Here is a 71,780-nt window from a genome sequence, read left to right on the forward strand (position 1 = left end):
CCGTTGGTCGTGATAGCTAAATCAAACCTCCAGGTTCAGAAGCAGTATATCTCTATATTCTGGTTGTGGGTGGGGAGTGACAGCTGAGGAAGGCTATAGCTTCTGTGCCTGTCTTGTAGGCTCATAGAGAAGAAGTCTTTTCATAGCTGGTAGCCATATCCTCCATATTCAGAGGCACTGTACCTCTGGGGAAACTAGAGCATCTCAGCTTTATGGACTGTCTAGATCAAGTTAATTCATGCCATCATATTCCCTATTACTATGTATGGGTGTGAAAGCTGGACAGTGAAGAAAGCTGACAGGAAGAAAGTAGATTCCTTTGAAATGTGGTGTTGGAGGAGAGGGTTACGGATACCGTGGACTGCCAAAAAAACAAACCAGTGGGTTGTAGATCAAATCAAGAGAGCCCCATGGCGCAGAGTGGAAAGCTGCAATACTACAGTCAAAACTCTGCTCATGACCTGTGTTCGATTCTGATGGAAGTCAGTTTCAGGTAGCTGGCTCAAGGTTGACTCAGCCGTCCATCCTTCTGAGGTCGGTAAATTGAGTACCCAGCTTGCTGGGGGTAAAGTGTAAACGACTGGGGAAGGTGCTGGCAAACCACCCCATAAACATAGTCTGCCTAGTAAACGTCGGGCTGTGACATCACCCCATGGGTCAGTAGTGACCCGGTGCTTGCACAGGGGACTACCTATACCTTTAGGTCAAATCAAGCCTGAACTGCTCCTAGAAGCTAAAATGACTAAACTGAGGCTATCATACTTTGGTCCCATTATGAGAAGACAAGAGTCACTGGAAAAGACAATAATGCTGGGAAAAGTCAAAGGCAGCAGGAAAAGACAATAACGCTAGGAAAAGCCGAAGGCAGCAGGAAAAGACGAAGAGCCAACATGAGATTGATGGACTGAATCAAGGAAGCCGTGGCCCTCAGTTTGGAAGATCTGAGCAAAGCTGTTAAAGATAGGACGTTTTGGAGGGCACTGATTTATAGGGTCGCCATGAGTCGGAAGTGACTTGACGGCACTTAACACACACACACACAGAAGCAGCAGTACAGCCTCTTGGGTAACAAGGTGCTAGACCCTGTGTTTACTCTCTTTGATTTGGAAAAAAAAACCCCACAACCCTTCTTTGCATCACATGAACACATGAAGCTGCCTTATACAGAATCAGACCCTTGGTCCAGCAAAGTGAGTATTGTCTACTCAGACCAGCAGCGGCTCTCCAGGGTCTCAGGCAGAGGTCTTTCACATCACCTACTTGCCTAGTCCCTTTAACTGGAGATGCCAGGGATTGAACTTGGGACCGTCTGCACGCCAAGCAGATGCTCTACCACTGAGCCACGGCCCATCTCCTCAAACAAGCATGTCTCCGGATGAATTAATGTTGGGGGTATCATCCCACCCCCCTGCTGGTCTTGTAGCGCCAGGAACGAGAGATTGCTTTGGTAATTTCCCCCACCTTGATTCTTTCTCTCAGCATGAGGCGCTCTTAGTGTCAGATGTTTGTTTTAAACTGCATTTGATTGATTCTGCCCCCTCCCTCTCCTTTTGTGTGCGTGCATGTTTTATTATAATATAAATAGATTTAAGCCCCAGTGAGGTTATTAAGCGCTCCTTCCCCAATTGATTCCTTTCCCCAACCTGGCTCTGGATGGCTGTTGTCATAGTTTTAATTTGTTTCTAGCCTGCCCTGCTGTGTCACAATTGCAGAAGTAGTATTTTTTTTTAAGTTGGGTTATTTTTTTCCTTCCCTCATTGGATTGCCATAATTTGGATTGCCAACTCCTTGCTGGAAAATTCCTGGAGATTTGGGGGTGGAGCATGGGGAGGGATCTCAGTGGGATGACATGTCACGGAGTCCACCCTCCAGTGTTTCCATTTCCTTCATGGATCTGATCTCAGTAGTCTGGAGATTAGTTGTAATTCTGGAAGATCTCCAGGCTCCACCTGAAGATCTTCAACTAGGGTTGCCAACTCCAGATTGGAAAATACCAGGATATTTTGGGGGTGGAGCCTGAGGAGGGTAGGGTGTTGGTAGGGTTGCCAGCTTCGGGTTGGGAAATACCTGGAGATTTTTGGGGCGGAGCCTGAGGAGGACAGGGTTTGGAGAGGGGAGGGACTTTAATGCCGTAGAGTCCAATTGCCAGAGGGTCCATTTTCTCCAGGGGAACTGATCCCTAGTTGCCAATTCTGGGCTGGGAAATTCCTGGAGATATGGGGGCTCAGCAGGAATGTGATGCCACAGAGATAGGGTTGCCAGGTCCCTCTTCGCCACCGGTGGGAGATTTTTGGGGTGGAGCCTAAGGAGGGCAGGGTTTGGGGAGGGACTTCAATGCCATAGAGTCCAATTGCCAAAGCAGCCATTTTCTCCAGGTGAACCAATCTCTATTGGCTGGAGATCAGTTGCAATAGCAGGAGATCTCCAGCTAGTTCCTGGAGGTTGGCAACCCTACATAGAGAGCCCACCCTCATAGAATCATAGAGTTGGAAGGGACCACCAGGGTCATCTAGTCCAACCCCCTGCCCAATGCAGGAATTTCACAACTACCTCCCCCCCCCACACACACACCCAGTGACCCCTACTCCAGTGACCCTCCGAAATTGCCATTTTCCCTGGGGGAACTGATCTCTGTAGTCTGGAGATCAGTTGTAATTCTGGAAGATCTCCAGGCCCCAACTGGTTGGCAGCCTGTTCCCCCTGTTCTCCCCCTGGAGAAAGCCAGATTTTGAATTAGCTGGAAAGATGATATCACACTTGATTTCAGAATCTGTTGCACTTTACTAACAGAAATGGGGAACCACAAAGAAGAATGAAACTGAGTGGCTGCCCTCTTGCCGGGGAGGGGAAGTGACTCTTGCCTGGGGTTACCAGCTAAAACCCCAAAAGATGACCTGTTGTGTGCCTGTGATTTTAACAACCATAGCCTGAAATGAGCAGGCAAATCTTTCTTGGCAGGTGGAAAAGCCTGAATCCCTTGCCAATAGTCTGCAAATGCAGGGGCTTTCCTGGGAGAAAGCCCCATCGAATTCAATTGGATTTACTTCTGAGTAGACCTGCTTTGTAGTGCTTGTCTCTTTGATGGGAGTATTTGAGTCAGGTGGAAATTTCTCAGTGGTAGAGCATCTGCTTGGCATGCAGAAGGTCCCAGGTTCAGTCCCTGGCATCTCCAGTTAAAGGACTAGGCAAGTAGGTGATGTGAAAGACCTCAGCCTGAGACCCTGGAGAGCCGCTGCCGATCTGAGTAGACAATACTGACTTTGATGGACCAAGGGTCTGATCCGGTATAGGGCAGCTTCATGTGTACCACTATTTTATTTATTTGTTTAAAACGTTTATGAGCTTCCTTTCCACAATGTAAATAAAACAATGTTGTTTTTTTTAAAAGCACCTAAAAGACCAAAATATAAAATCTCAATTACGACTGCCAATAAATAAAAACTAATCCAATGCAGTCCTTAATAAACCTGTCTTCAACTGACTCCTGAAGACTGAAAGTGAGGGGGCCAGGTGTGCCTCCCTGGGGAGGTAGTTCCCTAATAGTGGGGCTACCACGGAAAAGGCCCTTTCTCGCGTGCCCACCAGACAAGCTTCTTTGAATGGTGGGGCGGTAAGGATGGCCTCTCCTTGTGATCTTAATACCGGGGCAGGAATTTATGGGAGAAGACTGCCCTTCGGATACCCTGGTCCCAAGCCATGTAGGGTCCCAAACCAACACCTTGAATTGAATGTGATCGAATTGCAGCTACATCTCTGTACTATGAATGAAGAGCATGGTGCTGTACAGTCTGTTGAAGTGAGATTTCTTTTCAGAGGGCTTACGTAATCGAGCAAGGGGAGAAATAGGGGCTCAGTGGTGGTCCAGGGGAAGGGTCACAAATCCAGGGGAACAAATCCAGTTCACCAGATTAGCCTCCGCCACTCGTGTGGAGAAGCAGGGAATCAAACCCGGTTCTCCAGATCAGAGTCCACCGCTCCAAACCACCACTCTTAACCACTACACCACGCTGGCTCCCAAGTGTGTACACCATTAGGGGGCCTATTTCTTGAACACAGGGGCCATGGCTGATAAGGCCCCGTATATTGATACTGGCTTCTTTGGGCAAAGGACTCCTTGCCCGGTCTTAATGGGCAAGGGGAAATATATGAAGAAAGACATTCTAATCTCGAAACCTAAAATGGAATTTAAGCTGTTTCAAATTCATGGAATTAAAAATACACATAATTTTTCCTCCCCTTCTTCCATTACACCCTTAAGACGGTGCTGCATATTTTTAGCATCGGCAACATTGGTTACTGGAGACGGAGCGGGGTCAGGGGCTGCCGAGGGAGGATTCTGCGCACGTCTGACGATAATTGTTCTTCTTAAACGATTTTCTCTTCCCTTTTATAAAAAAAATATCTATAAATTGGCCGCCATACAGTTTACGTTTCCTGCTGTGGAGACAAATACTTTAATTATAATTTTTTTAAAAAAAGGAGAGAGAGAAAGGGTGTGTGGGGGGGTGGACGACCACACAAAAGGAGGGGAGTGGGGGGAACGCCGTCTATGAAGATAAAGCTGGGACTCGGCGAGGGAGGCTGGAGAAATGGGAGAGGAAGGGGGGGGGGGAAGACTGAAACAAAGAGGAAAAGGTTGCAAATAAATGGCAGGGGGGTGCCGGTATAAGCTGCAGCTGGAAAATCTGAATCACAACTCAATGTTGTAAGAGAAGAGGGACTTGATGGTTCTGACCAAAGGGGCCACAAATCCAGCATCCTACTTCCCTCTAGGAGCCTGCAGTAGGGTTGCCAACCTCCAGGTACTCAGCACAGAGATATCAGTACAAAGTGGACACACTAGTATTATGTTAAACCATATAATAAACCAAAGTGCAGTGATACATACAGAGAACACATACAACTATATACACAAATATACAATGCTTTTTCTAATGCAGTCTTTGTGCAAAAAAGATTTTCTGTAGTAGTTGTAGTTGTAGAAAAATTCTTTAAAAAGTCCATAAGGTACTTTTATAAATATTCAAATCTTCATGGGAAGGCAATGGCTGGGGGACGGCCATTTCAATAAAATTTCTTCAGCCCCAATTAATTCAATCTTACAGTATCATATATCATATATTGAGTTAGCTGGTAACTGTAGGATACTCCCAAGTGTAGAAGCTAAGCTCATACGAGTTTGGGAGTATCCTACGGTTACCAGCTAACTCAATATATGATATATGATACTGTAACATTGAATTAATTGGGGCTGAAGAAATTTTCTTGAAACGGCCGTCCCCCAGCCTTTGCCTTCCCATGAAGATTTGAATATTTATAAAAGTACCTTATGGACTTTTTAAAGAATTTTTCTACAACTACAACTACTACAGAATAGACTGCATTAGAAAAAGCATTGTATATTTGTGTATATAGTTGTATGTGTTCTCTGTAAGTATCACTGCACTTTGGTTTATTATATGGTTTAACACAATACTAGTGTGTCCACTTTGTACTGATATCTCTGTGCTGATTTCCAAACCTTACGGTAATAGCACGGGAGTACTCTTTCTTTGAGGTTTAGCAAACCACAGGTACTAGCTGGAGATCTCCAGGTACTAGCTGGAGATCTCCTTGCTATTACAACTGATCTCTAGCCGATAGAGATCAGTTCAGCTGGAGAAAACGGCTGCTTTGACCATTGGTCTCTATGGCATTGAAGTCCCTCCCCTCCCCTCGGCAATCTAACCTAAAACGGAAAATGTTATATTAATCTGAGGTTTTTATCTAACAGTAATTTGTTTAATTTATTTAAGAATTGTATATCCCCTAGTTTTAGATATTGTATCTTTTAATTCTTATCTTGTAATTAATATGAACATTTTAATGTCTTTGCTATATTAACAATCTGACTCAGGGGCAGGACTCGTTGAATATTGGCGACAAGAGGAGGGGAGGCAAACGTGTTCCCTTCGCGCCCTCCTTGTGGGTTATCCAAAACCATCAGACTGACCAATATTGACGACAAAATAGTGGGCTAAAGGGTAGAATCTACCCGGGCTGTTCTTGTGCTCTAACAACACTCTTTTCTGCAGAAAAAGCCGTTTAAAAAGAAGGGATAAAGGGTTGGAGGGTATTGAAATGTTGGGAGTAAGGGGAGGTGCAGGGAAATAACAATGAGTTTTTTTAACTTACTTGATAATGGAAAGAATATATAGTTCTATCCTTGTTTTTGGAGTAATTATGTATCCTAATAGTATCTTTAAATATCTTTAATGCTAATTGAATATATTAGAGATTGGGTTACTAAGTTATGGAGTATATATGGACACTAGAAAGAAATAGACAATTATAAATAAATATATACTAGTTTAGAAGGAATAGACAAATAGTAATATAAAGAAGTGACTTGATTAAGAATGGGTTAGAGGAAGTTGGGGGGGAAGTTCAAATTATTATATATATTTGACTATGAAGGTATGCATTAAGCTATGCATTATTATTCATAAATATATGGAAAGATAAGCTATATGAAATACCAAATAAGAAATGTATTATTTTTATGGAAAAAGCAATAAAAAGTATTTTTTTTATTAAAAAAAGAAGTCCCTCCTCTCCTCAAACCCTGCCTTCCTCAGGCTCCGCTCCCAAACCCTCCCGCCGGTGGTGAAGAGGGACCTGGCAACCCTAGGGTAAGGAGACGCACTGAGGCCAAATCCTCCTCCCTGTGTCTGTTTCCCAACAGCTGGGCCGGTCACACACTCTCAGCCTAACCTACCTCCTCATTTCTCCAGGTACTGGTCCCCCGTTTCATTTGCAAAGTGAATGCGTGTTGGCTCTTTCTTACAAACAGATGCACGCATGTGCCGGCAGGATGCGCGTGGGTTCACTGCTATTTGTGAACAGGGCGTAAACATAATTATGTGTACTCTTGCAATTATGTTTTCCTTTCCCTAGATTTAACCGCCACTGGCTATCCATCAACCACTTCACACTTCAAAAAGAGGAAAAGTAATTTAATTTTTCCTTGACACTATAAAGAGAAAAGTTGCCACATTTCTCACGCAATGGACCGATCTATTTGACAGCAGATAACGCAGTATACGCTTCTCAAAAAAGTGTCTTTAGCTATTTGATCCAAGGAGTGATATATTTATTTCGTGCAGTAGTATTTTGTGGACTTGCTAAAACAATGTGGGGTAGGGAGTCTATTTGACCTGGACAAAATGGGCGTGTTCGTTCTTCTGCGGTGATTTTATTGTATCGCCCTTGTGTCTCGGCTGTGCCGACGCAATCGCATCACTCCCAGTTTACACCCGGAAGCACTGCATCGCAGCAGGCCTTTTACCACTCAAACTGGGAGTCTGAGTGGTAAAAGACCTGTTGCGATGCGGCGCTTCCAGGGGTAAACTGGGAGTGACGCAATTGCGTCAGCGCGGCTGTGATCCTTGCTTCCAAGCCGGGCACTGGATTGGCGGACAATTGCCTGCCGATCTAAGCGACCTGGCAACCCTAGTCTCCAAGCACCCCTTGAGCCCTACTTTTTGGGACTTCGGGGGGTAGCAAACAGGCTTGTTAATGGGAAGACCGTTCCCTGTTGTTTACAATACCCAGCCTCGGCAAAATCATGTTCCAACCTCCGGCGGTGGCTCTGCTTCCCTCCCGCCGAGCTCGAAGAAAGGCTTGCGCTTGCTCTCGGGGAATAATTAAACGATCACCTTTCTGATAGAGGCGATGAGATCCTCCTTTCTTACCTGTCCCCTTCAAGAGAGGAACGGATCATGCGGCTGTCCTCAGCCTGGCTCGCTTAAGCCCTGCTGCTGTTCCCGTATAATTAAGACTGTCAGTCAAGCTCCGGTACCCAAAGTCGACGCACTCTGCGGCTCACCAGGAGGACACAAAAGACTTCATCGCGTTGCAAAGACAGATGCCGTGCGTTCTCCCACCCCCACCCCCCTTGACTTCCTTCCCTCTTATCTCTCGTTCGGCTCTTTGGATCAGAATTAAGGTCGCTTCTTCGGGAACCAACTTTGGGATAATAGAAAGAGCAGGCGGGGGGGGGGGGACACCTCTTTTGGAAGCCTTCCTGCCAGGAGTTAATCTTTCTTTCTGGGCCTCTGCAGACAGAGGATGTCTAAAGTTGCAGGGCATCCTGATCCAGTACTGCAGTCCAGGGTTCCCCAACATGGTACCTGTGGGCAACATAGAAACCCTTCCTGGCACCAGCCTAGTGTTTTCAGAAACTGGCCAGGGCCAGATGGGTAGGGTTGCCAGGTCCTTCTTCACCATCAGCAGGAGGTTTTCAGGGCGGAGCCTGAGGAGAGTTGGGTTTGGGTTTGGGGAGGGACTTCAATTCCATAGAGTCCAATGGCCAAAGCGGCCATTTTCTCCAGGGGAACTGATCTCTATCAGCTGGAGATCAGTTTTCTTCAGTTCACCTGAAGAAAATGGCCGCTTTGGCCATTGGACTCTATGGCATTGAAGTCTCTCCCCTCTCCACCCCCCACCCTCCTCAGGCTCTGCCCTCAAAACCTCCCGCCAGTGGCGAAGAGGGAACTGGCAACCCTACTGCAGGCACATCTGGAGTTTTGAGAGGGGATGGTGAGCATAGGGTTGCCAGGTCCCCCTTCGCTATCGGTAAGGATTATTGGGGGGTGGAGCCTGAGGAGGGCAGGATTTGAGAGGGGAGGGACTTAAATGCCATACAGTCCAATGGCCAAAGCGGCCATTTTCTCCAGGTGAACTGACCTCTATCGGCTGGAGATCAGTTGTAATAGCAGGAGATCTTCTATTACCTGGAGGTTGGCAACCCTAGGTGAGCACTCCCCCCCCCCCAAATGGCTGCCAAGCAGGCAGAGCCAAAGCCAAAATGGCTGCCTCAGGAGCTGGAGCTGGAATGAAATACCTTCCTCCTCACACCTCCTGGGAAGAAGGAAAGCATGGAGGATAAATGGACCTTGGAACGATTAAGGAAAGCCCAGATACTTACCAGTCCTCCTGGTCATGCCTATTATATTAGGTGCATTGGGATCATGCCTATTATATTAATTGCTGTGGAACACAGGCAGGATGCTGTTGCACTCATCTTGCTTGGGGGCTTCCTAGCGGCACCTGGTTGGCCACTGTGTGAATGGACTGCTGGACTTGATGGACCTTGGTCTGATCCAGCAGGGCTTTTCTTATGTTCTTATGAGCATGCCTATTTGATGCTGTGGAACACAGGCAGGATGGTGCTGCTGCAGTTGTCTTGTTTGGGGGCTTCCTAGAGGCACCTGGTTGGCCACTGTGTGGACAGACTGCTGGACCTGAGGGACCTCGGTCTGAACCAGCAGGGCTTTTCTTGTGTTCTTCTGTTCTTCTCCTCCAGCGGAAACCCCTTTCATTTGAATGAGGGTAGCCAATAACAATCCCTGCCTTAGAAGGGCCTCACCCACTTTCTGAAAAGCTTGGTGGGCGACCAATAGAAGTACTGGTGGGCATGATGGCACCTGTGGGCTCCATGTTGAGGAATCCTGGTGTGTGGTGAGGAAATTGTAGAAACCCATGGCCTAACATTTTGTATTTCTCTTCTGTGAACAAGTGGGGCTCACGGTTGTCGTTTTTCCTTTCAGGCTGAAGCATCTGGTGAAATGGGCATCAAGTTTTTACCACATCCCACCTACTTAATGTCGTGGGCCGCTATTGTCTTTTTTCCGAGGCTGCTGAAACAGATGGTGATTATCGCCAGCGCAGGTAAGAGTGGCTCCTCCTTATCATTCTCACAAAGAAGAAGAGAAGAGTTGGGTTTTTTTTAATGTCGACTTTCTCTACCACTTAAGGAAGAACCATCCCAGCTTACAATCGCCTTCCCTTCCCCTCCCCACAACAGACACCCTGTGAGGTAGGTGGGGCTGAGAGAGTGTGACTAGCCCAAGGTCACCCAGCTGGCTTCATGTGTAGGAGCAGGAGAACCAATCCTTTTCACCAGATTAGCGTCTGCCACTCATGTGGAGGATTGGGGAAACAAACCCGGTTCTTCAGATCAGAGTCCACCGCTCCAAACCACCACTCTTAACCGCTACACCATGCTGGCTCCCAAGCGTGTACATCACTAGGGGGCCTATTTCTTTAACACAGGGGCCACTGCTGATAAGGCCCCGTATATTGATATTGGCTTCTTTGAGTGAAGGCCTCCTTGCCCTGTCTTAATGGGCAAGGGGAAATCCATTAGGAAAGACATTCTAATTTTGAAACCTAAAGTGGAATTTAAGGTGGGACTGAGAGAGCTTGAAGAGAACTGCGACTAGCCCAAGGTCACCCAGCAGGCTTCATGTGGAGGAGTAGGGAAACCATCCTGGTACACCAGATTAGAGTCTGCTGCTCATGTGGAGGAGTGGGGAATCAAACCCGGTTCTCCAGATTAAAGACCTCCGCTCTTAACCATACGCCATTCTGGCTCTCTGGTTGGTTGTATCCACTTGAGTGTGTTCTTTCTTATCCCAGAGCTGAGTGAGCTCTGCCACACAAAATCATTCCTAGGGCTCAGCCCTGGGAAAGCCCTTGGTATCAGAGCTTCAATAGGAAGAAGCACCTGTAAGAAGGCTAAATTATTGTTATTGTTTCACTCTGGGGCAATTTCACTCTAGAACCAGCGTGGTGTATTGGTTAAGAGCGGCGTACTTATTATATAATGCTTACACGTGAACGTGTAAGCATTATATAATAATATTTGATAATTTCAATATTTGAAGAAGAAGAAGAGTTGTTTTTTATATGCCGACTTTCCTTACCACTTAAGGAAGAATCAAACTGGCTTACAGTCTCCTTCCCTTCCCCTCCCCACAACAGACACCCTGTGAGATAGGTGGGGCTGAGGGAGCTCTGAGAGACCTCTAAGAGAGCTGTGACTAGCCCAAGAGCTCTAAGAGAGCTGTGACTAGCCCAAGGTCACCCAGCTGGCTTCATGCGGAGGAGAGGGGAAACCAACTCAGTTCACTAGATTAGCGTCCACTGCTCATGTGGAGGAGTGGGGAATCAAACCCGGTTCTTCAGATCAGAGTCCACCGCTCCAAACCACCACTCTTAACCACTCTACCACCCTATCTATTTGGGCTATTTTTTTCTTTTCTGCATTGGATTGTTATCCTCTAATTCAGTTTTTTGGGAAAAAGGCTCCTTAAACTGGAGGAGGCCTTCAAACTTTGCTCAGCTGAGTGGTAGGATAGGGGTAGGATCCATCCCCATGCCAAAGAGCATGTCTAGAGTGCCTTTGTTTGGAAGTTACATGTTTCCTGATCTGAAAAACCGTTTTTTCTCAAATATCAAGGCTCTTATTTAGTATGAGAGAAAACCGGTTTTTCGGATCAGAAAAGATGTAACTTCCAAACAAACAGGAGTGTCACATCTCCCCGCTTCAAAAATTAGGACAAAGCTGTTAGGTACCTTTATGCAGGATTAAAGAGGAAGACGTAAGCTTTTCCTACTTGTAGAAACTACCTTTCCCTTCCAGCTCATTCTGGGTGAAAGATAAATCAAGGGAAGTCTGTAGTAGTTTTTATTCTCTTCTGCAGTTGAGGAGTCCTGGAAAGTGACTCATTCAAGACAAGACCAGCCAGTGCGTCTTAATGCATGGTGGCACAGATGCTGGCCAATCTTTCCTTTGCTAGGCAGACTGCTGGTTCAAAGACTAGAATGGCTGATTGATGTTTGGTCGGTGGTTGCCTGTGATAGGAGGATGATCTCCTAATAGGTGGGAATCCCAATTCAATCCACACCTCTTAGGATCAAAAGCTCAGTCAGCATCAGTTTAACAGCCCAATTTACATACAAATATAGAATTACTGCACAGAGATTAAAATTCATAACCTTATTTATTTATTTATTTTAGATTTTTTATATATATATAATTGAAGGGGTACAGGAAAAAAAAGGGAGGGGTAAGCGTTGTAAGTATAAAAACAATAGATATTAAAAAATAAGCTCAGTAATATATTGTAAATTGTATATTATAAATTGTATATTATAAAACGATTTCTATGCCCAAAAAAAAGAGATTAACAGAAATTAAAATTCATAACCTTATTGTGCTGTAATTAATTACCGTATTGTCCGGCGTATAAGACGACTGGGCGTATAAGACGACCCCCAACTTTTCCAGTTAAAATATAGAGTTTGGGATATACTCGCTGTATAAGACTACCCCTCTTCCAACTCACACCAAATAAAAATCCTATTACCGGTACTTCCTTCTCTGCCTCTCAGATCTCGCTCCTGAGGACTGCAGTGAAGCGGCGCAGGTGCGCATGTGCGAGATCTGAGAGGCAGAGAAAGAGGTAATAGGATACAAGGGTGGGCCAGACGGGTGAAAGAGGCGTGTTTTTCTGGGCACAGCGCCGCTCTATCTCTTTTTTCCATACCCCGGGTGTCCCGGACGCCTGCAGCTTGCTCCGCCCTTCACTTACACCTTCACGGTGAGGCGCCCCCTCACCTCGTCATCGGGACCGCGTTAAGTAACTTCTTTCCACGAATCCTGGTGAGTGGATTTTCTTCTACCGTACTTGTACAGCGCCATCCTTGCTGCTTTCATATGGTCGCCGCATATGGCGGGGATGCGGCCGCGGCCGTTTTTGAGCTCCCCCCACCCTATGCGGCGACCGCAGATTCTCCAGTCTGGCTCGGATGTTTCAGCACCCGCCCTATAAGACGACACCCGGCGTATAAGACGGCCCCCGACTTTTGAGAAGATTTTCCTGGGTTAAAAAGTCGTCTTATACGCCGGACAATACGGTATACATAAAGGTTATTGAAATGTTTGGAATATCCGGCTTTCTTATGGTCAAGGCTTCAGCACAAAATTCGGTCACTGTAGCGTTGGTCTCATTGGAGTGGACCACAAAGAGGAGATATGAGTAGAATTTTCCAGATCACGACAATTAACAACGAAACTAAGGGTGCTGCTGAATTTTTTAACATTAACAAATGCCTGTTTTCGTTCTGGCATTGTATCAAAGCAAATAGAACACAGGAAAGTGGTCTCTCCCACCCCAGGTTTTGTTTTCATATGCTTTGCATATTTCCCATCTGGAAATATGCTTTGCATATTTCCCATCTGGAAATAATCATCTTTAATTTTTTAAAAAACATACATTATAACTGGTTTTTATTTTAACTTATTCACATATCTCAGCTGAATGCAGCTAATTTACAAAATGCCTATGGGCGTTTTAAAAAATGCAGAAAAAACACAAACCAAATGACAGATGGCAAGTGGAGGGGAAGAAGAATGGGAGCCAGCATGGTGTAATGGATAAGAGTGGTGGTTTGGAGTGGTGGAGTCTGATCTGGAGAACCGGGTTTGATTCCCCACTCCTCCACATGAGCGGCGGAGGCTAATCTGGTGAACTGGATTTGTTTCCCCACTCCTACACACGAAGCCAGCTGGGTGACCTTGGGCTAGTCACAGCTCTCTTAGAGCTCTCTCAGCCCATCCTACTTCACAGGGTGTCTGTTGTGGGGAGGGAAAGAGATGGTGATTGTAAGCCGGTGTGATTCTTCCTTAAGTGGCAGAGAAAGTCAGCATTTAAAAACCACTTCTTCTTCTTCTTCTTCTTCTTCTTCTTCTTCTTCTTCTTCTTCTTCTTCTTCTTCTTCTTCTTCTTCAACCAATGTCACAGAGATACCCATCTCAAACCTGCTCACGGAAATCCTCAATATTATGCAAAATATTTATTTAGATGTTTATACCCTGTTCTTCTCCCCAGTTTGGACTAATGCAGCTCACAACATTGTCCTCCACACCTCCATTTTAACCTCACAATAACCCTATAAGGTAGATTAGGTAGAGAGAGAATGACTGGCCCCAAATCATCCAGTGAACTTCCATAGGGGAGCTTTAGCTACGTTAGCCCTGTATATTAGGGATGAGCAAACAGTCTACATCTCATTTCTTTTTATACTCCTTTCTCTTTTTGCTGAATGGATGGTTTTGGATCTTTGCTTGCTGCTGTGGGTTTCATAGGTTCATTTGTATTGTGCATGCACATTGTATGGATCTGATCTGCAGTTTCTGCAGGGCAGTTTCTACAGTTTGCATTACTGATGCACGCGTGTGTGATTTATTGATGTTCAAATAACATTTATGGGGGGGAAACGGCTCAAAGAAATGGAAAAAGGATGTGACAGTAAAGATCCACAAGTTCCATTTGTAGTAGAAAGATGCAAAATCAAAAGGAAAGTTTTGGGTTTGGAAAGGCAGGGATGAGCAATTCAAAACGATTATTCTATCTGCGGGCAGTGATGCTCCGTGATTTTTTTGGCCAGCAGGGGGCTCCCATGGTCCAAAACAAAATTTTCCATGTGTTGCAGTGGATTATGGAACGGCCCAAGTTGACACCTGTGGGTTTCCTTTAACAAACAGGCACATCTGTATCATTCGGGTGTTTGCAAAAATAAATAAAATAAAATAACTTTGTGTAATTTGCTTAGTTTCCTTTAATAATAGTAATTTAAAAAACACACGCACAAACATTGTCAGACTCAAAGGATTCCTGGATTTGTCACCCAGTTTATAGCTTTAATTAAATTATAGAATCATAGAGTTGGAAGGGACCACCAGGGTCATCTAGTCCAACCCCCTGCCCAATGCAGGAAATTCACAACTACCTCCCACACACACACCCCTGACCCCTACTCCATTCCCAGAAGATGACCAAGATGCCCTCCCTCTCATTATCTGCCTAAGGTCATAGAATCAGCATTGCTGACAGATGGCCATCTTCCCTCTGCTTAAAAACCTCCAGGGAAGGAGAGCTCACCACCTCCCAAGGAACCCTGTTCCACCGAGGAACCGCTCTAACTATTCTTCCTAATGTCTAGACGGAAACTCTTTTGATTTAATTTCAACCTGTTGGTTCTGGTCCGACCTTCTGGGGCACCATCCTCCATATGACAGCCCTTCAAGTACTTGAAGATGGCTATCATATCACCTCTCAGTCTTCTCCTCTCCAGGCTAAACACACCCAGCTCCTTCAACCTTTCCTCATGGATGTATGACTCGAGTCTGGGTTCCTGCGTCACTATCTCATAATGCTGGAAAAGCCCCACTCCACCCCCAGCCCCCCCCCCCAAAAAAAAACCTCTGGAGCTTCGAGAGGATCTTGATGAAGAGCAAAATACAACGTTGATGGAGGGCGTCACAGTCCATGTGGCCTTTGCCAGCGCTTGGGTTGCAGGCAGCATTCACACACGTTGGGTAATGTACTTTCAAAAGCACTTTCCCATGTACTTTAGCGATTGTTCGCAAGTGGATTTTCTTGGGTGAAAGTGCATTATCCAACGTGGGTGAAAGCAGTCGCGGTAACGCACATTGAAGAGATGCTGGAAGATCAGGCATGCGATTTCCAGCGCATGGTCCCTTTACAGATAGCAGCTGTGGGAGACCCTGCTTGGATGGCGTTCTGGGAGGGAGGGGGGGGGAGAAATGGGTTTAGGCCTTTCTCCCCTTTCCTAACCTCAGCTGTTCCTCAGAGGCTGTCTTTTGCACACTGGGGAAAATCACATGAGCATGTCAAACTGGAGAGGGAAAGCGAGAGAACATAAGAACATAAGGAAGGCCATGCTGGATCAGACCAAGGTCCATCAAGTCCAGCAGTCTGTTCACACAGTGGCCAACCAGGTGCCTCTAGGAAGCCCACAAACAAGACACGTGAACACATGAACCTGCCTTATCCTGAATCAGACCATCGGTCCATCAAAGTCTGTATCGTCTGCTGGGACTGGCAGCGGCTCTCCAGGATCACAGGCAGAGGACTTTCCTATCACCTACAGCCTGATTCTTCGAACTGGAGATGCCAGGGGTTAAACCTAGGACTTTCTGCACGCAGATCAGGTCTATGACTGCTAAGCAGTAACCAGTTCCCCAAAAAAACATGTGCAGAAGCTGAGAAAAAAACAAAAAAACCTTGCTGAAACCTGTCTGTATAGCTGAACCTGCCTTATCAGTCGCACCATTGGTCCATCTACCCCAATCCCTGACTCCGACCGCCACTTGTTAGGGTGGTGGTGGGGGGAATTGCTCTCACATTGACGGCATGATGTCATTTCTGGGACACACCCAGAAGTGATGTCACACTGCCGATATGACGTTCTAGAAGAAGAAGAGTTGATGTTCATATGCTGACTTTCTCTACCACTTAAGGAAGAATCAAACTGGCTTACAATCACCTTCCCTTCCCCTCCCCACAATAGACACCTTGTGAGGTAGGTGTGGCTGAGAGCTGTGACTAGCCCAAGGTCACCCAGCTGGCTTCATGTGTAGGAGTGGGGAAACAAATCCAGTTCACCAGATTAGCCTCCGCCGCTCATGTGGAGGAGAGGGGAATCAAACCCGGTTCTTCAGATCAGAGTCCACCGCTCCAATACCACCGCTCTTAACCACTACACCACGCTGGCTCTGGAAATTTCTGGGATAACAGTAAATGAGTCCGGTAAAATCCCAGAAATATTTAGGATTAACTGGGACTATCTGGAGCCAGCATTTGAAGGTGTGGTAGAGAAAGTCTGGCTTCCTTAAATGAACTCAGGACTGTATGTCCCTTTAGATTGCTAACCTCCAGGTTGGGCCTGAAGATCTCCTGGTATTCCAATTGATCTCCAGACTACAGAGATCAGTTCCCCTGGAGATAGGGCTGCCAGCTCTAGGTTGGGAGATATATGGATATTTTGGGGGTGGAGCCTGAGGAGGGTGGGGTTTGGGGAGGGGAGGGACTTCAATAGGGTATAATGCCATGGCCTCTACCCTCCAAAGTGGCCATTTTCTCCAGGGGAACTGATCTCTGTTGCCTGGAGATCAGCTGTAACAGCAAGAGCTCTCCAGCCACCACCTGGAGGTTGGCAACCCTACCTGGAGAAAATGGTGGCTTTGGAGGGTGAACTCTGCAGCATCACATCCCTTCTAAAACCCCCAAACTCTACCCTCCCCAGTCTCCACCCCCCACATCTCCAGGTATTTCTCAATGCAGTGCAGTAAACACCCCCTCCCCGGTGATGTATACCTTAAGGCACTGTTTAATCCCATAGCCTTTTTGGGTTGTTACTTCAAGCATGGAGTAAGGAAGGTATTTTGATGGCACCCCTCCCTCCCAAGAGAACTTTGTTGTATTGATTTCATGGATTTTCTAAGATGCCTTGAAGAACATTTGCAAATGGGTTTAAAAACAAAACAAAACACCTTAAATTGTTTTTAAAAGCTTCCTCAACTCAACTCTTTTCTTTCTTTCTTTCTTTTTTTTGCAGTGATGATAGTGCACATTTTCCAAGAATTTCTCAGGATCCCCCCAGATGGGATTTACTATGAGTGAGTCTTGTTCTTTTTGTCTTTTGTGGTAGGGTTGAAAGGAAGTCTTTGTGTGCTGGGGATGATAAAAAGTTCATTTTGTGCTGGAAAACTCTGTCAATCGACTTGGAAAAGGGTGAGAATTCACCGTTTCCTCAGGGCCTTTAGATGTCTCTTCTGCTTATTCCCATCCTATCTCCAAAGGAACTCTGGGTGGCTACATGATGGTTTTCTCCTCCTTTGTTTTATCTTCACAACAACCCTGTGATGTATGTTAGCCTGAGAAAGAGAGTCTGAAGATCACCATGTGAGAGTTCATCGCAGAGTTTGGATTTGAACCTGTGTCTTTAGGGTTGCCACCCTCCAGGTAGCACCTTGAGATCTGCTATTATTGTTGACCTCCAGATGACCAAGATCAGTTTCCCATGGAGAAACTGGCTGATTTAGAGGGTGTACTCTACGTTCTCCAGATCAGAGTCCACCACTCCAAAAAAAACCTCTTAACCACTAGACCACGCTGGCTTTAGTTCCCTTTAGCTGGCCTGTTTCCCCCTCCAGCCAGCTGAGGGGCGGTGGGCAGGCCTGTTCATTGGCGGGCAATTGCCAATAAAGGTATTTGTATTTTGAACAGGCACCTGGTAGGGTTGCCAGATCCTTCTTCGCCACCGGCGAGAGATTTTGGGGGCAGAGCCTGAGGAGGGCAGGGTTTGGGGAGGGGAGGGACTTCAATGCCATAGAGTCCAATTGCCTATTGAAAGTCCTTCATGCAGGGTTATTCTTTCATGTTTATGCTTTTGTTTTATTATCATTGTTAGCCTGGTGAGGCTACTTCTGAGTTAATTGCCATTGTTTATAGCTCCTAGCCCTGCGTTGCAGCTCATAAATTACAAGCCCAGTTGAAGTTGTAATCAGTTAAATATTTCATATTAATTTGCATTGCTTTAAGCCCTGCGAGGCAGTTTCGTTCTTTGGTGGGTGTGTCCAGTAATACGCCAGTTCATATAATTGGTTTCCCTTTGGAGTTGCATATATTAATTACCTAAGAAAATACAATTTTTACTCCAATAGCTTTTTCATTTTGTAAAAATGAGCCACGTGCCGCTTTTTCCATTAGTACCTGGAGGTTGGCAAGCCTAGCACCTGGCAACCCTGTGAATCTGTCTTAGTCTCCTTTAAAGCCATCTCTTCAACCACTGCTGTGAGCTTGTGAGGCAGAGTTCGGGTCGCCAGGCAGGCTCTCTGCTCCAATGGCAGCAAAAATAGGAAGGCACGGAGCGATGTCACAATGCTTTAGGGATTCCCTCAGAGCATCATTGTGTCACTGCCAGGTATAACAGGAAATGACGTCATGATGTTGCACACCATCGCTTCCGAAGCCCCATTTTTGCTGCCGCTGGAGCCAGGAGGGTTGGTGGGGGCTGGGGCTGGGAAATCGCCCGCCGTAGTGGGCAGTCTGGTAAGGCTGAGCGGGGGTGCATCTGAGGTCCGGAAAGTGGTGCCTCCTTAACCTTGTTTTCATTCCTCTTTTACAGGAAGGATTTCGACATCTGCAAAAAACGCTACGCCTGGAGACAGCCACTGCTGGGGTTTGTCAGCAACTTTTCTTCAAAGGGTTGTGTGTGAGGTCTGCTTGTCACGAGGGCTCAGGGTAATAACATCAGACAGTGTTAAGGTTGCTTAAAGCTCCAGGTACTAGCTGGAGATCTCCTGCTAGTACAGCTGATCTCCAACCAATAGAGATCAGTTCACCTGGAGGAAATGGCCACTTTGGCAATTGGACTCTATGGCATTGACGTCCCTCCCCCCCAAACCCTGCCCTCCTCAGGCTCTGCCCCTAAAACCTCCCAATGGTGGCAAAGAGGGACCTGGCAACCCTAGACTAGCCCAAAGTCACCCAGCTGTCTGGAAGGCAATGCCAGGTTAGATGTATAGGGCTTATGCAAGGACAGCAAAAGGGGTAAATGTGCACTGGGCATGCACAGGGAGGGGCCCTGGCACAGTGGTTAGAGTTGCCAACCTCCAGGTGGTCTCTGGAGATCTCCCGCTATTACAACTGCTCTCCTGGAGAAAATGGCCGCATTTTCCTCCCTCCCTCCCCTCCCTAAACCCTGCCCTCCTCAGGCTCCACCCCCAAAATCTCCAGGTATTTCCCAACCCGGAGCTGGCAACCCTAACAGTGGTAATAATCTGCTTGGCTTGGAGAAGGTCCTAGGTTCAATACCCAGCAACAGCAAGGGGCAGGTTGTAGGTGATGTGAAAGATGTCAGCCTGAGACCCCGGAAAGCCTCTGCTAGTCTGAGAAGACAATACAGCCTTTGTTAGAATCATGGTCTGATTCAGTATATGGCAGCTTCATGTGTTCCTGTGATCGTGCAGAAGAAGACACAGGGCAGGAATTGGGGATTAGCACGATAAAGTTGGGCAACGAAGAAAGCTGACCTGTAGAAAGTTGATTCCTTTGAGCCACATGAGCAGTGGACTGTAATCTGGTGAACCGTGTTGGTTTCCCCACTTCTGCGCATGAAGCCAGCTGGACTGTGGCTTTAGTGAGCGAGATAGCACTGTGTCTTATGGCTGTGCATAGGGGAATCCAACAGGTGAATATTTCCAACTGAGTTGTAGCAGAGGGGGATGTATGCCATGGATCAGAAGGGATCATCCCCAAGGGAGCTCCAGTTTATTGGCATTTGGAACCTATGAAAATAAGAACAGTTGTGCTGGATCAGACCAAGGCCCATCAAGTACAGCAGTCTGTTCACACATCGGCCAACCAGGTGCCCTTAGGAAGCCCACAAACAAAGAGACCGCAGCAGCGTTCTACCTGTGTTCCACAGCACCTAATATAATGGGCATGCTCCTCTGATACTAGAGAGAATAGGTGTGCATCATGACTAGTATTCATTTTGACTAGTAGCCATGGATAGCCCCATCACCACATCCTGGGGCAGGGAGTTCCACAATTTAACTATGCGTTGTGTGAAGAAATACTTTCCTTCATCAGTTTTGAATCTCTTCCCCTCCAGCTTCAGCAGATGACCCCGAGTTCTAGTATTATGCGAGAGAGAGAAAATCTTCTCCCAGTCCATTTTCTCGATACCATGCATAATTTTATAGACCTCTATCATGGAAAGATTAGGTTACTATGTTCCTTCATGGGCTGGTAAAAAATGTGACTGTCAATGGGGGTTGAAAGATTTTCTATCACTGTTGTTTCCTGTAATTATACAATGAATATTATGGTACCTAAAATGCTAGCAGCTAGCCCCTACAACAGACAGAGGTCAAGACCCACAAAACTCTGAATCTGTTCCTGTAAAGCATTTCTGCTTCTGGTATCTTTTGAGGAAGACCTGGGTAACAACTTCAGGCTGGGAGGAAGTCTCATGTTCCATGTGAAGAATCAGACCTGTGGTTTCCTGCAAGCATGAACCAAAAAATGACTCTGCATATCTAAGATATTTTGGGCCTGCTTACTAGAAAAGGCTGTGGATAGATTAAAAATAACACCAGAAGAAACGAATGGAAAGAGTTGGGTTGTTGCCCCGCAGGCTGAACTAAAAAAAATGTTACTGTAAAATGAATAGTTGCTTTGAATTTTCAGCAGAGTTAGGGAGCAACTCTTTGGTCTTTTATGCATGGCTGTTTCACTCGCCATCACCCCTCCGTCAACTTCGGGTGAGAGCCAGCATGGTGTAGTGGTTAAGAGCGGTCGTTTGGTGCAGTGGAGTCTGATCCGGAGATCCGGGTTTGATTCCCCACTCTTCCACATGAGCGGCGGAAGCTAATCTGGTGAACTGGATTTGTTTTCCCACTTCCACACATGAAGTCAACTGGGTGACCTTGGGCTAGTCACACTCTCTCAGCCCCACCTACCTCACAGGGTATCTGTTGCGGGAAGGTGATTGTAAGCCCGTTTGATTCTTCCTTAAGTGGTAGAGACACAAATCTGGAGTGGCAGACACTAATCTGGAGAACTGGGTTCGATTCCTCACTCCTCCACATGAGCAGCAGACTAATCTGGAGAACTTGGTTTGTTTTCCCTCTCCTCCACATGAAGCCTGCTGGGTGACCTTGGGCTAATCACAGTTCTCTCTGAACTCTATCAGCCCCACTTACCTTATAAGGTGTCTGTTGTGGGGGAGGAAGGGGTTGTGATTGTGAGCTGCTTTGAGACTCCTTAAAGGTAGAGAAAATTGGGATATAAAAAACAGCTCTTCTTTTTCTTCAAATTCTGGAATCAGACCCTTTCTCCGGTCCTCTTTTCGTCAGCTGGACTTCATTAATTCATTTATCTGCCTCTCTTTGTTCAAATCTCCGTTTTGCACCATTTGCAAGAAGCCCAAATCAGAAGAAGAGCTGGTTTTTATATTCCAATTTTCTCTACCTTTTTAAAAGGACACTCAAACCGGCTTACCATAGCCTTCCTTTCCCCTCCTCACAACAGACATCTTGTGAGGTAGGTGGGGCTGAGAGATTTCTGAGAGAACTGCGAGTAGCCAAGGTCACCCAGCAGGCTTCATGTGGAGGTGTTGGGAAACCGACCCGGTTCACCAGATTAGAGTCCACCGCTCTTAACCACTACACCATGCTGGCTCAGTAGCACAAATGCAGTTGCCCGCTAGACTGCCCCTTGTTAATCCCTCGCAGTCTCCCCCTTCTAAGTACTTTTGGAAACAGCAAGATGGTAGCCTGAACACTGGGACAATTTCACATACTGCTCTATGCCGATGATGTGGTACTTCTTTCAAGAACCCCAATCGGCCTAAGGAGGACGCTAGGGAGGGTGGCAACGTTCTGTGAGAAGGAACGCCTGACGATTAATTATGATAAAACAAAAGTAATGGCTTTTGGTAATCGACCTAGTTATAGAAAGTGGAGCATAAATGGCCACAGGTTGGAACAGGTAACCCGATTTAAATATCTTGGAACGACATCCCAGGTATCTGGTTCCAAGCTGGCCCATAACACCCAGGTTGCCAATTTAGGGGAAAGATCAGCCCGTTCAATAATTAATTTTCTCCGGACTAAAGGAGCACATTATATTCCAGCCGCCCTTAAACTCTTTCAGGCGAAAACCCTAGGACAAATGCTACATGGAACACATCTTGATTCCCCACCCTCATGTCTTATGCCCATAGAGCGAGTGCAATCCAAGTTCCTTAGAGCTGCCCTGCAATTGCCAAGATGTGTATCAAATGCAATGATCCATTTAGAAACTGGCACGATGAAGGTGGAAGCAAGGGTCGCCTTGTCCTCCATTTATCTCTGGCTAAAAGTTAATTTCAACCCCAAGGGTCTTCTCCCACTGGTTTTGTGGGACACCTTTAGGTCAAAATGGATTATAGCCATTGAAGACAAACTAAATAACTTGGGTTTTACCCCTCTAGCACTACTTCAGTTAGGGTGGAATCAAGCTAAGTCAACCATAAGCCAAAGAGTAAAGCCATCGAGCGACAAGCAGATCTAGCAAGAGTGCCTCAATTTATGCCCCCCCATCTAAATTTATCCTCGCACCAGCAGCCTACCTTGGTTATTTAGAGATAAACAGATATAGAAGGGCCTTTACCCTGGTTAGGTGTGCAGCCCTTCCCTCTGCCATGCTAGAGGGAAAATTTAAGAAGATACCTAGGGCGGAGAGATTCTCCCCCTGTAAATCCGGGGATCTAGAAACTATTGAGCATGTCCTTCTATACTGTAATTTTTATACAATTCCTTGCTCTAAGTTTATTGATTCCCATATACCAAGAATGGGACCCAACAGGGAAAGAGAAAATATCAAAAAGCGCCTACAAAGTGATAACTCCTTTATTACCTCTCAGGTCGCAAAGTTTTGTACGGCAACAATGAATATATGTCATCATAGAGTATTCTCTTAGCCCAAACGGTAGAGGTAATCTGGTTGATATTTTAAGTGAATTAAGACTTGGACTGTAAATTGTAATTTTATCTGGCTAAGAGCAGTGAATAAACAATCTGATCTGGCCCTTGCCAGAGACAGGTTGTAACCTCTGACGTTGGATCCTCTCCCATTAGGTTTGAGCCTGACTGGTATCCCTTCTTGACGAGTCATGACTTGTTCTGGAGCAGCTCCACCCCCGCACCAAGCGAGGTTGATATAGTCCTCCAAGGACTTTATCTTCCATTTGGATTGAAGGACACAGGTAACTTACTTTCCATGTCTCTCTGTGGTTAGCCCTGACGGCATCCTAAAGCACCTGGAAACCTTGTGGACTCAAAAGGGGAGAATTCCATATTGCTATATGTGGTAAGGACGAATAGATTTTCCCCATTTTCTTTCCTTAGGTTGTTTATGCATGACTGTTTCCTCGCGGCCAACCTGCCAACTACTTCGAGGCCTTCTTTTGATTACGCATGTAATTTCCGACCGTCAGGCGTCGCCTCGCTCTCCCCGCGTGTCTCCGTGCGTTTTGCCCACACTTTCTGGATGCTGGCTAAACAGGAATCCAGAAAATGCGGGCAAAACGCGTGGAAATGGGGTGGGGGGGGAGAGCAAGGTGACCCCTGACGGTCAGAAAATGCATGCATAATCAAAAGAAAGCCTCAAAGTAGTCAGCGGGTTGACCGCGAGGAAACAGCCTTGCATAAATGGCCTTAGTGTCCCAGAAGTTTCTTCTGTGTTGTGTTCTACTGTTCTTTAATTCTGGTTTAACTGGGACTGTTTCTAAAATTAATGCCGGAATTAATGTGCACAGGTAGCCAAAGCTCTCAGTTCTGATAGTTCATATGAATCTTTTTCATCTGTTGCTGATGTGCATGAGTATATTTGATAAAACAAATACACACACACAAAATTGATGCGGTCATGAATGCATATGTGCGCCTGGGCATTGGTCAAACACTACACGAAAAGATACTGTGGAAGGGGGGATATCAATCAGGGGTTCAGCCTGTGTACCACCACTAAAGTCTTGCTAGGAAATAATCCAGACCAATAGGGAAGCGACTGATTTCCAGTTGGCCATAGCAGGTCATGTGGTATGGCCTCATCTTTATGAATGCCTTCCGGTCAGGTTCTCTCATTAGTCTGAGCAGCAATAGGTTCTTCCTTCCCCTGTTTAGCTTGTGATCGTCCTGTGAAGTACGTTTGGCTGAAAGGTAGTGGCTCGCCCAAGGTCAACCAGAGAGCTTCATGGCTGAGCATAAATTTGAATTGGGGGTCTCCTTAGTTGCAATTTGACACGCTGACTGCTAATGAATAGTTTTATTTGCATATAGCCTTAGGCCATTACAAACATGTCAACAATATCACAAATGAATAATAAAAGAAAAATACTAAGTTACAAATTGCTAGATTGATAATAAATATGCATAATAAAACAATGGTAAATTGATGCATACAAAACAATAACAGCTAAAAATTACACTGACTGCTACATCACACCATCTCTTGGGACTGCTTCAGATAGTATGGTCTGAGACACGGGTTCCTAGATGCCCGTTTTTTGAGAAATGTGCTAGAGCAGGGGTGTCAAACTCATTTATTATGAGGTCCAGATATGACATAAATGTCACTTAGTTGGGCTGGGACATGCCTCGCCAGCCCAGATCGGGAGTGACGGAGGTGGTGGATGCCTTGCTAGCTAGCCCGCAGCAGGCCTGCCAGACGGCTGGCTCGTGGGCCAGATAAGAACTCTCCAAGAGGCAGATGCAGCCCGCGGGCCGTATGTTTGACACCCCTGTGCTAGAGCATCCCTGTCGCTTCCGGGGTAAACCTGGAAGCAACGTTATCGTGGCAACCCCACCCTGCATGCAGATTCCCCCCCCCAGCCCCACCACAATGAACTCCCGCCGGAGGCGAGGGGACCTGCTAATGTTATCTGAGACTAAGGTAGGCGGAGGGCATCTTCTGATGTAAGTTCAGCCTAAACTATTCAGGATTTGATTCCTACTTCTGTGTAACACAGAGATGGGGTTTCAGCCAGAGTCAGCTTACAAGTCTATGTAGCGTTGTAGGCTGTTAGTCTGGACTAGTATGGCTCTTCTAATAACATCCAAGTAACTGCACCACAAAGACATCAGGGCTATTACAATTATCATCATCAGTTATTCCATGTTTAGCCGTTTTATTAGGGAAAGCCCTTTATAACGCTTCCATCTCATCCATCTTCACAAGAACCCTGGCTGGTAGGTCATTATTATCCTCAAAGGGCAGCTAACGGCATTTCCACCTCTTGTTCATCACCCCAACAAGACAGTGAAACCGGCTTTTATTGATCCCAAGCAACGCATCGGAGAGCCTGTAAAGTGACACTTTGAATTTGTCGCTGGGAAATCTATAATCGTGCTACTGGCACATTGGCCCAGCCGTGCAGCCTGTTTATGGTAAAGGGAAACCAATCGCATCTGAGAGCCAGCGTGGTGTAGTGGTTAAGAGCGGTGATTTGGAGTGGTGGACTCTAATCTGGAGAACCAGGTTTGATTCCCCACTCCTCCACATGTGTGGTGGATGCCAATCTGGTGAACCGGGTGGGTTTCCCCACTCCTCCACATGAAGCTAGCTGGGTCACCCTGGGCTAGCCGCAGCTCTCTTAGAGCTCTCTCAGCCCCACCTACCTCACAGGGTGTCTGTTGTGGGGAGGGGAAGGGAAGGTGATTGTAAGCCAGTTTGACTCTCCCTTAAGTGGCGGATAAAGTCAGCATATAAAAGCCAACTCTTCTTCTTCATCATCTATTAAAAAGAGTCCTAATCCCACGGCAGTATTTGGCTTGGTGGTTCTATACAAAATGAACGCTGCAGGAATTTTTGGTGCAGTGAACCACTTTCAGGGTATCTCAGGACTAGTTTTATGGAGATGGGAAAACCGTGACTGAATTGGAACACTCAACGTTCATGCTTGCCATGGTGTTCAGACGTTCATTGTGCTTCAGATAATGATCTGGTTGGAATCCAAAGGGTAACCCCGCAAGGTTGGCCAGCATTATTATCCCAATATTGCAAACTGGAGGGAGGGAGTTGAGGCTGGTAGAAAGTGGCTGCTCTAAGCCTACCTGTTGAGTTCATAATAGAGGTGAGACTCAAACCAGTAACTTCCCTGTCCTTTGCTCGTTTTCTTAGGCCCTGTTCACAAGTGACAGTGCGTTCAGTAATTCTACAACCGAATGTGTGACTTAAACCTCACATTAATCCAAGTACTCGTCCCTGGGTTCATTTGTACACTGAACAAGGGTTGGCTTTTTCTTACAAACAGGTGTTCACATATACCTGCAGGTTGTCTTTGGGTTCATTGTAACATGTGATCAGGGCTTTAGGCATTGCGGGTCACCTCATTCAGGTAGGGTATGCAGGCAAGACTTCTCCCAATTGCAAATTCTCAGCACCTGATATTCAGAGGTATACTGCCACTGAGCCTGGAGGCTCAGAAGCAGGACAGTGTTTTTTTTTTCTTTTTCTGCTTTCCTTTCAGACGTTGTTGCATTAGACACTTTGCAACTGATCCCTCAGCAGAACATGCCAAAGTCTATTTCAAGGTATGAAGTTTAGGCTGGTGTATGGCCAGCTTTATAATGAGGTGAGGCGGTAGGGTTGTCAGCCTCGGCTTAGCAACCAGTGGGATATGGGGAAGTTGGGGACTTATGTCAGAAGTGACATCACCGCACTGGGAGGTGGGGGCTCTACCATTTGCCCCAAACTGTTTGGTTTAACCATAGAGTTTGGCGTGGATGCTAGACCATCACCCAACCTGACAATGTCACTTCTGGGGCACACCGGAAGTGATGCCATAGTGCTGGGTGATACCAATCCCCCATTTTGCTTGGCAATTCCGCCTGCTGCCCAGTTGGGGGGGGGTCTTCTGCCAAAGCAAGAGACCTGGTAACCCTGGGGGGGCAGACTTTGATCGAGCAGTTGCCACCATCTTGGAGTGCCACTATATCCATTCCAGTTATCCACCCCCATCCATCCCTCACTCAGGAAGTGGAGTAGCTAACACTCTCTCCACGCGTGGTGTAGTGGTTAAGAGCAGTGGACTCTAATCTGGATAACCGGGTTTGATTCCCCGCTTCTCCACATGAGCGGACTTCGGTGGGGTATAATGCCATAGAGTCCACCTTCCAAAGTGGCCATTTTATCCAGGAAAATTGATCTCTGTCACCTGGAGATCAGTTGTCATCCTAGGAGCTCTCCAGCCACCATCTGGAGGTTAGAAGTACGCAAGGCAGCCCGGAGGCTCTCACAAAAAACATAAACTATATTAGTGGACAAATACTTAAGTCCTATATATATGCATACAAAATTAGGTGCAGGTGGAGTATACGTGAAAACAACATACACACAAATCAGGACAAAAGTACAATCAATTACATCGCTGCAACACAAAGCTACACACAGCGTCTAAAATGCTCAGCTCAGTCCGGCTATGTGAGAACGGCCACAATCCGACACGTGGATCCAGTCCAACGGAGCGCAGGCTCAGTCCGACTAAGCGGACCTAATCCAAAAGAGGACGCGGATTCTAGATAATTCCAGCGTTTCAATGGTCTTCTTCAGCTGTCCGTTATGGTTTAAAGCAAGGCAGCTCACAGACTATCCCCTGGGTAAATTAACCTTCGATCAAGACCTCCGAGGGTTCAACCGTCATTCTCCTTTGTCGAAGAAGCGAATGGCTTACCTAGTGAGTCATAACAGAGGCAATATTCAGACCAGTAACGTTTGGACTTGTTGTTCAGTCTCTTACAACCCATTCCTGAAAAATGGGTTGAAAGTCCATAGGAGGCAGCGTGACCTCGCCGCCATCATAAGTGTGTGTAATTCCGTGATTACACGCACATATGCTGGCGGCGAGGCCAGGCCCGCCAGGGGCAGAGCACAGCGGGACTGCGTCTCCCCCCTCTGCCGGCGTGGCCTCTCCGTGCTCGCGCCGGCACACGGGGGCATACTCATACTATGCCCAGGGGGCAAACTCTACTCATACTGGTAGAGTTTGCAAGCAAGAACCCTCCTCTGTTGCCCATACCTGACCATTTGATATTCAGAGGTATACTGCCTGTGAATCTGGAGGTTCATAGAATCATAGAGTTGGGACCACCAGGGTCTTCTAGTCCAACCCCCTGCACAATGCAGGAATTTCACAACAACCTCCCCCACACACATCCTTTGACCCCTACTCCATGCCCAGAAGATGGCCAAGGAAGCTGAGTTTAGTTGGTGTTCATAGTTTTTATTTTTAATTCCAGAGAGTTGCTTTGCATCTTTGCAACCGAAGATCCCAGCAGCATCCATACTGCCAAACCAACATGTTAAGTGGATCTCTGGCTTTCTCCTTGCTCTTGCGAAGGCCGTCAGATTTGTTCTGGGCTGTACCGCTTCCATGTGCAGGCATGGGCTTAGGTGATCAAACCCTTCTCCATTAAAACAAACACAAAAAAATCTTGCACATAGAAAGCTAGCTTGTCAGGCTAGTCTTGAAGCCCCCCTTTTCAATTTTCCATGTAAAGGGTTTTTTTTGGGGGGGGGGTTTAATGTGGAGAAGCACCATCAGATTTCTTCCACTTGAAGTCTGAAGTGGTACAGTCCAGCCGCAGGTTTCTTATCAGAGAGTTAGGCCTTTATGTCATGGGGTGAAAGAGCTCAACAATTCTTCAATTGATGTCCAAACATCCCTAGTATGAATTCTCTGGTTGGCTGCATTTAGGTTGCTGTTGTTCTGGAGATACATATTCCCAAATTTTAACCAAGTGTCAATTAGGGTTGCCAGGGTTGGCCTGGCAACCAGCGAGAGGTGGGGGGGGGGGGAATTAGGCAGGGATGTGACATCACTTCCGTAGAAAACCCGGAAATGCTGTCATGCCTCTCCAAGAATTCCTAGAGTAGACTGATATCACTTCTGGGTTTTCCCCAGAAGTGACATCTTGCTGTCAACAGCCATTAAAAAAAAAGAAAGAAATTTCCTTCCACTGGTTGTAGGAGGGGTGGCAGGAATAGGGTTGCCAGGTCCCTCTTTGCCATCGGCGGGAGATTTTGGGGGTGGAGTCTGAGGAGGGAGGGTTTTGGGGAGGGGAGGGACCTCAATGCCATAGAGTCCAATTGGCAAAGCAGCCATTTTCTCCAGGTGAACTGATCTCTGTCGGCTGGAGATAAGCGCTAATAGCAGGAGATCTTCTGCTAATACCTGGAGGTTAGAAAATGGGTACAAGAGCGACACAACTATAGTATAGGGTGCAAAAAGAATGTATTCGTAAGCTACCAATTCTCAATATGTCACAAAGTGATAAACAATCGAAACAATCAATCCTATACATGTATAAGTTCATCTCAAAGTCCAAGATGTATCTTCATCTTCTTGAACTTTGAGATGAACTTATACATGTATAGGATTGATTGTTTCGATTGTTTATCACTTTGTGACATATTGAGAATTGGTAGTTTATGAATAGTTTATTTTTGCACCCTACACTATAGTTGTGTCGCTCTTGTACCCATTTTCTAACTTTGTTGTATTGGTACAGTGGTGTCTGCTTTGTTCTCACAATTAGCTGGAGGTTGGCAACCCTAGGCAGGAAACAGGAGCTAAGGGTGGGGGCGTTGGGGGTGGGGCACCCTAATGGACACGCTAATGACAATTCTTCAAATCACTCGGCTGTATTGCGTTGAGGAGATATGAAGAAGATCCAGATGGATTGTGGGAAACACCAATGCTTAAAAGTATGGAGGGGTATGTTTTTGCTCACATTGTCTCTCCTTTCTCGCTTCTAGCCTCCACTGCAAACGATGCATTGTGGTAGGAAACGGTCACACCCTGCTTGGGCGACGTTTGGGGAAGTTCATCGACTCTCACCATGTCGTCATCAGGTAGTTTGCTTTCTTGGCTTACCACAGAGATTGCACGGTTGATGGGAAGGAGGGAGGGGAAAGCTCTTTGCAGGGTAGCTTCCTGGACCGTCCATTGAACGTTTCAACCCTGACCTTGTAGAAATGGATACTAGTCTTGATTAGGGTTACCAGGTCCCTCTTCACAATCATCGGGAGGTTTTTGGGGCGGAACCTGAGGAGGGTGGGGTTTAGGGAGGGGGAGGGACTTCAATGCCATAGAGTCCAATTGCCAAAGCGGCCATTTTATCCAGGGGAACTGATCTCTATTGGCTGGAGATTAGTTGTAATAGCAGGAGATCTCCAGCTACTACCTTGAGGTTGGCAACCCTAGTCATGATGCCTACTTATTCTCTTTCTCTTTCGTTCACACCTCTTGATGTTAATATACATCCTGAGGAGCTTGATATCATATACAAGGTGTGAGCTGGCAACCATGTTTTAACAGAAATGGACTAAATATCTCTACATGTATTGACATCAACTGAGTATGGGTTGTTAATATTTCTTCGTGCTTTTTAGGTAGCCTACACTGTAGGCCCAGTGTTTTTAACATATATTTGTGCACAGTATAATAAAAATAGATTTATTTGTTAATATTTTATGTAGTATCTAGCTCAACCTCTTCAGTTTCCTTTGACTCCCAGGTTGAGTTTCTTCTCCCCCCTTTTTTCAGTTGCATACCTTTTCTCTCCAGGATCAGATGAGCATGCCTATTATATTAGGTGTTTTGAAACACAGCCAGGATGGTGCTGATGCAGTTGTCTTGTTTGCGGGCTTCCTAGAGGCATCTGGTTGGCCACTGTATGAACAGACTGCTGGACTTGATGGACCTTGGTCTGATCCAGCATGGCCTTTCTTATGTTCTTATGCCTATTATATGAGGTGCTGTGAAACACAAGCAGGATGCTGCTGCAGTCGTCTTGTTTGTGGGCTTCCTAGAGGCACCTGGTCAGCCACTGTGTGAACAGACTGCTGGGCTTGATGGACTTTAGTCTGATGCAGCATGGCCTTTCTTATGACCTGGAGAAGCAATTACAGAGACCTCTACCATCTGAAGCCTGTTCCTGGCAAATCATCAGCTTGAATACTAAGCTACTGTTCCGTTGGCATTACAGTAATTCTGCCAAATGGTAGAGCATCTGCTTTGAATAAAAAGGCTCAATCCCCAACATTTCCAGTTGGAAAGACCATGTAGTAGGTGATGTGAAAAACCTCTCCCTAAGACTCTGGATCAGTGGTTCCCAACCTTTTTTTGACCAGGGACCACTAGGACTTTTTTGTTCGGTGCAGGGACCCCAAGGTTCAAAATAGAAATTCTGAGAATTTGAAAATAAACTTTAATCATAACTGTTAGTTAAACATTAAACTTAGAATAATATTTGAACATATATTTTTATAATAGAGAACTTTTAATTGAAAATATTAATTTATTATGGGTTTATAACTTTGTTTCGCGGACCTTAATTTAGCTCTCGCGGACCCCTGGGGGTCCATGGACCCCTGGTTGGGAACCAGTGCTCTGGATAGTTGCTGCCAATCAGAGTAGACAATACTAACCTTGATGGACCAATAGCCTGACTCAGCATAAGGCAGCTTCATGAATGCAAGTGTATTTTTTTGGGGAGAAGGGGAGGTTAGGGGCAAGATTAGGGTTGCCAGGTCCCCTCTTACCTTTGGCGGGAGGTTCCTGGGGAGGGGTGTGCGTGTTCGCGCACAGGTGTGAGCTGACACATTGCTTCCGGTTGTAAACCGGAAGTTCCACCTGGCGCGCATGGCTGCAGCGGGCATCCTGCGCGCCCCGGGGAGAGCGAGGGGAGGTTCCCGGCTGGTGTGCGCTGCTGCAGCGGGCAGCCCGCGCGCCCAGGGGAGGGCGAGGGGACGTTCCTGGCTGCTGCGGGCAGCTGCCATGGGTGGCCGCTTGCCCCGGGGAGGGTGAGGGGAAGTTCCCACTGGTGCGCACGGCTGCAGCGACGACCGTCTCGGCCCGGGGAGGGAGGGAGAGGAGAGGCTTCCCGGCTGGCACGCAGGCCATGCGCATGCACGATTGCCCACTGACCCTCAGGTGGTCGGCTGGCAGAGGGGCACTTTACCGGGGGTTTGCCTGCCACCAGCAGGCACCTGGCAACCCTAGGCAAGATGCCCTCAGGTGCTCCCCAGTCACTCATTTGCCCTCTGTGCCCCAATCAAGATCAAACTCTGAACTAGTTAAATTGTGGTGCCCCAGGATGTGGTAATGGCTGCCAACTTGGAAGGCTTTAAGAGAGGTGTGGACATGTTCATGGAGGATAGGGCTATCCATGGCTACTAGTCAAAATGGATACTAGTCATGATGCATACCTATTCTCTCCAGGATCAGAGGAGCGCGCCTATTATATTAGATGCTGTGGAACACAGATAGGATACTGCTGCAGTCATCTTGACTGTGGGCTTCCTAGAGGCACCTGACCGGCCACTGTGTGAACAGACTACTGGACTTGATGGGTCTTTGTCTGATCCGGCATGATGATTCTTATGTTCTTATGACTTCTGGAGTCAGACCCACATTGGCTGAACCTTCAACCCATTTCTTACCCGGTGGAGGAAAGAAGCTGCGGTTTCCTTATCTTTTTTTTTTTTTTTTTTGGTCAGGCTGGACATCTGTTGGTCCAGGCCTTCAACTTAACTCCACTCTAGATTCCACAACATTATCACTTCTCTTTTACGGATGGGAAATTTGTGGTACGAGGTCTGCTGACACAAAACAGCTCATACAGTAGAGCCCAACAAACTGCTCCTCCTAGCAACCTACTTAATGAAAAGGGGCCATAGCTCAGTGTTGGAGCATATTCATTTGCATGACAAAGGTTCAAGGTGGGAAAGTCCTTGAGAACTTGGTGAGCAGCTGCCGGTCAGAGCAGGCAATGCAGGACTTGATGGATCCCCGGCCTGCTTTGGACGAAGGCAGCTTTTGCCTGTTAATCTGAATGCTTGCATTGTATTGGGTTGGAGATATTGCATATTTCAGACTCTAGGTTGAAATCTGGCAAAAGAGAGGAGGGCCGCATGAGTCCTTGGAGAGCCAATGCCCTTTTGAGCAGAAGAGGCTACGGACCAGTTCAATAAAGGTCGTTTATGCATGGGAGTTTTACCTGAGGTTTGTTGCTGGCTGGACCCACACTTTCCTGTAGGGAATCTCTGCACCAGCAGTCTCCAAGCTCAAATCGTCCCACCCCTTCAAATGCTGCTTTGTAATTGGCTTACTTTGCAGTGCTCACTGTGAGCGACAACCCCCCCCCAAACCCAATTGCTGCATAAAACATTTTAAGAACAACCCCCCCCCCAAAATGGAGCAATCTGAAAGGAAGTGGGGGTAGAAATCCAAGCCTCAGTTTTGTTCAGAAAGAGCTCTGAGGAAGCAGGAAGCATTTGAATCCCCACTTCTTTACATGCTGCTTTGTGATTGGCAGTGAGAGAAAGCAAGCTTCTGTGTCCAGTGCTTTGCCTTCTGCACGGAGATTTCAGCCGGGCTGAGCTCAGGGGAGAGGGAAGAGTTGGGTTAACAGAGGAATGGGAAGACCTGGAAATTGCGAGGGCTGGCAGCGAGGTTGTTTCTAATGGACGGAAAACTCGTGCAGAACTCCAAGGAACAACTGAGTCAGACAGGGGGCAAACGTGCGTCCAAGTACCCATGCATAATGGCCACAAGGTATAATTCTGCCCTCTTTCCCCCACCCATTCTGTTTGGTCTCACCCCAGAATAAACGATGCCCCTCTGAAAGGTTACGAGGATGACGTTGGCAAGAAAACAACCTTCCGCTTCTTCTTCCCCGAGTCAGCGTTGCCCGACCCTATGGAAAACAGCGACAATGACACCATCTTCATCCTTGTCCCGTTTAAGACGTTGGACTTCCGCTGGGTGAAGGAGGTGCTTCAGAACAAGAACAAGATGGAGGAGGAGAAGCAGGCAAGTAATGTCTTCTAGGATTGTAGGAGGGAGGGAGAGATGTGAGCAGAATGCAGACAAGCCCTATATCTCAAGCTATGGAAGTGGAGAGGTTACATAACCCAAGCTGCCCCATTTCAGCTCTCCTCTGAAACGGCTTTTGCATCTATGATGGATACTTAGCCTTTTCCTTGTATTTCATGCATTTATTTACTTCTTATATTTATAGAAGAAGAAGCGTTGTTTTTTATATGCCGACTTCCTTTACCACTTAAGGAAGAATCAAACTGGCTTACAAGCACCTTCCCTTCCCCTCCCCACAACAGACACCCTGTGAGGTAGGTGGGGCTGAGAGTGTGTGACTAGCCCAAGGTCACCCAGCTGGCTTCATGTGGAGGAGTGGGGAAACAAATCCAGTTCATCAGATTAGCCTCCGCCGCTTATGTGGAGGATTGGGGAATCAAACCCGGTTCTCCAGATCAGAGTCCACCTCTCCAATACCACCGCTCTTAACCACTATACCATGCTGGCTTTCATAGACCACCTTCTAACCATACCAAGCCCTGTGGCGCAGGGTGGTAAGCTGCAATACTGCAGTCAAAACTCTGCTCATGACCTGAGTTCGATCCTGGCAGAAGTTGGTTTCAGGTAGCCGGCTCAAGGTTGACTCAGCCTTCCGTCCTTCTGAGGTCAGTAAAATGAGTACCCAGCTTGCTGGGGGTCAAGTGTAGACGACTGGGGAAGGCAATCACAAACTACCCCATAAACATTGTCTGCCTAGTAAACGCTGTGATATGACATCACCCCATGGGTCAGTAATGACCTGGTGCTTGCACAGGGGACTACCTTTACCTTTTTCTAACCATGCTTCTGCAGCCAGCGGATCCTCTCCCTTTGCATGGCTGTCTCAGAGACTTGTCTATCCTGGGGCTGTCATTTGTGATGGAGACGTGTGTCAGGCCTCATTCTAGTGCTGTGCTTGTTATAGGGCAGCGGCATGGGATTTAGTGCGTGATGTCCTTCTCTTTGTCTCCAACCTAGAAGGGAGGATCACGTAATCCTGCAGGGCACATATGTGATTGTGTCCTGCTGGAATGGCAATTAATTGGAATGTGTTTGATCAATTGAATGTCTCATTTAGTTGCTACAGATGATGGCCTAATTCTAATTAGGGATGATTTTGAAATTGCCATCCCTGCAGTTTCAGTCCCCAAATTCTCATTTTGACTTCTCTTCTGCCTTGGGCAAATTGAATCAGCGAGTCTTTATTTTTGGTATCCACGCACTGAATTTCCCCCATATTTTTTTTTCACATTGTGCATCCATAAATCAGCATTATAGGTATAACATTTGTATCAATGGCTTACTCGGTACGTATAAACACTGAATAAATGTTATATTTAAAATGTTCGACATTCGCACGCAGATGCATTTGTTGAAAAAAAAACTGCCAGAAACGGAGAGCCAAAACTACCGACAAAGATATAAACAAATATAAGAAGAAAGAAATGGGGAAGATTCACTTATCCCTAATTCCAAGCCTGCATTTACTATCCTATGTAACTGGTACTACTACGAAAATTTCCAGATATTGATATTTGATTTTCTGCTCACCCTCATTTGCATTAATGGATTTGATCCCTGAAATCTCAAATCTAATGGGAGATTCCCAGATCCCAGTAAATGATCTGGAACCACCTGGTGCTTCAGCCGTGCTAAAACTATTAGGGGTGGACCTCTTGAACGTTCCGTTGAATGGGAGGCCTCTGGAAACCCCTTGTAAAAGCACAAGCAAATGTATGTGTGTGTGTGTAAAGTGCCGTCAAGTCGCAGCTGACTTATGGCGACCCCTTTTTGGGGGGTTTTCATGGCAAGGACTAAAAGAGGTGGTTTTGCCAGTGCCTTCCTCTGCACAGCAACCCTGGTATCCCATGGTGGTCTCCCATCCAAATACTAACCAGGGCTGACCCTGCTTAGCTTCTGAGATCTGATGAGATCAGGCTAGCCTGGGCCATCCAGGTCAGGAAGCAAATGTATAAGGCATCTTATTTAAAACTGAATTTCCTATCCAAGTTTCCCCTCAGACCTGCCTTTAGTAATGAATAAGACACTCACGGATTTAGAACGAAGGGACCATCTTGAACCATGTGGTGATGCCAGAAGGAAATGCGCACCCTTTTTCTGGGGACAGAGCAACCCATCTTTTCCAGTACTCCCAGATTATCTTGAATTTCTTAACCATTCAAACTCTTCGCAGACTTTTCTTCTTGGCCAGACATAATGCCTCGCCCTGACCTGGATGGCCCAGGCTAGCCTGATCTCGTCAGATCTCAGAAGCTAAGCAGGTCAGCCCTGGTTAGTATTTGGATGGGAGACCACCAAGGAAGTCCAGGATTGCTGTGCAGAGGAAGGCACTGGCAAACCACCTCTGTTAGTCTCTTGCCATGAAAACCCCAAAAAGGGGTCGCCATAAGTTGGCTGCGACTTGACGACACTTTACACACACACACAATGCCTTACCCCTCAATGAACTAACTGGCAGATTATTGAAAACCCCAGTCGAACTGAGAGTCTGCCCGTTTGGAAAGGCAAAGACGGAAACACATATCCATTTTATATTGAGTTGTGATTTATATTCTTTTATAAGATCTTCTCTGATTACTCCATTGATTTCACACTTTCCTGTATGTTCTCATGACTACCACTCAATCTATCTGCTGTCTAGTAATGATAAGGTGGTTACTCTACCCGTAGTTTACTGCTGAACGGCCACTTTGAAGATACGCCGGAAGTTTATAATAGAGTTACGCCTTAATGCTCTTTTGCATTCAGGTGCTCTTTTTGCACTGGAACTGGATTTAAAACTGAATCACCATTTTTAGAACTATGAATTCAAAGAATCGCTCTGAATGTAGTGAATTTGGAATTAACTGTCCCTGTTTGGCTGCAGAAATTGGACTTTGCCATGTGTAGTCGCTGTCAGAAGGAGACAGACATGAAATATGAGGCTTTGAATTCTCAGTAGGGATCCAAGTTTTGTATGTTGTATCTGTGAGCCAATTTTGGCAGCAGATTTCCCCCTATTTGTTTGTTTTTCTCATGACATTTTATTTCATTTTTTGCTATTTATTATGCAATCGATGCAGATAAGCTTAATGGTGATACTTCTATCGTGTTTGTTAGTACGACTGGGAAAAGGACAACAGCAATTGGAGCCAGCGTGGTATAGTGGTTAGGAATGATGGTTTGGTGGACTCTGATCTGGAGAAGAGTGTTTGATTCCCCAGTCCTCCACACGAGCGGGGGATGCTAATCTGGTGAACCAGGTTGGTTTCCCCACTCCTACACATGATGCCAACTGGGTGACCTTGGGCTAGTCACAACTCTCTTAGAGTTCTGTCAGCCTCACGTACCTCACAGCGTGCCTGTTGTGGGAAGGGAAGGGGGTTGTAAGCCGGTGTGATTCTTCCTTAAGTGGTAGAGAAAGTCGGCATATAAAAACCAACTTCTCTTCTTCTTCTTCTTCTTCCTTGAAACAAGGGGAACCGATGTCAGAAATGAGGGGTTTCAAACTGAAACAGGTCTGGCCCCAAATTGGCAGCATCCCTAATTTCCACATTGTGGGCAGTTTTTTTTTTTTTTTTTGCATCTCAGCACCTTAGGAACATGGCGTTGGAAAGACTTCCTTCTCTCATTTGGACACACCTGTTTGGTTGGCTCATCTTCCGAAGCCCTGCTTCGGGTGCCTTCTGCTTGGGAGGGGGGAAAATCCCTCTTCCAGATGCTTTCATCGATAACATTTAGGTGCCAAATTAAAAACAATTTTATTCAACATGACCAGTGATGGGCTATGACTCCTGACCTACTTTATTTACAGGTAGGAGTCCTGATTGGGGAACAAGACATGCTTTAGTTGAGTTTTTGTATTCATTTTTGTCTATGCCTTAGGCAGTGGCGGACCTACATTTTTGAGACCCTGAAGCTTGAACTGTTATGGGCCCCCCTTTGCAACCAGCAACAATAGGGCAACATCCAACAAGGTCCAAATCTTTTATTTTAGACATGTATAAGAATGCATACTACTTTGCTGGTCAATTACTGTAATAAATTGAATTGAATACATACTACATGAAGCATATTCTAAGGTCAATATTAAGTACTTCAACCCATTGGTTTATGATTCTATCACTAAAATAGTCTTATTTTAATAACAAAGACTTTTAAAAACTCTCATCGATTTTGTTGAAAATTCACTCATTAAAAAAAAGTTGCTTTAGGGCCCCTCCGGGATTGGAGCCCCTGAAGCTTAAGCTTCATTAGTTTCATAGTAGATCCACCACTGGCCTTATGTCATTTATACATGGGAGTTTTACCTGAGGTTTGTTGCTTGCTGGACCCACCCTTTCCTGTTGGGAATCGATGCTCCAGCAATCTATGCTCCAACCCCTTTAAATGCTGCTTTTTTAGTTGGCTTACTTTGTAGTACTTACTGTGAGAGAAAATCCACCCCCCTGCAAAACCCAATAGCTGCATAAAAAAGAAATGAAGAACAAAAAACAAAAAACAGAGCAATCTGAAAGGAGGTGTCTGTGTGGGAGAAATCCAAACCTCGTTTTTAAAAAGCCTTTCTCCTGCTCAGAGAGAGCTCCAGGGAAGCAGGAAACATTTGAATCCCCGCCTCTTTACATGCTACTTTGTAATTGGACGCAAGCTTTCTGTGATAGAGACCAAGCTTGGGTGTCCCACTCTTTGCCTTATGCATGGGGATTTTACCCGGGCTGAGCTCAGGGGAGAGGGAAGAATCGGGTTAACAAAGGAACGGGAAGGTCCTGGATTTGTGAGGGCTGGCAGCGAGGTCATCTCTAATGGACAGAAAACTCATGCATAACCGAGACAAACGGGGGGGGGGGGAATGTGAGTGAAAGTACCCATGCAAAAATGACCTTAGACATCTATTTTAATGGAAAGTGGGCGTGCATTCTTTTAAATAGCTATACAAATGAATACACTGTGTTAAATCCTTTCAGATGGTGCTGAGTATCTGCCCTGCCCTGCTATTTTCCCCCCTTTTTTGCTGTGAAATGTCATCCGATTCCGAGCAGCGATGCTGATAAAAAGAGTGGATGACCAATAGCAGTGAAGGCTTGCAAGACCCTCAAGTGACCCACTCCTGAACTCAATCAGAAGAGGAAAAAAACTCCTAGTTCCATAATCCCTTGCAATCCATATGGCTGGGCATATGGGATTGGTATAAATTAAGGGAAATCCTTACAGTGTGCTCCTCCTGTGTCTAATACGCCTTCTCCACTGTTGTTACCCCTTTCCTTTCTAAAAGGTAAGGTTTTTGTGCTATGGAAAAGGGAGGTGGTGACAGCAAGGAATGGGTATATTCTCTGTGTATACACAGTTGGGTATTCATGGCTGTTAGTTAGAATGGATACTAGTCATGCTGCATACCTATTCTCTCTAGTATCAGAGGAGCATGCCTATTATTTTGGGTGTTGTGGAACACAGGCAGGACAATGCTGCTGCAGTCGTCTTGTTTGTGGGCTTCCTGGAGGCACCTGGTTGGCCATTGTGTGAACAGACTGCTGGACTTGATGGGCCTTGGTCTGATCTAGCAGATCTTATGTTCTTACGTTCTTATGTTCTCCCCCCACACACACACACACACAAGTGTCCTTGTTGAGTGTTCTCTGGGTTTTTTGAGAGTTTCTCAGGGACTAGGGATGCCAGCCTCCAGGTGGGACCTGGAGATCCCCCGGAATTACACTCCGTGTCCAGACAATAGGGATCAGTTCCCCTGGAGAAAATGGATGTGTTGGAGGGCGGACATTATGGCACTGGACCCCATTGAGGTTCCTGTTCTCCCCAGGCTCCACCCTCAGCATAGTGTAGTGGTTAAGAGCAGTGGATTCTAATCTGGAGAATCGGGTTTGATTCCCCGCTCCTCCACACGAGCGGCGGACTCTAATCTGGTGGACCAGGTTGGTTTCACTCCTCCACATGAAGCCTGCTGGGTGACCATGTCACAGTTCTCTCTGAATTCTCTCAGCCCCACCTAACTCCCAAGGTGTCCATTATGGGGAAGGGAAGGGAAGGCGATTGTAAGCTGCTTTGAGACTCCTGAAAGGTAGAGAAAAGCGGGGTATAAAAACCAACGCTTCTTCAAATCTCCAGGAGTTTCCCGACCTGGGTCTGGCACCCCTACCCCCCCACCCTCGGCCAGAGGGACCTGGCAATCCTATCGGGGACACTCACAAAGAGTGCTTTTCTAGTTCATGGTCATCCCAGAGGAGTGTGTGTGTGTGTGTGTGAATATTGCACGTCATTATTTCTGTGTTCCTTCCTTGCCTCCTCTAGACTCTGGCTGGGTTTTGGCGCCCGCCCCCTAATGAATGGAAAGGCAAAGCCTCCCACCTGCGCATAATGAACCCCTATGTTACCTTCGAAACGACATACAGATTCCTCCAACTGAACCCGAAGGCTCAGGTATGGACTCTTAACCGTTCATCTAAAAGCATTTTGTGGCTGCAGTGTAGGGTTGAGTGCATTCTTTAGGTTTCCCCCTCCCCCAGTTTTGTGCTGTGCAGCTCGACTCTTCTCCTTGGGGTGGGGTGGCCATTCTTGCTGTAGAAGAAGGTGGCCGTCACATTTCTAAGCATCTGAGTGGCCAACACAGTTGTCTGCTTGTTTCTGCTAACCTGCACAATAGGGATCCCCAACGTGGTGAGCACCAACAGCTTTCCTGGTGCTCACCGAGAGTTTTTCGAAACTGGATGGCACCAGGTGAGAGCCAGCATGGTGCAGTGGTTAAGAGCGGTGGTTTGGAACGTCGGACTCGGATCTGGAGAACCGGGTTTGATTCCCCACTCCTCTGCATGAGCGGCGGATGCTTAATCTGGTGAACCGGGTTGATTTTAATGGTCGCTAGGTCCCATTGGCCAATTGGGACACCACCACATTTTTTAGTTATTATTTTTGTTATTGTTGTTTTTGTATGCACCGATTTAGCATAGCTTTATTATGTATATTATTAATCCAGAATTTTATTAGCCTAATATTTTCTTTTATTATGTATCTGTGGTATCCTTGATATGTTTGTAATGGCCTATGGCTAAATGCAAATAAAACCATTCATTCATTCATTCATTCATTCATTCATTCATTCATTCACCCTGTGACTGAGACACCACCTTTCGGCTTCTTGACTGCTGCCTCTGAGAGCCAGCGTGGTGCAGTGGTTAAGAGTGGTGGTTTGGAGCGGAGGAATCCAATTTGGTGAACCGGGTTGGTTTTCCCACTCCTCCACATGAGCAGAGGACTTTGCTTCCCCTTTGCTTAACACTTTCCCTGACCAACCAGATGAGTTCCTGGCTAAGAAGCTCCTAACCGATGAAAAATCACAGTTTACACTCTTGACTGCTAAATTCTGCTCTGCAGCTATTAAAATACGTCGTACCCTGACAGGATAAGAGTAACAGAAATACTATATTACTCAAAATATTAAGGGGCTCCCACCAAGTTATACGATGTTTATATAAATTTTATTCATACATGTAATATGTAATTTTTAGGTTTATATTATTTGTAGTAGCAGTAGTAGCTGTTGTGGTGGTTTTTTATTTTCTGTTGTGGCTGTTGTTGTTTTTTTCTGCTGGTCAGTGACCGTATTAAATAACAACAATAACAACAATAAAAACAACAACAATAATAATAACAGCAATAATAACAATAACAGCAATAATAACAATAATAAGTTATCAGAATCATCATCATTATTATTATTATTATAGCGAAGGACTCTAATCTGATGAGCCGGGTTGGATTCCCCACTCCTACACATGAAGCCTGCTGGGTGACCTTGGGCTAGTCCCAGTTCTCTCAGAACTCTCTCAGCCTCACCTACCTCACAAGGTGTCTGTTGTCAGGAGGGGAAGGGAAGGAGCTGTAAACTCCTTAAAAAGGTAGAGAAAATTGGGGTATAAAAACCAACTCCTCCTCCTCGTCCCCAGAGCCTTCTTCAGAAGACCTGTCAGTACTTCCAGAGCTGGTGTAGTGTTCGACTAGTAATTGGGAGACTGGGATTCAACTCCTCACCTGTAACTTGTACGCAAAGTTAAGATGACCTCCCCTTTTTTATTGCATTCCTGTGGGGAAAAAAACTAGTCTTGCATTTGAGTAAATACTGTAGTGGTCAGAGAGTTGCGCTAAGATCCCGAGTTCAAATCCCCACTGGGACCCAAAGTTTGCTGGATGACCTTGGGCCAGTCACTCTGAGTAACCATCACTTATCTCCCGGGGTGGCTGTGAGGAGTAAGGCGAGAACCACACGGGCAGTCCATGGCTCCTTGGATGAAGGGCAGGACGCAAGTGAAAAAGGCAGGGCTTGAAAAGGCTGTGCAAAACCAGAATGTTAACAGTTGAACGTCGTGCAGGCCGGCGTGTGTATGCAGGTCATTCCAGAGGTGATTTGTCCCTGGCTTTAACACCTCCATCCAAAACACATTTACTTCGAAGGACGTCCCAGAGGGGCTTTCTTGCAAGGAAGCGTGTTTAGATTCCCAAGAATAAGACGGGGAAATAGCCGAAATCTGCATTTGATGGACAGGAACCTGGCAAGCGTCGCTGCCCCCAAGGTCACTCCTTAGCCCAGCCTCCCTGCAGGCTGCTATTCAAGCTCCCACAGCCATTCACAAACCCGCTAACACTTTCTAAAGTGGTGCAAACTGCTACAAACCCACTTGGAAAGTGCAAAGTGTATGCCAAGACCCTGGAGGGTTTCGCCTAAGTTGTTTAGCAGTTGCTGTTGTTTGGTTGCCTTCTTTTTAATGGAGGGTTGTTGTTGTTGTTGTATGTGTGTGTGTTGGTACAGGTCCTTGTGGGTTTGAAATGGATTAATGGTGTTTTGGGGGGATTTTGTTTGTTTGTTTCATTTTGCATCTTTTTTTTTTTTTTTTTTTTTGCTTGTTTGATCATGTCCGCAAACTGGAAGTTAATTCTCAGAGAGCATTTTTGGAGCCCGAGGACAGATGATTCAGCAAAGACAAGGGTGTTGCTCATATTGTGCTAAGTGGGGCTGGGAAACCAAAGCATTGGCAGGTCTCATACTGGGTGCGTGCGTGATGTCAGGCCGTCCTTTTGCCGGGGCACAACCTATCTTTTGGCGAGAACGGGGCATGAGAAGGCACTTTCAAAGCATCTGCATTGGCTTTGGGGCCCAAATCAAAGCATAAGAGCCCCACTGGGTCAGGCCAGACACCCACCTAGTTCATGATCGTGAACACATGGATGTGCCTAATACTAAGACAGACTAGAGTTGCCAATAGGGTTGCCAGGTCCTTCTTCACCACTGGCCGGAGGTTTTTGGGGTAGAGCCTGAGGAGGGCGGGTTTGGGGAGGGCTTCAGTGCCTAGAGTCCAATTGCCAAACCAGCCACTTTCTACAGGGGAACTGATCTCTATTGGATGGAGATCAGTTGTAATAGCAGGAGATCTCCAGCTAGTACCTGGAGGGGGGGTCTGTCCCAGAATTAGAACTGTTGTCCACACTACAGAGATCAGTTCCCCAGGCCGCCTAGAAGCGAGATCAAAAGAACAAGCTAGAAACTTTCCACCTGATGTACTATTTTAAAAAAAAACTGCAGGGAGTTTTTACATTTCAGCTCGTTCCCTTTCCTGTCTAGAAGTTAAAACCATTGTTATTTAGAAAGGCTGTTTCAAAAGCATTATGGGATGGCTGAGCTGCATTTTGTTGGTGTCAGTTTTACATTACTGCTGGGTTTTCAAGAAATGTTGCTTGCTCTCCTCCTTAATGAATAGATGATCTTATATTCTTTGTTTGGCAGTGTGTTGCTTTCGGCATTTTAAAGCAGAATACCTCATCAGTGTCATAAATACACAATAAAACAGCCACATTTGGAAAAGTGGGTTGTGCTGGACGTGGGGGGGGGGGGTCAGAACTGATTCTCATGAATGGATTCCGACCCTCCTCCAAGGAGACTTCCTCCACCTTGAGTAGCTCTTCTTCCAACATATGAGCCACTTAATTTGGAGGAAGCCTCTTTCGATCGGCAGAAGGCGTCCAACTTTTCTCAGTGGAGCTGTAGGACAGGGGTGGGATCCAGTCCGTTTTCTCAACTTGTGGTGGGTACAAGGAAGAAGCTAATTTTTCTGGCCAAGCATGGGGTGGATCTGAGAAGCAGTGCATGGAATTCAGCCTAGGAACTAGAAGCCAACGGATTCTATAGAATGTATTCCCAAGTACAGGTTGAGTATCCCTTATCCGGACTGCTTGGGGCCAAAAGTGGTCCGTATTTCAGATCTTTCCATATTTTGGAATGTTTGCATACACTCAATGAGATATTTTTTGGAAGCGACCCAAGTCTAAACACAAAATTCATTTATGTTTTATATATGTTTTATAAACACATTATACACGTAGCCTGAAAGTAATTTTAAACATTTTTTTTAAAAAATAATTTTTATTTACAAAAAAGAAAATTGACATGCTCACATGCCCATACCTACAGTGTATCAAGCATGCCAAAGGGAGTCATATATTAACAGCCTATATCAGCCCGGCAATATATTTGTCATACTTGAAAGACATCTAATATCCCTTGATTGAGATATAGGGCCCATTCCTGAAATATGGGCCCAAAGCCCTTAGGCAGCCGACTACGGCCTCCGCCGGCGCAGGGACCCACACCACCGGTGCCCGGAAGGTGCCCACTGGCGGGAGTGGCCCCAGCGCCGGCGTGCAGGGCCTGGCGCTGCTCCCCGACCTCCGCCACCTCCCACCGGCCGCCGGCACAGGCCGCAGCAGCAAGCCGGGAGGCGTTCCGGCGCCCCGGGAGGCGTTCCCGGGGCATAACGGCGCTGGTCGCAGGGTGGGGCCAACATTAGTCAGCCTCCTGAGCACTTTCGGCCCTTTTTTATTTTTGTGAAGATACGCCAGCGCATATTATCAGGAATGCGCTGATAATATACTGCCTTGTAATTTATACGATCCTTCTTATTTTGCTTCACCTCGTGATCTATTCTACTGTTTGCTTTATATAACCGGTTATCATTCTTAGCAGCATATTTACGTGACTACTTGTTAAATCTTTGATTATTACTTTATAGTCATTTACCATACATATAAAGTTAATCAGATTACACATTTCTGATTCTTGCTACTAATAAACCACCTATATACTCCACCCTTCATTATTCTTGCCTACTCTGTCAGTAGTTATTGCTCAATTTTGAATTATTCTTCTGAATAATATTAAGATTACAGTTGTACATAATCATAATAAGGTTTCCATTTCTTCTGAAATTCCCCCACGGGTCTTCTGTTCAGCAAATGAGTCAGCTTTGCCTTAAACAATATTTTTTTTTAAAATTGTGTACATTGAACCATCAGAAAGCAAATTGGCGTACTGCTGGGGGCCTGGGAGTAATGCCTGCTTGCTGGCTCAAAAAATCTGGTTTTCACGTCAGTCCAGATAGTGGATGTCTGGAGACGGGATACTCAACCAGTAAACATCAGAAGAGCATCACAGAAAGAGTGATATTTTTTCATGGGATGTTTTGAGCATATTTTTATTCATTGCTAAGATGTAGGAAAGGAGGAAGACCCAACGCGAGACAGATTGACTCAGTCAAAGAAGCCACAGCCTTTTCAAGACCTGACCAAGGCTGTTAATGATAGGATATTTTGATTAATACATAGGGTCTCCATATGTCAGAAGTGATGTGAGGGCGCATAACACATACAAGCCGTACTAGTTCTCTTAAAAAAAAAAAAAAATTGGTTTGCAATATGGGCCATTAATGCATGGCTGTATCCTCGTAGTCATCCCGCCAACTCCTTTGGGTCTTCACTTTGATAAAACCGTCAGAGTTCGCCTCACTCTTCCCGTGCATTTCCGCATGTTTTGCCCACATTTTCTGGATTTGTGTTTAGCCAACATCCAAAAAACGAAAGGGGAAAAACGCACGGAGAGGGCGAGGCGAGCATAATCAAAGCTAAAGCTCCAAAGTAGTCAGGATGACCACGAGGAAACAGCCATGCATAAATGCCAAAAAAGAATTTAAAAAACAACGTGCCTACTAAAGAAGAGCTGTTGATGCTTCCTTTCCCTTCAGAGACATCCCACCACTGGCCTCATTGCAGTGATTTTCGCCCTCCACATATGCCAAGAAGTGAACATTGTGGGGTTTGGCTACCCGCTGGAGAAAGACTGGATCTCCCCTGTTCATTACTATGGCATTGAACGCTTCAGTAAAGATGTGGTAAGGACCTTCTTTGAGGAGCACCGGGGTAGAGGGATTGAAGGGTCTGGACCAAGCAAACCTTCTCCAACCAACTCTTCTCAAACCAACCAGTTTCTCAAACCGCATTCACACAGCTAGTTATTTCAGTTTAAACAAAGCCCTTTAAAAACGGGGAGGGGTATAAGTGCAGGACAACCAAATGAGAACTGCTTTTGGGGAGGGGACTTTGGATAGGGTTGCCAGGTCCCTCTTCGCCACCGGCGGGAGGTTTTTGGGACAGAGCCTGAGGAGGGCAGGGTTTGGGGAGAGGAGGGGCTTCAATGCCATAGAGTCCTATGGCCAAAGCAGCCATTTTCTCCAGGTGAACTGATCTCTATCGGCTGGAGATCAGTTGTAATAGCAGGGGATCTCCAGCTAGTACCTGGAGGTTGGCAACCCTATCTGGGCTAGCGACCTCACTGCAGGTTTGCCAGCCGAGGCAGCACCCCCCAATCCCAAAGTGTCAATTAACAAAGACTGTTAAATGAAGGAAAATACTCTGAGTGTGATTGCTTTAAGCATTTTTGTATTCTAAAGTAAAAAAATAATAATAATTTGATCCCAATTCATTGACCCGCTGTTTATAAACAGGGAATGGCTTTCTGTTGAAATCAGGACATCCTATCTTATGACCACACAAAACCCAAAAATTATTGAACCAGTTGCAAAGTTTTTGCAGTTAGCATTCGGGTATCGGGAATGGTATGTAGTATTCCTTAATGGCTGATTTGGGATTTTTTTATCCAGTTTTATTTATTTGTACTTGGATTTATCCTAATGTAGGTTCCTCTTTTTTATATGCTCATAAAAACGTGTGTTTGTGTGTAAAAAAATAATAATTTCATTAATTGGCTTTGCCTGTGTCTTCTATAAAGTTTGTATCTCCGGTACCTGGCACTAATTTTTATGGTACACATGGCCTGGCCCGACCAAGTGACATTTATGCCATATCCGGCCTTTGTAACAAATGAGTTCGACACCCCTGTTCTATAGCTTGTGTGGCTCAGTTAAAAGGCACTCATTCTCTTTTGCAGAATAGGATACACAACATTACGGCGGAGCAGGAATGGCTTTGGAAGATGCGAGAGCGGGAGATGATCTCTGATGCGTCACACCCTCCTACTCCCTGGGTCTGGGGGCCGCGATCGCAGTGGTAACCCCATCAATTTTGACGACACTGTTGTGACCCCACCACCATCTTCACTGTTACAGCGTATCACTTTCAGCTGTCATTTGCGAGCTGTCGAGCATCGTCTGCTCCTTTTACAGTCCAGTCCTAAGGAAAGTTATTCCAGTCTAAACCCATTCATTTCAGTGGGTTCAGACTGGAGTAACTTTGCATGGGATTGCACTGTTATTCTTCATGTGTGTGCTGAAGGAGACCTGTTTCCCCAAACCTGTTCGCTGACAGTTGACAACCTGCTGAATTTTGCTCGGTCTTTTAAAAAAGGAATGAAAACGTTGGGATATTGGGGGCTTCCCCTTCTTTTATTGCAGTGACACCGTTGAACTGTGGATGCCCCAAGTGCTCAGACATCTTGGACAATTATTGCAAATATTTGGGGAAGAAAATGGGTTATTTTTTAGTTCTGCCCTGTTATGTCAATAAATACCAAATGGTTTTGTTCTAAATCTAGCGTGGATTTCTTTGTTCTAGTAGAACACTTCGGCCATTTTTGATACTCACAGCTCTTTTTTAAAATGCGACTTTAAAAATGCCTATTCATGGTCCCGATGCAAAAGGAGAAATTCAACCCCCCCACTTGCCTGCTCCTTCGTTCCTGTTTGCATAGCCATTAGCATGTGTATAGCTAATGCGCCGCTATTGTTTTGCATGGTTCCTTGAGGGGGATTCTTCACGGCAAACACCAACGATCGCATTAAATGGGCTATAGTAATGTGAAGCAGGTATGCGCTGGCTTCGCAGTCACTTCCGGAATGACAGTTCAGCGTGAAAAATTAAAAAAAAATATGTGGGGCAATTCAGCCTGGAACACGCTGCTAATTACTAGGCAAAAATGGCCTTCCACTCTCGGCGGCAGCAGAGAAGGAACTGAGGAGGGAGGGGATGCCCTGCCCAGGAGCACCTGATGGTTTGGGCAGGAAGCCGTCCCGCTCGCTCCAAGGGGAGGGGCATCCCCTGGCTAGGCCTAAGGGTAGTAAAAGAGTTTCTGGTGGTAGGCCTGCGCGCAGGTGCAGTCCCAAATGTGCATCTGCACAGAAGACTTCAACGAACAGCAGTTACAGGTAAGTGCAACTCTGTTTTCTGCTCTCTTAATGATTGACGGTAGCTTTGATTAGTGCAAATTCCTGCAGCTTGACTCTTGGGTGGAGTGAGCTGATACCTGCCTGCTATCCCTGCGCTAGAACAGGGCTTCTTAAACCTTTTCCACTCGTGACCCCTTTTTGCCCGAGAAATGTTTGTGCAACCCCAGGTATACAGGTATATGAAAAAGGTATACAAATCAAACATTTACTGATAAGGAAATTTATTAAGAATTTTTTTTTTAATTGTGACCCCTCATTCAGTTACGACCCATACTGGGTCGTGACCCACAGTCCGCTACGTGAAGCCTGCTGGGTGGCCTTGGGCTAGCCACAGTTCTCTCTGATCTCTCTCAGCCCCACCTACCTCACAAGGTGTCTGATGTGGGGAGGGGAAGGGCAGGTGATTATAGGGCCACTCTGAGACTTCTTAAAGGTAGAGAAAAGCAGGGTATAAAAACCAACTCTGTTCTTCCTCTTAAAGGGGTTTTGGTTTTGGATTTCGCTATGGGCTAACATGATTAGCCTCCCCCCCCCTCTTTTTTTGTTTGCTTGCAATCAGTATTCATGTGGCCATTCAAACAGAGGAATGATTGCATCTTCCTTTGCTGGTATCTCCACTCCCCACTCAAAGCTTGCCACCCCAGCTGCCGACCTTTCCACCTTGGAAATCCACACTTATAGAAGGGCATTCACTTTAGCTAGGTGTTCAGCCCTACCCTCTGTGGTTTTACAAGGGAGGTATAACAAGATCCCCAGATCAGAGAGATTTTGTCCATGCAATTCTGGGGAAATAGAAACAATGGAACACGTGTTTTTCAGATGCTTGTTCTATAAGGATGCCCGCTCTAAGCTGTCCCGGTCCATGCTTGAGAAAATCTCAGGTTATTCTGAAAAACTTCAGGTTAGGAAGCTCCTCTCAGATGAAATTCCCTTACAAATTAGAGAGGTCGCCAAATTCTGCACAGCAATCTACAAACTTCGTCAAAGTTTAGTAAAATAAAAGTCAACGAAATAACAAAGTTAAAAATCTTCTTTTGAATTTGTGTCACAATGTTTATTTCTTATCCAAATCGTGAAACATTCTAATTTATATATAGTCTTTTAAATTAACATGGCACAACTTTTAAACAGTATCAATGTATCCGCTGTAATATTGCTGTTATGATCTTAATTTTTATTGGAGCAATGCCTCAATAAATGTTTCTGATTTCTGGGTCTCATTTTGGCAAGGGAAAGTTCAAATCCCCCTCAAATCACCTACCTCACAAGGTGTATGTTGTGGGGAGGGGAAGGGAAGGTGATTGTAAGCTGGGTTGAGACTCCTTGAAGGTAGAGAAAATCAGGATATAAAAACCAACTCTTCTTTTTCTTCTTCGATCTCCATCGGCTTGGTCTCAGGCTTTCTCAGTGATAGCCCCCAACCTCTGTGAATCTCCTTCCAGAGGAGGAAAGGAGGATACGTTTCCTCCCTGCCTCTAGAGAAGGCTCTGAAAGGCTGTCTGCCCTGCTTGGGGCAGGAGGGTTTACTATGAGCACATATTCTGGGGGACCTGATTGAACAAGGGGCCTTTTGAGCTGGCTTATTTGTGTGATTTGCTTTCACGACTGTGTTTGGATTAGAACTAGGGTTGCCAGCCTCCAGGTGGCACCTGGAGATCTGCTATTACGGTTGATCCCCAGACAACCAAGATCAGTTCCTCTAGAGAAAATGGATGCTTTGGAGGGTGGACTCTATGGCATTACACCCTGCTGAGGTCCCTCACCAAACCCCACCCTATCCATGCTCCACCTTAAAATCTCCAGGTATTTCTTAATCCAGAGCTGGCAACCCTAGGTGGAACTGGGTAGTATGAGTCTGAGGGTCCCATGTGGGTCTTGGCTTCCCTGGAGGTTGGGCTATTTAGGTGGTCTTTGTGAGTGGGGCTGACTGCAGAAGATGGAACGTCTCTGGTTGTTGATGTTTGCATTTAGTTGGTAGGATTTTTGTAGCTGGCTGGGTTTATGTGTATGCTGTAGTGATCTTATATCACTTACAGTATGTTGTGAACTAGTTTGGATCTCTTTTGAGGTAGATGGTAGAGGAGGCAGGCCAGGAGTATTTCAGTCAATCTAAGTGCATAACAGATTGCCAGAACTCTGCTGTCGGGAGCCTTCAGGTGAGAACTAGGGATGGGACTGAATTTTGTGCCTTAACTGTTTCGGTTCGAAAATTCCAAGTTCTCTCAGTGTGGGAGAATATTATTTTCTTCCCCCACCCCAACGTTATCAATATTCAACAGAAATATTGCCCTTCCAAAGCAACTGCCGAATTATTTCTATCACCTGACAGTACCAAAGCTCAGAAGAGCTTTTACTTTGGCAAGAATGAATGCCCTTCCTATGGCGGTTTTGCAGGGCAGATATAACAAAGTGCCTTACTCAAACAGAACATGTAGATGCTCTCGTGACAAAGTTGAAGCTATCAAACATATTACCATGGGCTGTCCTATATTTAATGAGCTGAGGGCCAGTTTAATTACTCCTTTATTTAAAAAAAATTGGAAATGTCCAACGAGACATCTGGCGGTACAAGGGCACAGATGACGTGGCTGCTATTAGATACAAATGATTCTGTTTGTCTGTGGCAAAATTTATAGGGGCAATAATTAACTATCAGAAGAATAGCACTAATTAAGGCATTTTTGTTCTTTGTTTTCTGCTCAAGGCTATAGCTGTATGAGCAGAACTAGATGATAGATAGATGGATGGATGGATGGATGGATGGATGGATGGATGGATGGATGGATGGATGGATGGATGGATGGATAGATAGATAGATAGATAGATAGATAGATAGATAGATAGATAGATAGATAGATAGATAGATAGTAGGGCTTCCAGCTCTGGGTTGGGAAAACTGGAGATTTCTGGAGTGGAGCCTGAGGAGGGTGGGGTTTGGGGATGGGAGGGACTTCAATGCGATAGAGTCCAATGGCCAAAGCAGCCATTTTCTCCAGGTGAGCTGATCTCTATCAGCTGGAGATCAGTTGTAATAGCAGGAGAACTCCTGCTAATGCCTGGAGGTTAGCAGCACGAAAGGCTCCAAATAAAATCCCACTGGAATTACATCACAAACTTATATTGAAATAAAGCATTACATCATGCTAAATAAAACAAAATCAAGCATTACAACATGCAGAAATGAGAAAATTACAAGCATGTACGGCTCAGACAGTAACCCCAGTGCAACAAGCTAATAAAGTGGGGCGGGGCAAATCTTTCTACTGTCTGGGATGGTACAGTCGCAAGTCCAAGGAGACCAACAGGTGAGAAGGACGGTGAGAGTTCATGAAGAGGAGAGGAGAATGCGTGGCTAGTCGCTGGTGCGCGTTTCAAAAGGCTTTCTTCAGCTCCAATAGAAAGGCAACGTCAGCTTTTAAGTCCATATGGTAATAAGCTGGTTGTCAAAAAGACCGTCAACTGTGAAGTGTAAGGTATTACAATGTCACTTATAAAATACATACAATACTGAAGTCCATGTGGATGCTATAATTCAAAAGGAAACTTACCAAAATGCGTCTTAATGAAACTCAATAGCGCATTGCACAAGGATCCGCGGTGGGGAGCTGACAGGAAGGGAGTTCTTATATAGCTGCCAGTGTAGCTTCTTAAAGAGGCATTACCCCTTATGCAACAAAGCAACCCCAGAATAAAAATGCAATTATACGAAGCATGACAAATCGAACTCATTATTTAAACCCTTAGGAATGAGAGTCTGAAAAGCATAAATTAAGCGAGATTCTTGCTGCAAAAGTATTTTCTTGGCATCTTGAATATGAAAAGGTTTGGATTTAAACTGCCAAAGAACAAAAAAGAGTAGGTCTGTATCAGCATGGCGTGCATGTATAAAATGTTGTACAAGTGGTGCCTCCAAATTCCGTGCGTGAATTCGCGCACGGTGCTCACCGATCCTAAGACGGATTGGACGGGATGAGCAACCAATGTACATAAGACGACATGGACACAGAACCGCGTACACAGACATGGGGGTACCACAATTGCTGAATTGGCGAAGAGTGTAAGAAAATTTTGGCGAGGTAGAATGGACCACTTTGATAGGTAAACTGTAGGGACACATAGAGCAGTGGCCACATTTATGGTGGCCAATAGTTTGAGATGGTCCTTGGGGTTGGCACACATCTGTTTTTATGAGCATATCACGAATGGACAAAGTCCTTCTCATACCTAAAATGGGTGGTTGAGAACAACCAGGAATGGTGTTCAACAGATGCCAGTGGCGAATCAAGATCTTTTTGATATCCTGGGTCAGATGTGAATATTGTAAGGAAGCTACAACTCTCGAGTCAAGCTTAGGAAGATTATGAGTGGACGGAGTAGACCTGTCTGTGCCCGAAAGAAGAGCACGAGATCTAGAATGCGTTTTATTGAAAGACCGTCGAATAACCTCAGGTGGGTATCCTCTTCTTTGAAATTTCGAAGACATGATGTCTGCAGCAGCAAAAAAATCTTGTTCCCTGGATGCGTTCCTCTTAATGCGTAAAAATTGACTGAAAGGTAGATTTACACGTAAGTGTAAGGGATGAAAGGAAGAAAAATGTAAATTGAAACCTGCATCTGTAGGTTTAGTAAACGGTTTGACCGCTAAGATATTGTCTGGAAGACGGAAGATGGTGACATCCAAGAAGGGAATCTCGTGTGTGTTGATGCAGCCAGAAAAATCCAAAGCGCTATGTAAGGAATTAACCCAAGAGGAAAAGCTCTGAAAGTGATCACCATTAGAGAGTATGGTGCAAACGTCATCGATGTAACGCCTGTACCACAAAATGTGAGCGGTAAAAACCTCAGAAGGAAAGAGAAGCGTCTTTTCAAAGCGAGCCATGAAAATGTTGGCAATCGAGGGAGCGCAGGCTGCTCCCATCGAAACGCCACTGATCTGTAAGAAAAAAATCTCCTGGTAACGGAAAAAGTTATGCTCAAAAAGAATATCAAGAAGACTAATTAAAAAATGAGTAGGTGGTGATGGGTCTGCTCTGGAATCCAAAAGTTCTTCAACAATGCCACGAACTTCATCTAGTGGAATATTAGTATAGAGGGATGCCACATCGAAGGTAGCTAATGCTGCCTCTGAAGGGATCTTCAGACCCTCAATCTCACGAATAAGATGCCTAGTATCTGAAAGAAACGAGGGAGTATCCGTGGCATCAACCTGTAAAAAATGATCAAGATATTTAGAGATGGGTTCTAGAAGGGACCCAACGAGATTGATGATGGGTCTGCCTGGAGGTGAAGATAAAGATTTGTGGATCTTGGGAAGGGTGTAGAAAATTGGCACGCGGGGATGATCAACAATAAGAAAATCAGCAGTATTTTTGGATATGTAGTTCAGTGCAGATGCTTCAAACACAGTGGTCCTGATGATGTTTTGTATGTGTTTAGTTGGATCATGTGGCAGTTTTTTGTAGTGTGCTGTGTTGTTCAATTGTCTCCAGTTCTCCCGATCGTAATCTTCCCGATTCTGAATGACTAAGCCCCCACCTTTGTCAGCGGGATGGAAAATGAGAGAAGAGTCTCGAGATAAGTCATTGATGATTTGTAACTGTGCTGACGAAATATTCCCGGGAGGGGGATGGTGGGCTTTGTGGGTTTCCAATTTTTGCAGATCACGAAGTACGAGAGCCTGGAAGGTAGAGAGAAAGTGGCTGCAATTCTTGGGAATGTAGGTGGATTTGGGTTTGAAAATCGGCTGAGGTTTGGGTATAGAATTCGCTGCGCCAAATTGTTCTTTTAATTTGAGCGTTCTAAAAAATTTATACAGATCCACCCGGCTCTGGAAGCGAGAGTAACGGGGGGTGGGAACAAATCCAAGACCCAGTTCCAACACTTCTCGTTCAGCAGGAGTTAAAATCCGAGAAGACAAGTTGAAAATTAAGTTTTTAACTTCTGGCGTCCCCGGGGTCTGGGATCCTTGGGAAAATCCGTGCATCCAGACCTTAAAGAATAGGAAGAGCCATACGAGCCAAGACTGGAGGCGCTAGAACTGTGACGTTCAGCTGAAGAGTCTGATCGTTGTGATTGGGGAACCCGGGCTTGAAACCTCCGTGGGCGTCTGGTACCCTGCCCAACCCAAAAGTAAACGCGATCCTGCGCATAATCCTCCTGGTCTCTGGCAATTTCCCTGTTTTTATAGCCATCAATGTTAGCAGAATAGGCAGCCAAGTCTTTTTCTAAGGTAGCAACAAGAGAAGTAAAGGTGTCATCAGACACTGTCGCTTTAAATTCTTCCTGGGCAGCTGTTGCTTGTTCCAGAATGGCGTCTCTAACTGTAAGGGAGTGCTCAATGATGAGGGTCATTAAGTCAATGGAACATTTATTTAGAATAGCAATCCACTTGTCCCCAAATTCTTTATCAGACTGGTAAAGTGCAGGTGCTTTTTGAATCCGTAATCCTCGGGGAATGATGTCTAATTGTATGTATTGAGATACATTTAATGCGTGGGCTTCACAGCGTAAACTCTTTTTAAAGAGGTTAGTAACAACGGAGAAATCCTTAGTATTAGTAACGTTGGTCGGTTTTTTCTTAGATTTAGGCAACAATTTGAAAATTCTGTCTCTATCAGAGGCCGAATAACTAAAGGTAGGTAAAGGTTGAGCCATAGTCAAGTATACTACAATAACAATAGAAAACCTGTGCCGTATATAACGTCGTTGTGGGCACAGACAGGTCTACTCCGTCCACTCATAATCTTCCTAAGCCTGACTCGAGAGTTGTAGCTTCCTTACAATATTCACATCTGACCCAGGATATCAAAAAGATCTTGATTCGCCACTGGCATCTGTTGAACACCATTCAAACGCTATTGAGTTTCATTAAGACGCATTTTGGTAAGTTTCCTTTTGAATTATAGCATCCACATGGACTTCAGTATTGTATGTATTTTATAAGTGACATTGTAATACCTTACACTTCACAGTTGACGGTCTTTTTGACAACCAGCTTATTACCATATGGACTTAAAAGCTGACGTTGCCTTTCTATTGGAGCTGAAGAAAGCCTTTTGAAACGCGCACCAGCGACTAGCCACGCGTTCTCCTCTCCTCTTCATGAACTCTCACCGTCCTTCTCACCTGTTGGTCTCCTTGGACTTGCGACTGTACCATCCCAGACAGTAGAAGGATTTGCCCCGCCCCACTTTATTAGCTTGTTGCACTGGGGTTACTGTCTGAGCCGTACATGCTTGTAATTTTCTCATTTCTGCATGTTGTAATGCTTGATTTTGTTTTATTTAGCATGATGTAATGCTTTATTTCAATATAAGTTTGTGATGTAATTCCAGTGGGATTTTATTTGGAGCCTTTCATGCTGCTAATTTCCACAACGACGTTATATACGGCACAGGTTTTCTATTGTTATTGTAATGCCTGGAGGTTGGCAACCCAGATAGATAGATGATAGCTAGACAGACGGACAGACAGACAGACAGACAGACAGACAGACAGACAGACAGACAGACAGACAGACAGATAGATAGATAGATAGATAGATAGATAGATAGATAGATAGATAGTAGGGCTTCCAGCTCTGGGTTGGGAAAACTGGAGATTTCTGGAGTGGAGCCTGAGGAGGGTGGGGTTTGGGGATGGGAGGGACTTCAATGCGATAGAGTCCAATGGCCAAAGCAGCCATTTTCTCCAGGTGAGCTGATCTCTATCAGCTGGAGATCAGTTGTAATAGCAGGAGAACTCCTGCTAATGCCTGGAGGTTGGCAACCCAGATAGATAGATGATAGCTAGACAGACAGACAGACAGACAGACAGACAGACAGACAGACAGACAGACAGATAGATAGATAGATAGATAGATAGATAGATAGATAGATGGATGGATAGTAGGGCTGCCAGCTCTAGGTTGAGAAATACCTAGATAACGTACTCAACAGAAATATTTCAATCAATACCTCCTTTTGCATCAGTTACCTCTCAGTGGCTCACAAAAGTATACAAATGGCACAAAAGATACCAACAATTTAGGAAGGCCAGCAGTGACCGCTGGGCAAAACAAAAAGCAACACAATGACAATAGTTGCAAACAAAAAAGAAACCAGAAGTAGTGGCTTCAATTAAGCCACACAGTTCCAAAATTTTAAGGCTGCTTAAGTTTTCTTAGTAGCGATTCCCAGCAATGTCCCTTAGGTTACCAACCACGAGGGGGGGCCTGGAGATTTACCAGTATTACAACTGATATCCAGACTATGGAGATCAGTTCCTGTATGGCATTGTACCCTGCTGAGGTCCCTCCTCTTCCAAAACCCTGCCATACCTCAGGATCCACCCCCATATCTCCAGGCATTTCCTAAACCAGAGCTGGCAACCCTAGTCCTTCTGTCACTGCAAATCCCTCTGTCCCCTACGCTGTGCCCGAGGATCCACTGAATCTCCAGGAATAAAATTTCAGGAGGCTTCTTGGGTTTCTGTTCGGGTTGCCAGCTCCGGGTTGGGAAACATTTAGAGATTATGGCATTGAAGTCCCTCCCCTCCCCAAACCCTGCCCTCCTCAGGCTCTGCTCTAAAAACCTCCCGCCGGTGGCGAAGAGGGACCTGGCAACCCTACTGGTTGGCTGCTGTGTGAACAGACTGCTGGACTTGATGTGCCTTGGTCTGATCGAGCACGGCTTTTTCTTATGTTTTTTTTTTTAAATTATTAAGGTTTTTAGGATACAGAATTAAAAAGGGGAGATTGGGAAAGGGGGAAAGGGGGAAATATTCATGTCATGTGAGTTCTCCATCTTACAAAAATCCATTTGATTCATTGTACATCCAATCCAATGTTTTCTATTCTCAGATAATGAACATTAGTGAAACCTACATTAATATTTACACTGGTGATGCATGTCGTTTTCAGCATCTCGTTAACTCTTTTCCCATTCTTATATATCTACTAATAACAAATGATTAATCTTAATCTTTTAGGCATCATCCGTATTTATCATAAAAAAGTTGCCATTTGCGCTGGAATTCGTCTAGTGGTTGTTTATTTATCAAACAAGACAGTTTAGCCATCGTGGCGAATTCAAATAATTTGCAGATCCATTCAGTCTTTGTTGGAATTTCTGAATTTTTCCAGTAAGAGGCATATGTGACTCTCACCGCTGGAGTGGCATATTTGAAAAACCCACATTGTGTTGGGTCGATTTGCTGGGGGACCATTCCCAGTAGCATAGATTTGGGATCTTGTTCAAATTTTACTTACAAAATATTTTGAATCTCTTTTTCTTATGTTCTTACATCCTCTGTGTACTGCATACTATCTAGTGCCAGCTCGGTCAAGAAAGGGAAATCTCATGATGGTGCGTAATAGCAGTTCCTCTTGATCTGCAAGCCACTGGGCCTGGGCCTTCCTTTGCCGGTAAACAACGAGGACTTGTTATGAAGGGGATACCTCCTGGCTGCCCCGCTTTCAATTTCACTTCCTCTTCTGGGGCCTTTTTCTGTCCGTCGTTTGCAGAGTTTTCCAGTGGCTTGCACGGCAGAGCAATTCTCCCCGTGCTAGAGGGCTTTCTAAACGAAAGAAGCTCCGCTTGTCCGTCTTTTCGGTTTGGGAGGGGGCACACCCCCAAACATGCTGAAGAGAGGGGCCCTTTGCATACCAGTATTCGTCGCATTCTCTTCGGTGGTGCTTTTCCAGACCCGCATGACAGCCAGAGGCCTCAACCCCTGTGTGCAGGTAGGCGGCTTTGAAATAAGAACAGTGTCCTGTTGCCTCCAGGACGTCCCCCTTTGCTTCATGCTGACATCTGTCCTAGGGCGAAAACGCATGGTCACTTTATCCTCCTTTAATCCCTATTTTAGCCAGGATCGAACGCACATTAGACGAAACGCATGCCCTCGATCCTGGTGAGTTCCTGGCCGAAACAGGGATTAAAGGAGGATAAAGTGACCATGCGTTTTCACCTCTAGTGAACTGGAGCGCCGGTTTCCCTGCTCCCTTTCTCTAAACGTGTGGGAAACAGTAGGAGGCAAGCTGGAACAGAAGTTCCTCCACCTGGTCTGGCAGCACCGTGATGCACGCTCGGAGGGCCAGCAAAAGCCTCTTCAAAAGGGAAAACAATATTATGTAGGGTTGCCAGCTCTGGGTTGGGAAATACCTGGAGATTTTTTTGGGGGGGTGGAGCCCGAGGAGAGGCCCGCACGCCCTGGGGAGGGAGAGGGAAAGCTTCTGGGCTGGCGAGCGTGGCCGCAGCGGCTCCAGGAAACTCAGAAAAGGTCAGGAGAGGGGGAAAGGGGGAGTAGCTGCCTCGGCTCTGCGGGCCAAGAAAAGCCCTCTGGGGGCCGGATCCGGCCCGCGGGCTGCATGTTTGACACCCCTGCCATAGAGTCTACCTTCCAAAGGAGCCATTTTCTCCAGGGGAACTGATCTCTGTTGCCTGGAAATCAGTTGTAATAGCAGGAGATCTCTAGCCACCAGCTGGAGATTTATTCAAAAATTAACCTCGTGCTAAAGTAACAGAGTTAAAGAAAATTAGCAAGCACTGATGGCTACTGGAAGCATCAATAATACTTTATATTATTCCGCCGGGTAAACTATCCCGATCTGTTGACTAGTGCCGCTTTCAGTCAACAGATCGGGATAGTTTACCCGGCGGAATTTACTTTTATTACGGGACTTTTTTGGCTTTCTGTTCTACTGTATACTGTGTGGTTTATATGACTGAATTGATATAAAGTATTATTGATGCTTCCAGTAGCCATCATTCTTTAACCAGCTGGAGATTGGCAACCCTAATGTTATGCCATGTGGATGGTGGAAACTATCTAGAAAGAAAGGCTGGAATTTAGGGTGTTCAGGGGCAGTTGCCAGGTCCCTCTTTGCTACCGGTGGGAGGTTTTTGGGGCAGAGCCTGAGGAGGGTGGGGTTTGGGGAGGGGAGGGACTTCAATGCCATAGAGTCCAATTGCCAAAGCGGCCATTTTCTGCAGGTGAACTAATCTCTGTCGGCTGGAGATCAGTTGTAATAGCAGGAGACTTCCAGGTATTACCTGGAGGTTGGCAGCCCTACTGTTTGATCCCACCCTTCCTCCAAGGAGTTTAGGGCAGTCCACACGCTTCTTCCCTCCTCCTACCAGTTTATTTCACAACCACCCTGTGAGGTAGGTTAGGCTGAGAGCAAGTTAGGCTGGAACAAATGTGAGACGCTGGAACCATTTTGTTCTTTTAAAAATTTCCTTTGCTATTTGACAAAAAACCAAATCTTGAGCAAATTATTTCCCATCCCCAATCTGTCTCTAAGCTGTACTTTTCTCAACATGTACATAATAAACTCTTGCTTACAAAGCCAAACCTCCATGCTAGGTAGATTTTCTTGCTTTCCAATATTGTACTACTAATATTTGCACCACTGTTAAATGATTCCTTATAAGATCCATTTTTAAAAATTATTTTATTTCTAAATAATCCCAGAACTCCAGTTCTGGGATCCCTAGGAATTTTACTATTAACAATTTCTCCTGTGATCTTGCAATTTTCCTACCAAAATACTTCAGTCTTTGAACACTGCAACCAAATATGAATATATGATCCAACCTTCTTCTTGGAGTGAGAAGCTGTGCCCGGCATGACCCCTTAATAAATATGTGTAAGCATTTATATGCATTCATCCTTAAAATGTCCTCAGAGGTTTAACACAGACACTCAGAGATTGTGACCCGGAACCTTAAGAAAAGGCAAGACTAATTTATCATGCTGAAAATACTTTTTGGAGACATACCTCCCCCAATAGTCAAAATTGGGACAATGATTCACTGGGGAAAGGCACCAGAAAATAGCTATTGTTCCTAGAGCGAAGGTTAGCAACTTTTTATAATTAAAGAGCTGAACTCTGTCAACATCCAGAGCTGGAACATCAGTTGGAATATCAGACGAGTTGGAATATCAGGCAGGCCTTCCACCAGAGAAAAAGTCAGAGACCTAAGGTTGCCAACCTCTAGGTACTAGCTGGAGATCTCCTGCTATTACAACTGTTCTCCAGCTGATAGAGATCAGTTCCCCTGGAGAAAATGGCCGCTTTGGCAATTGGACTCTATGGCATTGAAGCCCCTCCCCTCCCCAAACCCTGCCCTCCTCAGGCTCCGCCCCAAAAAACCTCCCACCGGTAGCAAAGGGACCTGGCAACCCTACAGAGGTACCCTCTCCAGAGATCTCATTGACTATGTTCAGCGCATGATCTGGAATCACGGTGAAAACTACAAGGCCATGGCTCATGACAAGAAGAACTGTTACCAGGGCACATCTAAGCAAATAAAGAGGAAGATCAGTGTATATAAACGCTTCTACCCAGAGGAGTATTAAGAGTCCCGTGGCGCAGAGTGGTAAGCTGCAGTACTGCAGTCAAAAGCTCTACTCACGACCTGAATTTGATCCCGATAGAAGTCGGTTTCAGGTAGCCGGCTCAAGGTTGACTCAGCCTTCCATACTTCCGAGGTCGGTAACATGAGTACCCAGCTTGCTGGGGGTAAAGGGAAGATGACTGGGGAAGGCACTGGCAAACCACCCCGTAAACGTGGTCTGCCTAGTAAACGTCGGGATGTGACATCACCCCATGGGTCAGGAATGACCCGGTGCTTGCACAGGGGACCTTTAGCTTTTACCCAGAGGAGTACCAACTTTGTGTTAAATGCAATTCCACCTTTTGGTGAGAGAACATGGGACTATATCTGCAAAGATGAGACTCAGCAAAGAGCCAGAAACTATACAACATTACTGATAATTGACATGTTGATTAAGAATCCACAAAGGTTCTACAGCCCAAACACTGCTTGTTGCGAGAGTGTATTAGGAATTGGCACACATTAGTCTCATAATAAGTAATGAATATACCCAGGAGCAGCCTGCGTGGTTGTTTTAGTGCTCAGGCATAAATCTGTGCATGGCTCACCCTTATTGGCAAACGGTCACCTCTATCATTTGCCTTTCTGAAAAGCATCTCAAAAGTCCCATAATTTCCCCCCTCTGCATACGGATTATTCTAGCGCCTCACTTACCCCTCTGAGATACCTTAATGCAAATATTTACTTTTCAAAGAACCAGATTGGGTTCAGTACTCAGGCTCATATAGGGTTGCCAACCTCCAGGTATTAGCTGGCGATCTCCTGCTAGTACAACTCCAGCCAGCTGAGATCAGTTCACCATGAGAAAATGTCCGCCTTGGCAATTGGACTCTATGACATTGAAGTCCCTCCCCTAACCCCGCCCTCCTCAGGCTCCGCCCCAAAACCTCCTGCCAGTGGCGAAGAGGGATTTGGGAACCCTAGGCTCATATGACTAGAGCCAGAGGTTGGAGATCCCCATCCTAGCCAGCAATGCCCTGTATTCACTGATTCTTCCTTAGATGGGCAGCCCATTCCTAAAGGAGGGGGTAGATCCGTGGCAGCCGGGAATGGCAGAGCCATGCTTCCTCCTTAGAGCCTTCCCGGCCACTGCAGAGAGAAAAAGGGGGGGTTTAAAAATAAAATTAAAGAAAAAGGGGGGAAAGGCCCCATTGAAAACAGTGGCACAGCCCCTCTGTCGCTCAACAGGGTGTTCCCAGGCTGAAGGGGCCCTGGAAGCTGCCTTAAGTCAGCTCCACCCCGGGAAGGCCACGGGAACGCCTCCCCCATGCCGGCGTGGCCTTTCTCTTCCGGAGTTTAGTTCCCAGAGTGGCTGCTCTGGCGGCGGGGGGCGGCCGAGCTCCCAAACACCAGCATGTTTGCCCCCGCGCTGGTGTGGGTGCCACTTTATCCCGGGATAAAGTGGCACCTACATCGGCACGGGGTCGCACTGGCTCCTAAGGAAATTTACCCCCCCCCCACTTCAGGATTGCAGCCTCATGTGTATTCGTTTCTTTTAACTTATCTTTGCAGATTTAAGGGATGGAAATTTACTTTTTAATTTTTTTTTAAAATGCTATTCTGATTCAATCTGTTTCAGTCGTCATCTCTGAGTGGGTGTTACATCAGCCTATTCCAGTTGCCTAGATTTATTTGTGAAGATGTATTCCCTTTATAAAGATTTATTCTCGAAATGTAGCATGAATAAAGGATGGAGGTTCCCCCCCAGAACAGAGCAATCTCTTTTGTCCCTCTTAAACACCTCTGTCCTCTTTAGGCCTGTAATAAATATATGGATTTTAATTAATTAAATCTGCATAGATTTGTAAAGGAATAATAGTTCTGGATAAAAATGAATATTATTTGTCTTTAGAGGATGCACTTATATAGTACTGCAGGCACCATGTCAGAAAAAGCATTCTCTCCTGAGTATGAGAGCAGAAATACTTTTCTTAGAATTACTAGAAGAGGTTTTCTGTCCTGTGTGGGAAGGAATACCTGTTAATATTTATTTTATTTATTTGTTCAATTTATAACCCGCCCTCCCCGGCCAAGACCAGGCTCAGGGCGGGGAACATTATCCAACATATCAAACATTAACAATAAAAGTAATAATTCTAAAATTAAACAATAAAACCCAATTAAAAACCCTTGAAAACTCCAGATGATGCTTAATTTGGCCCATAAGGCCTGGAATAAGCAGTAGGCTGCCCCCCCAATAATGAGAGTAACATAGAACAAGGGTGGGGGGATATGGTACCGGAACAGGCATTCTCATCAAAGACACAGAGAGTATGGAGTGCCACTCTCAAGGCAGTATTAGATAAGTTGTTCCCTTCTCTTTCTGAGAGAATGGGGAATGCTTCTTCTATATAAGCAGCCAAAGAGACCTTTCCTCCTGTATAGTGGTGAAAGTGGAATGCTTTTCAGAAGGGGAGGGGCTGTGGCTCAGTGGTAAAGCATCTGCTTGGCATGCAGAAGTTCCCAGGTTCAATCCCCGACACCTCCAGTTAAAGGGAACAGGCAAGTTGGTGATGTGAAAGACCTTTGCCTGAGACCCTGGAGAGCCGCTGCCGGTCTGCATAGACAATACTGACTTTGATAGACCAAGGGTCTGATTCAGTACAAGGCGGCTTCATGGGTTCAAGCCATCAGCCAGATATGTGTAAGTACATCCATTACAATATTTGATTAAAAATCTATTGTGTGCTAAATTGGGGCCACCTTTGTAATTGACCAAAAGATCTTTCATTGATGAATCTTGCTAATCAGTTGAGGAAACATTGCAACTATCAGATATAAATGACAGCTGTCAGTCCACCTCTTCCCTCCCCCACCTGGGAGGAGCATAACGTTTTATAGCACTGAGTGTGCTTCTGGAGGCATTAATGAGAAGGTACAATTCAATGGGAAAATTGGAATGGAAAATCCAATATAACAATTGGAGCTTTGAGGGAAGAACACACTCCTGTATATGGATTTCCCAGACTGGTGTTCTCCAGATCTTGCATATGGATCTTTGGGGGGAAATCCAAGTGGAAATAATATTTAGAACTAATATTTTCAGAAGTGCTTTCTCCTTGGGAATCATCCTGGAAGCACTCCAATGGAGATATCTTTTTTTCTGAAAAGTATAGTGAATTTCGAGCATAGAAGTTCAAACATGTGGAGGGATCATTCACAGCATTTTTTCCTGGTTTTTTAACAATGATAACTATAACTTCCTTTATGTAAACCCTGATGGATGCAAATTCCTTGTCATCTTTGCAGGTGACTCCAGGCATCGCGTACGTATGCATGGAGCTGAACCTCAAGGAAATTCCACCTGACATCCCACGCTCTACACAGAACCTAGATCTGAGCTTCAACCCACTGGAAGTCCTGAATGCAAATTATTTCTCATCAGTTCCTGCACTGAAATTTCTGGATCTTACTAGGTAAAAGCACTCTTGATTACTGAATGTCACTAGTCCAGTTGGAAATATCCCAAATCATGATGGTGTGCTGATGAACAACATTCCCACAATGGATGCAAAACAAAGAGCCAGCATGATGTAGTGGTTAGGAGTGGTGGACTCTAATCTGGAGAACCGGGTTTGATTCCCCACTCCTCCACATGAGCGGCAGACTCTAATGTGGTGAACCAGGTTGGTTTCTCCACTCCTACACATGAAGCCTGCTGGGTGACCTTGGGCTAGTCACAGTTCTCTCTGAACTCTCTCAGCCTCACCTACCTCACAAGGTGTCTGTTGTGGGGAGAGGAAGGGAGGGAGATTGTAAGCCAGTTTGAGTCTCCTTAAAGGTAGAGAAAAGTGGGGTATAAAAACCATAGGAGGAAGAGATTAATGTCCCAAATTGATCGGAATTACTATTCCTTTATTAAAGCATTCCATCCATTATAAATTGCCTTATGTTTCTTCCTATGGATCATCGATTTATATTTCCCTTTTGATTGGAGAAGATCCCCAAAGAGATAGTTACAGCAATTCCTAAAGATTTGGGAGGGGCTGAAATGGAGAGAACTCTCATGCATGTGTGTCCACACTAACTGAAAGAAAGTGTGGTGTAGTGGTTAGAGTACTGGGCTACAATCTGGGAGACCCAGGTTCAAGTTTCCACTCTGCCATTGGAATGACGGGTGAAAGCCTATCCATCTTCACAGGGTTGTTGTTGTTGTGTGTGTAAAGTGCCGTCAAGTCACAGCTGAAAAAGAAAAAAACAAGGACATTTCTTTATCAAGGAAAGGTACCAGAAAATGGATGTGTTTAGACATCACAATCAAACCTTGGAGCGTTGTTCATAAGGTTGCCAGCTCCAGGTTGGGAAATACCTGGAGATTTTGGGGGTGGAGCCTGAGAAAGGCAGGGTTTGGAGAGGGGAGGGACCACAATGCCATAGAGTCCAATTGCCAACCCGGCCATTTTCTCCAGGTGAATTGATCTCTATCAGCTGGAAATCAGTTGTAATAGCGGGAGAACTCCAGCCACCACCAGGAGGCTGTCTTGGAGGCTGCCCTCTGCTTCCCTCCTCCCCCTTATGCAGGCGGTAGAGACTGAAGGTTTGAACTAACCGCATCTCCTCATGGCACGGAAACTGGGCAAGACAACAACAAACCAGTTTTTGTTCTGAATTTTCAAAATTGGTTCCAGAACTGCCTGTTGGGCACTCAGCCCCCGCCTTTGATTCCATCCGTTCATTGGTATCTTCCCCTTTTTTGGCATATTGATGAAATGCTGCAAACCCCCCCCCCCAAATCTTGATGTACATGAATGTACGTATGAATTGTGTCGTTTACTACTAGCAATGTTGAACGAATAACCTGCTCAATCAAAAGGGCAAAATCATCCAGGGTCTTTTCCCCTCTTCTTTTCTTCCCTAATAGATGCCACATCACAATGATCCAAGACGACGCTTTTGCTGGGCTCCATAACCTGTCTGTCTTGCTTCTGACTGGCAACCCACTCCAGTTCTTGGGTCCTGGGGCATTTCAGGACTTGACTTCTCTGCAGAGACTGGTACTGGTAGACACCAGCCTATCCTCACTGGACAGTCTGCCCATCGGGCATTTAACGGCTCTTCAAGAGCTAAACTTGAGCAACAACGATATAGATTCCTTAAAACTTCCCAAATATTTTTCCCTACTTACCCAACTTCAGCGTTTGATTCTCCAGTCAAATAAGATCTCCTCGATCTTTCAGGGAGACCTGGATGCCATGCCAACTCACAACTTGACCCTTGTGTTGTGTCGAAATAACATAAAATATATCCAACCAAGGTCTCTGAAAGGCACTTACCTCCAGGAACTGTCTCTGAGATCCAGTTTTGAGGATAATAGCATTATGCAGGCTGGTCTCCTTAATATGACTGGCTTGCATGTTAACAGTTTGGTGTTAGGAGGATACAGGAACCTTCAGGGGGGGAAATCCTTTAACAAGAACCTTTTGGATGGTCTCTGTCAGATGGACCTCCAGAAAATAACTCTTATCTGCACTAAAGATGCCTTCCCCAGAACGGATATTCTTTCTGCCTGTGTGAACAACATCTCCACTGTGCGGTTCGTGCATGCCTATCTTAGAACTGTAGACTTCCCAGAAAATACAGCCATTCGCCACATTGAATGCAAGGACTGTAGGTTTGACCGTGTGCCAGTTGAGAAGCTGGCTCCCTTGCAAGAGCTCAGAGTGCTCCGCATCACCAATATAGGCAGACTCATTGAATTTGATTTGCACTCGACAATTTGGACTTTACCGAAACTTGAGGTCCTCGATCTCAGCAATAACCAGCTTAATACAGGTATTTGCTGGTCTTGTCTCAAGGAACGGTTTTCCAACTTGATGGTCTTGAACCTCAGCTTCAACCCACTTGTCAGAGTGCCAGCGGAGCTCATTGGCCCCACCACACTGAAATATTTGGATCTACAACATTCCAGACTCATAGGTCCAGGAAAGCTCCCTAGTTTTCTAGGCCTTAAGAATCTCATCTACCTGGATATTACCCGAACTAGCACGTCTGTTAACATAGAATGCTCCTTTTGTGGCTTGGATAGCCTGGAAGTACTGAAAATGGCCAAGAACTCTTTTAAGGGCAATCGGGTAACAGCTAATACCTTCACAAATGTCACTAAGCTGAAGATGTTGGATATTTCCAACTGCCAACTGCAGTATGTGTCTCTCAGTAGCTTTGATCTCCTCCATGACCTCCATGAACTCAACATCAGTAACAACAAGCTCCTGGATTTCCATCCAGAGTCCTACTTGCACCTGCATAACCTCACCATCCTCGATTTCCACTGCAACCAGTTGATCACCTTGACCAAGAAGCATTTGGAGAACTTGCCAGGGGGCTTGAAGAAACTGGACCTTTCTGAAAACCTTTTTGACTGTTCCTGTGATCGGGTGGACTTCCTGCGGTGGGCTAAGGAACACAAGGACCTCTTCATGCATACGGAAATGATGAAATGTCACAGTCCCACACACTTAGAAGATACCCAGCTGATGCATGTTGACCTGTCTTCTTGCCAGATCAGTACAGCCACAGTGGCTGTTTCAGTGAGCATATCTGTGTTTGTGGCCTTGGCTTTGATTCTGGTTTATAAGTTCTACTTCCACTTATATTATATGATGCTGTTGCTCAGTGGAGGCCATTCCTCTACTGATAATAACAAAATCTACGACGCCTTTGTTATCTACTCCAGCGAGGACCAAGCGTGGGTGAAGCAAGAGCTGGAAGAGACGCTAGAATCGGGAGTGCCGCGCTTCCGCCTCTGCTTCCACTATCGAGACTTCAGACCCGGTGTACCCATCATTGCGAACATTATCAAAGAAGGCTTCCATAGCAGCCGGAAAGTCATCGCTGTGGTCTCCACCCACTTCCTGGAGAGTCGTTGGTGTAACTTTGAACTTGAAGTCGCTCAGTCTTGGCAGCTACTGGACAGCAAGGCCGGCCTCATCTTCGTCGTCCTGGATGGTGTAGACAGGGCGGTTCTGCGACAGAAGCTGGGGTTGTTCCGCTACTTGCGGAGGAATACCTACTTAGTCTGGAAGGACAGGGACGTCAAACGGCATGTTTTCTTGAGGCAGCTGAAGGCAGCCTTGCTTGATGGCAAAACATGGACTGAGGATGAGCTGAGATCCATGTTGGTGAACTAGGGTCATGTCTCCTTTCTCTGCTTCTCTGAGACAAACAAAAGATCATATTTGGTAATGAACACCCACTACAGTGACATTTCTGAATCTGGAAGCATTCCATTCAGGCCACAGTGTGGGTGGAGGAAGCAGGAAATGTCCTCGTAAAAAGGCTTGGCCTTATTTTTGAGGGTTCTCATTAGGGTTGCCAACCTCCAGGTGGTGAAAACCAAATCAGACACCTCTATACACTTATCATAAGATGAGAAATTCAGTATAGGAATAGCTATGAGCAATGCCAACAATATTCTGGCTATATATTCACAGTACGTGGTAATATACCCACCAATGACATATATTCCCAACAAGCATATGTATTTATTTCTTTTCCATGTAAAATTTCCCCAAAGCACAAGTTCACAACAATTCCTATGTAAGGTAAGTATGGAATAAAGTCAATTGAAATGTCTTTAAAGATGTACTTCTTTTCTTTGCAGCAGTTGATTAATTGCAGGAGAAGACGATCGTTTCAAGGCACACAGCCCAATTCTTCCTCAGTTCTTCCTATGTAATACAATAAATAAAACTCTTTCATAGTCACAAATGTCTTTAAAACCCATTTCATATCAAACCACAACAAATACTACTCCTAACATAGTTGGTAATAAATATATACAAAAGTCCATCATATACTTACAAGATTATATTGCGTGCAATTATTCATCATCATCCATAGTCTCAGGTTTCAACCGAATAACCCATTTATGAATAAAATATACTATACTTCCCCAACAGAGGTAAGTAGAAGGATACCATCCATTACAGGTAAGGATCCTAGTGGCATTATTACAACAGTGTAATCTAGTTACCTAAATAGCTCTCTAGTGTCAACTCCTTACTACAGCTGATGTACATTACAACTGAGCCAGATTCTTAAAGTGACAGTCACTATTTACAGCAACCATTACAGGAAACAGGACAGGTCGTTCTCTAAATTTAAACCATGAGGGGCCATGGTATTCAGAACATGTATAAAGTATGCTTCCTTGCGTCTAAGAATTCTCTCATTATCACTCCTGTTAAATCTATTGGACTGCAGATGCCAAATTACAAAGAATCTTAACTCATTTTCATTGTGTTTCAGCTTTAAAAAATGGTCGACCACCGGAGCTGTAGTTATCCCTGCCCTATGTTCTAAAATACGTGCTTTTATTGGCCGTACACTAGAGCCAACATAAATAAGTTGGCAGGGACAAATGAGGCAATAAATACAATATTTGGTATTGCAATTAGAGAATGAGCGTAGTTTAAAATTAAAATCCGAGTCAGTTCTTTTAAATTCTTTTACCTCCAACGCCAAATTGCATGCGAGACACTGATGGCACTTAAAATGTCCCACAACAGACTGTCTTTTGGTCTCCTTATATATATCAGAATGTACTAGCCTGTCTTTCAATGAATTAGTTTTTTTATAGCCTATTTTGGGAGGTACAGCGCACCCTGGGATATCGGACAACAGATGCCAATGTTTTTTTATAATTCCTGCAACATGCGCTGACAAGTGGCTGTGCTGTAAAGCAAAAGCCAAAGGTTTATCCACCTCTTCATTCTCTCGGTTCCTGTATATTAAAGTGTCCCTATCTACACCATCTGCTTTCCATCTGGCTTTTTGAATGACTTTTCTAGGCTAACCTCTATCTACCAATGCGGTTTCCAGTTCCGCTGCATGCTGCAGGTAATCCGGTGTGCGGGTAGTGTTACGTCTGATGCGCAGAAATTGCCCATAGGGTAGATTCTCCCTCATATGTCTGGGATGAAAAGATTGAAAATGCAACAGGGCATTTCTATCCGTGTTCTTTTTATATAGGGTCACTGCCAGTTTGTTGTTATCCTTGTACACCATTGTGTCTAGATAGGGTATTTGTTTCTCTTCCGATTTTCCAGTAAACTGGATGCTAGCACAGCTGTTAAGCCAGCCTAAAAATAAATCAAAGTCTACATCAGGGGAAAGCACAAATAAAAGATCATCAATGTACCGTCGATACCCCCATACATCTTTTTTAAAGGGATGATTACCATAAATGTATTTCTTCTCAAAATCAATCATAAAAATGTTTGCGACTGTCGGGGCTACCGGAGACCCCATCGCAATACCCCCGGTTTGTAGGTACAGTTGATTGTCAAATCTAAAGAAGTTGTTTTTGAACACAATGTCAATAAGAGAAATTAGAAACTTCGTAGATGGGATAGGGTCTACTCGAGACTCAAGTAATGATTCAATGATACGGCGAGTGTCACTTAAAGGAACATTCGTGTACAATGACACGACATCAACGGTGGCCAAAATGCAATCCCCCGGTACCTGGATATTCTCAATATACCTGATAAAGTCGGTGGTGTCCTTAATAAAGGGGGGAGATATTGACAACACCACAGCTGAATTCTTAATTAATAAATACCCGAGAATGCCAGTCCTATACACCCTACCAAAAATACACAAACCTGGGTGGATCCCACCCGGAAGACCCATAGTGTCAGCATCACAGAGCGTTCTAGAGCCGGTTGCACAATATCTAGATTTCCATCTCAGGCAATTTGCGGTGGATACCGAATCATTTATTAAGGACACCACCGACTTTATCAGGTATATTGAGAATATCCAGGTACCGGGGGATTGCATTTTGGCCACCGTTGATGTCGTGTCATTGTACACGAATGTTCCTTTAAGTGACACTCGCCGTATCATTGAATCATTACTTGAGTCTCGAGTAGACCCTATCCCATCTACGAAGTTTTTAATTTCTCTTATTGACATTGTGTTCAAAAACAACTTCTTTAGATTTGACAATCAACTGTACCTACAAACCGGGGGTATTGCGATGGGGTCTCCGGTAGCCCCGACAGTCGCAAACATTTTTATGATTGATTTCGAGAAGAAATACATTTATGGTAATCACCCCTTTAAAAAAGATGTATGGGGGTATCGACGGTACATTGATGATCTTTTATTTGTGCTTTCCCCTGATGTAGACTTTGATTTATTTGTAGGCTGGCTTAACAGCTGTGCTAGCATCCAGTTTACTGGAAAATCGGAAGAGAAACAAATACCCTATCTAGACACAATGGTGTACAAGGATAACAACAAACTGGCAGTGACCCTATATAAAAAGAACACGGATAGAAATGCCCTGTTGCATTTTCAATCTTTTCATCCCAGACATATGAGGGAGAATCTACCCTATGGGCAATTTCTGCGCATCAGACGTAACACTACCCGCACACCGGATTACCTGCAGCATGCAGCGGAACTGGAAACCGCATTGGTAGATAGAGGTTACCCTAGAAAAGTCATTCAAAAAGCCAGATGGAAAGCAGATGGTGTAGATAGGGACACTTTAATATACAGGAACCGAGAGAATGAAGAGGTGGATAAACCTTTGGCTTTTGCTTTACAGCACAGCCACTTGTCAGCGCATGTTGCAGGAATTATAAAAAAACATTGGCATCTGTTGTCCGATATCCCAGGGTGCGCTGTACCTCCCAAAATAGGCTATAAAAAAACTAATTCATTGAAAGACAGGCTAGTACATTCTGATATATATAAGGAGACCAAAAGACAGTCTGTTGTGGGACATTTTAAGTGCCATCAGTGTCTCGCATGCAATTTGGCGTTGGAGGTAAAA

The 71,780-nt window shown here is 45.4% G+C and overlaps 2 protein-coding genes across 2 annotated transcripts; both read left to right on the forward strand.

Annotated features, from left to right (window-relative positions):
• The first annotated feature begins 9,608 nt into the window (after positions 1 to 9,608).
• LOC130486852 (CMP-N-acetylneuraminate-beta-galactosamide-alpha-2,3-sialyltransferase 4-like) lies at positions 9,609 to 47,503 on the forward strand. Its single transcript, XM_056860153.1, has 10 exons — positions 9,609 to 9,711; positions 17,251 to 17,311; positions 18,823 to 18,876; positions 23,324 to 23,451; positions 26,716 to 26,779; positions 30,003 to 30,098; positions 33,855 to 34,062; positions 40,405 to 40,533; positions 46,179 to 46,325; positions 47,381 to 47,503. Exons 1-10 carry the CDS (start codon positions 9,609 to 9,611, stop codon positions 47,501 to 47,503), a joined length of 1,113 nt encoding a protein of 370 aa, XP_056716131.1.
• A 10,727-nt stretch (positions 47,504 to 58,230) lies between these two features.
• On the forward strand, positions 58,231 to 68,145 carry TLR4 (toll like receptor 4). The gene is made up of 3 exons (XM_056860154.1): positions 58,231 to 58,335; positions 64,244 to 64,410; positions 65,856 to 68,145. The coding sequence occupies exons 1-3, from the start codon at positions 58,231 to 58,233 to the stop codon at positions 68,119 to 68,121; spliced, it is 2,538 nt and encodes an 845-aa protein (XP_056716132.1). The 3' UTR covers positions 68,122 to 68,145.
• The last annotated feature ends 3,635 nt before the right edge of the window (positions 68,146 to 71,780 follow it).

The sequence above is a fragment of the Euleptes europaea genome, chromosome 14 (genome assembly GCF_029931775.1).
Source record: "Euleptes europaea isolate rEulEur1 chromosome 14, rEulEur1.hap1, whole genome shotgun sequence".
Classification (NCBI taxonomy): Eukaryota; Metazoa; Chordata; class Lepidosauria; order Squamata; family Sphaerodactylidae; genus Euleptes; species Euleptes europaea.

Bases quoted from the DNA above. Each gene is read 5' to 3' on its own strand.
- LOC130486852 (XM_056860153.1), top strand. From the start codon at position 9,609: ATGGGCATCAAGTTTTTACCACATCCCACCTACTTAATGTCGTGGGCC. The intron at 30,099-33,854 runs GTAGTTTGCTTT...GTCTCACCCCAG, and splicing joins TCTCACCATGTCGTCATCAG to AATAAACGATGCCCCTCTGA. The intron at 34,063-40,404 runs GCAAGTAATGTC...TGCCTCCTCTAG, and splicing joins AGATGGAGGAGGAGAAGCAG to ACTCTGGCTGGGTTTTGGCG.
- TLR4 (XM_056860154.1), top strand. From the start codon at position 58,231: ATGCTGAAGAGAGGGGCCCTTTGCATACCAGTATTCGTCGCATTCTCT. The intron at 58,336-64,243 runs GTAGGCGGCTTT...TCATCTTTGCAG, and splicing joins GCCTCAACCCCTGTGTGCAG to GTGACTCCAGGCATCGCGTA. The intron at 64,411-65,855 runs GTAAAAGCACTC...CTTCCCTAATAG, and splicing joins AAATTTCTGGATCTTACTAG to ATGCCACATCACAATGATCC.